Raw genomic sequence first — 71,943 nt, 5'->3', positions numbered from 1 at the left:
TCATGCCCATGTCTCACTCTCTTCCTCCACCTCTCTTTTCTCCAGGGTCAGAGGTCAGTGGTGAGAGATGGAACTGACTGATCACATCTATGTCCTAAATCTTGCTGTCTTGCATCTGGACCTTCAAACACTGGACATAAAATTTTTCAGCCTCTGCCCGGAAGTTGCACCATGCCATGAGTGGACAAAGGCCCTTGGGATGTGAGTAAGCAGAATATGGAAGCGCAGCAACGTGTGCATTTATTTGGCATGTTTCATCACAACACAAGCTAGCACTTGCGGACAGGGAGAGGTAGAGGGGAGACTGGACGTGGGACACTATCAGAGCGCTGTAAATGAGATCACTCTGGGCCCAATGAGCTCCGAGCAATGAAACTGGGGCTAAAAGTGGAATGGGAAGGCTAGGTGAAGATATGTATCAAAAGCTTGTTTTTCAAAAAATGTGCATCCCCTGCAACCCAGCAATTTCATTTCTAAGGTTATCGTAAGATAATCAGAGAAGCACGCAATAGCTATCTACAAAAAACTTCCATGCAAAGTGGTTTAAAATGAAAATAATTAGAAATAATCTCCAGTTATAGGGAGCAGATATGTAAATAACTGTGTTTTGCACTGGAATATTATGTGGCTATTAAAAAGTGGTGATCTAGCCGGATGTGGTGGCACATGCTTGTAATCCCAGCATTTGGAAGGCTGGGACAGGAGGATCACAGTTTGAGGACAGCCTCAGCTACTACTTAGTGAGGCCCTTTGCAACTCAGTGAGACCCTATTTCAAAATAAAGAATAAAAAATAGGTCTGGGAGCATAGCTCGGAGGTAAAATTTCCCTGGGTTCCATCCCCAGTACCACCAAAAAAAAAGTGGTGATCTAAGACCATATTTATTGGAGTGATAAAATATTAAGACATCTGGTTAAATAAAAAGGTCACTAAACCAAAAGGATAGCACAATCATATAACTATTTTATAGATATAAAAATTTATTCATATGCTATATATAATCATTTCTCTGCATTTTCAGGGTACTGGTTTCTTCCCATATTGAAATCCATAAATGCTCAAGTCTTTTATATAAAATAACATAGGATTATTACATTCTCTTGGATACTTTAAATCATTTTTAGGTTACTCACAACACCTAATTAAGTAAATAGTTGTTATAGTGTATTGCTTAGGGAATAATGACAAGGAAAAAAGTTTGTACGTGTTCAGTACAGATAATTTTTCAAATGTTTTCAACTCATGTGTTGAATACATAGATATGAAACCCACATTTATGATTGGCTGACTGTATAAAATATATCCATATACATATCCGTGTGGCATATAGATATGGTATGTAAAAATTGGAAGTAGTATTCTCTCTCTTTTTTTTTTTTTTCAGTACTGGGAATAGAACCCAAGAGCATTATACCTTCAAGCTATACCCCAGCCCTATTTTTTAGTCTTTTTATTTTTGAAACAGGGTCCAAGTGAGTTGTGAAGAGCCTCGCTAAGTAGCTGAGGCTGTCCGCGAACTGTGATCCTCCAGTCTCACCCTTTTGAATGCTGAGATTACAAGCGTGCGCCACCACACCCAGCTGGAAGTAATATTCTGATATGCACTGTTCTCTGTTTTCTTTTTCAATATGTTCTAAATTTTCTACAAAGAAAAAGTTTTGCTTTTCTGATTAAAAAGAAAAAAGACATGAATAAAGCTGCATTCTGTAACTGAGTAATGCAAATGAACACAGACATAAAAAAGCTCCCCCGTTCCTGCCCCCCCAAAAAACTAGCAATTCTCTTAATCAAGGAAGAGAAAGGGGGCTCAATAGGAAGACAGGAAAGACAGAAAACACCACATCTCTACTATAGCTAAATATCACAGGAAAAAAAAAAAAGTCTGCCTTCACCCAGGCCAGCAGAGGCACAATGTGGAGGAGCCAGACTCCCACCTTCCCCAGGCTCAGACTGAGGCTCCCAAACAGAAGTGTAAACGAAATCCAGAAGCTAAGTACGGTGGCCCACGCCTGAAATCCCAGTACTTGGAGGCTCAGACAGGAGGATCACAGGTTCAAGGCTAGCCTCAGCAACACAGCAAGATTCTCAGCAACCTAGTGAGACCCTGCTTCAAAAACAAGAACAAAAAAAAGGTCTAGCCCAGAGACACAGAGATAGAATGCCCTCTTGGTTCAATCCTTATTACAACACACACACACACACACACACACACACACACACACACACCCCAAGATCGAGAGTGTCATCTCATAATACCAAAATGTCCAGTTTCAATACAAAATAATATCACACACCCAAAAATCAAGACGTTTTCAACTTTAATGTAAAAGAGGTACAAACACCAAAATAGCAGAAACATTAAAATTACAGTAAAAGCAAAACTAATAGACTTTCTTTTTCATTTTGAGCTTCCTAAAGTATGTTTCACCACTGAAATAAAAATTATAATATTGCCTGATGTGAATCTAAATGTATTTGGAGAAAATATTCAATATAATTGTATTATAAATGAAGGCAATAAAGGTAGATAGAGTTAATTTCTATACTTTACTTGAACTTGTAAATGTCAGCACCTGTAGACTTTGTTGTTGTATATATAAAATGTACTATCTATAGCAACCACTGAAGAGCTATCAAACATACAGACAAAAAGAGATAAGTCTATTTAATTCTTTAAAATGGTCTAGTAGCCCACAGAAATGTAGATAAAATAGAAAAAAAGAGAAAACAAACAGAAACAAAAGAAGTAAAATTTAAAGCCTAGTGCTATTAATTACATTAAATGTAAATGGTGTCGATAGAGAGCTTAAACACAGAGATTCAAAGACAGAGTTTTTCAGAAAGAATTTTAAAATATGACTCCGCTGTACTTTATCTCACCTAAGCGCAATGGCATAGGTAGGATGGAAGGGATTTGCTCTCGTGTGCTTCTGCCATAAGCCTATCTACCAGGATGTGATGTAGCCAGAGGGGCCCTCACCAGAGCCAGAACAATGCTGTTTGATTTTATGCCTCCAAGACTGAGTTAAATACACCTGTTTTCTTTTTAAAGAACTCAGTCTCAGGTATTTCATTATAGCAACAACAATCAATAAAAAAAAAACTTGCTAATATAACCACCAGGAGTACCACCAGTTCTTTCTGTTTCTTTTTTTCTCAAAGATGCCAGTACCACCACCACGGTACAGATACCACATCTTACCTATGCCACCCTGACCACGCCAGGACCCCAACCACTGCCACACATGCAAACACAGAGCCAGCTTTCTCATATTTTTCCCCTCAAAGTCTACTTTGGAGATGGGTTGAAGGATTCTAAGTCCAAGTACCCCTAGTTGTCTCTGAAGAATCAAAAAATAGATATACAAACAACTCCAAGAAGGGCATCCAAAATGGCTGGCCACCAAAAGCATAGGAAGTCTCCACTACAGAAAGAATGACCCCATCTCACCCTCTGCTGCTGGCCCAGGGCTGTGTCTAAGCATTGGCAGCAGGGAGACCTAGGTGCTGCCCAAAGACCAGCTTCCCTGTGCACCACCCCAACCTGGGACTCACTCATATACATGAAAAGTCTCGGGTGGAAAAAGCCACCACCTTATCTCGCCCTCTGATCTTGCTGCAGTGAACTCTTATCTTCAGGCCGAGTTGTTTTTCACTAGAAATGAATCAAACTCAGGCACAAGACCAGCTATCTCTCAGGAGGAGCAAGTAAGGGCAGGCGGAGCCCACAGGTATGAACACATCCACAGAGCTGTTCCCGTCTAGCTGCGGGAGGACAACCAGTGGCTCGTTCACACCCTGCTTCAGGCTGACTGTGCGAGACCCCCCTGGCCCTGAATTTGAGGGTTCACAGGGCACACAGTTTGGGGAGAAGAAAAATATAGCAACTAGAACAATTTTCCGTCTCATCAAATTTCCCAAATTCTCTCCCACAGGATGAAGGGAAAGAAGATGGAGAGAGAGGAGAGCTGTCACCTGGGAAAGTGCCTTTGAATCTTGTAGTCAGCCCGATCTGGCCAAAATCCTAGCTTGGCCACTTCTCACAGTGAGGGCCTTTGTGCGCTTTACTCTCTCTGCATTCAGTGTGTTCAACCATAAAAATGGAACAACAAAACCAGACACACCAACCACCCGCATCAAGACTTGGACCGACTCTCAGATCTGAGGTCCAGAGACACAGAGGCAGCCCAAAAACCAGAGTGTGACATGAGACGAAGATGATAACACACAGGAGACCCACGTCCTGGGAAAAGAGACCTCTTTATTAAAGGAGGACTGGCATTTCTCCCTGGGCCCTCAGAGTCAATAGGTCAGAGCCAAGTTAAACAAAGACCAAGTCCACAGATGTGGAAGAATGGGAAAGAGTCAGAGTCGCCCTCCCCCTTAGTTTTACTCTGGAACCTCCTGAATTCTGAACAGCCATTACCTCAAAATGCAGTGGAAAGAAATCTGAGCGTGGTGGTGCACATTTGAAATCTCAGTACTTGGGAGGTCAAGATAGGAGGATCACAGTTTGCAGCCAGCCTCGGTAACTTAGTGAGGCCCTCTACAATTTAATGGGACCCTGTTTCAAAATAAAAAATTATATAAGGCTGAAAGTATAGCTCAGAGGTAGAACGCCCTTGGGTTCAATTTCCAGTAACAAACACACACACACACAGTCATTCTCTAGTGAATGCTCCCCCATGGGACATTCTGATGGCAACTGCCAAAGGGTGCCAGGTAAAGAAGAGGCAAAGATTACAACACCTGCTTCCAGAAAGTTCAACCAAGTGACCACGTGGTTCAGGTCGCAGCTCCACCCCGTGACTACCTGTGTGACCTCAGGCAAGTTGTTGGACTGATCTGTACCAAAATTTTCCATCCACAGGAATGGAAAGTGATAATCCCAGATGAATAGGACATGGTGGAAATGAAGTGAGAGAGTACCCAGCACTGATGTCCAGTGTATCTTCAGCACTCGGAACACAGTGGTCAATCAATGTTAGGTATTGTTATCATGAAGATGAGTATTAGTGTCACTTTCCTCCCAACCTGGCTGCCAAGGAAACAACGTAGAAAACCGCCTTTTCTGATTTGTGTAGAACACAGGGAGTAGGAACGAAATCCATCAGGAAGCGAGAAAGTCAAATGCGACATGATCATGACTTCATGCCTCAGGTTGACAGGACACACACGGAAAGGCCCAGTTTCATGGGAAGATGCTTCTCAGGCCAGACAGACGTTGGTCCAGGGCTCCACCATCCTCTGAGCCTCTGCGTCTTCATTCCCAACACAGGGAATGAACCTCCCTCAAAGGTTGATCCTTTTTTTTTTTTAATAAATATGGTACTGGTGATTGAGCCCAGTGTCATTCTACCTCTGAGCTACACCTCAAGCCCTTTTTATTTATTTTTAACTTTTTTTTTTTTTTTTGGTGGTACTGGGGGTGGAACCCAGAGGCTTTCTACCTCTGGGCTATCCTCCCAGACCTATCTTATACTTTATTTAGAAACAGGTTCTCACTAAGTTGCTGAGAGCCTCACTAAATAGCTGAGGCTGGCTTCGAACCTGTGTGATCCTCCTGTCTCAGCCTCCCAAGCGCTGGGATTACAAGCGTGCACCACCAAGCCTGGCTATTTTTTTTAACTTTTTGTTGGTACATTGTAGTCATACATCTTAGTATGTGGAGGCATACATACACACATCACCCAATTAGCCCTTACCCAATTCCCACCCCATTCCCTCCCCATCCCTCCTTCTCATGCTTGGCTTAGTGATTGGCTTTGATATATTTGTTAATGTACATTATGAACATTAGAGAATTTCCCTCTCCACCCCGCCCCACTCCCATCCCCTCAGGTTGCCTTATTTGGTCATCTATCATATCTGATGGGTGATAGAATGCAGGGGAAAGAGGTTTCCCAAGGGCCTAGCATGTAGTCAGCCCCAGCAACTACCAGGGTTTATTCATTTCCCCCTATTCCCAATAGAAAACTCAATATCTAGCTTAAACAACATCCCCAAGCAGAAAAATCTTCCCTACCTCCTTTCCTCTCCTCTCATCTAAATCCTAAACAACATCTGGTGGAATATGAGCACCAACCCAGAAGGAGGTATGACCTCTAAGTCCAGCTTCTTCCATGACGGTGACTACCACTTCCCTTCTCTGGCTTCAGTATCCTCATTTATGAATGATATATCTACAGCATACAGTTCATGGAATTTAGTACCACGGGTTAAATTACATATTACACATAAAAAGCCCGTGGCTTCTTAGCCCTTGACACATGCTGAATGCCCTACACTTGGCACACTTCATATCTGTGAGCCTTACAACAACCCTACACCCCAACGCTTCCACCTAAAGCTAAGGCTCAGAGAGGTTACACCACTAGCTCAAAATCTCACAGCCACCTCTGGCACCCTTCTCAGCTTAAAAGGGGGACAGCAGAGTCAGGTTTGGGGACAGCAGGTAGAGAAGAGGTCTGGGCTGCCCCTGTGGACAGTAACTCCAGGAAGCCCGTCAGGGCCGGGAGCCCTGCCTGCAGCTTCCCCCCAAGCCTGGGCGTGAGAGAGAGCAGCCCAGGCTCTCACGGGGTCCCACACACAATGAGAACCCCCTGAGCCCCAGGTGGCGGCACCCGTGTATCACTTTCAAATCCAGGAGCGTGCCAGTTTCACAAGGAGATTGTTGGCAGGCCCCGTGGTCTCTGTGACTAGAGGCTGGCTCGCCAATGAAAGATGCCATTGTGCGGCTGCTGCATGAAGAATACCCCATTTAGAGAAAGAATTCAACAGCTTTGTCACACAGAAAGAAGACTGAAGGCCCCAGTGAAGAAAGAACAATGCTGATCATTCACCGGATTTTTTTTCTTAACGTCGGAGTCCAGCTACCAACCAGGTTAAGGGCCACATGGCACAGAGCATGAGCAGAGAGAAAGACATGGTCCGTAGTTCAAGGCCAGCCCTTCCCCTGGCCACTTGGGCCAACCTCATTCTGGACCCTCGTGGATAAAACGAGGGGAGTGGACAGATTCAAGCTTCTACCATTCTGTAGAAGGTTCAGATTCTGTAGAAATACTTGAGTTTGTTAAATTGTCTCTACCCAACTACTTCTCAAACGTGGCTGCACACTTGAAATCGCCTGGAGAGTTTTCTTTAAATACCAACACTTGGGGTTTCACTGCCAGATATTCTGACTGGCATGACCTGGAGCCCGGGTACTGGGAATGTCTTAAAGCTCCTCAGGTGATTGTAAGGTACAGCCAAGACTGAGAACCACTGAGCCCGGAGGCAAGGACTGTGCTTGTCCAGAGCTGCGTCTAGAGCCAAGCACAGGGCGTGGCATATATTTGATGCCAATATATCGGTGAGATGAGGAGCACTCGGATGGTTTGGGGGAGGACATCAGCCCTGGCCCCCAGTTGGCAGCTCTGGGGTTTACACTTTACCATCTATTGGGATCAGGTGCAAGGTTTTGTTGTTGTTTTTTTTTTAAAGTATTGCCACCTTTAAACACTTTTTTTTTTCTTAAACCACTGGACCATAAAATCTCTAAGATTCTTTCCAACTCTAAAGCACCCGATTCCAAGACGGTAAATCTCTTCTTGCCCTTTGAGAGCAGTACTGTTTTTCAGATAAGTTATCAGGGCAGGCCAGGGCTGGGGAGGGCTCCACTGGAGGCCTCTCTGCGTCCTCTGGGCCCCTCGCCACCACCACCACCACCACCACCCCCCCATCTCCTGTGGCCTGCCCCTTCCTGGGCCTGCCTCAGCTGTGGGTTTTCCTCAGGATTCCACTCTTGTGCCTCTTCTCCTAGTGTTACAGACTTATTTCCTGAGTGAACTCAGCCACTCCCAAGGTTTTGTTCTCTTTTACAGGCGGGTGACTTCCACATCAGTATCTCTCGTTCTGAGCACCACACGCAGCCATCCAACTGCCTGCTGGGGATCTCCGCCCCAGGTCCCCTGAGGCACCTTCAAATTCAACCTGTCCCAGAAATGAACTCATCACCTGTCCCCACCCAAACCTGCTCCTCCTCTTGCCTTCCCTATCTTGATAAACAGCACCACATCCACCCGGTTGCCCAAGCCAGAAAACTCCAGAATCATCTCCAACCCCTCCCTCCTCCCTCTCCCATGCCTCCTTCCCCGCCTTCTGAGTTTTATCTCAGAAACAGCCACTGACTGTTATCATCTCTTCTTGTCTTTCTGAAGAGGATGAAGGGGTCCGAGGACTGAACGCCCAGGCTCAAAGATGTCCCTGGGAATAAATTTCATGTTTCTTAGCAAGAAGGACGAGATGGATAGTTCACCAGGCGGCACCAGCCACTCCCCCCAGCCCACCCTCACGGTCCCCTCACCTTGCTCCAGCTCTGCTCCGGCCACACTGGCTCCCAGGGGACATCTGTGTCATGTACCGCACATCCCCTACGTGTTAACTCCTGGCCAGGTACCAAATGGGGAGACTGAGGTACCGAGACATAAAGTCCAGGAACTGGGACTCACATTCCCTTGGATGAGGCAGTTAGCCATGGAACCACATGCCCTTTTAGAACATGGGCCTGGATACCATATCACATGCCCTGAGAAGACTGTTGCCTCAGCCAAGGCTGAGGACTTTTTCCCTCACACCACACCATACACAGTAAATAGGAGGCTGATCCCCGTGGGTGAGGGACACAGCTCCGATGCGCTGCCTCAGCACCCGCCCTCTAGGGACTGGGAAGGAAGAGCCAGGGTCCCAAGAGACTTTCATTCATCCTGGGGAGTTGTCTGTTTGCTGGTTTGTTTTGCCCCGGAGATTGAGCCTGAGGCATTCAACCTCTGAACTATACCCCAGCCCTTTCTTTTTTGTTGTTTTGGGTTTTTGTCTCACTAAGTTGCTGAGGCTGGCCTCCAACCTACAATCCTCCTGTCTCAGCCTTCCAAGTGCCTGGCTATCATTGCCTTATTTATTGGCAAGATGGCCTTCCTACCCAAATGTAGTTATGAGATTGCAGAGCCTCCTCCAGAGCAGAAAGACGGCTTTTGTGTTGTCCTGTCCCAGGGGCATCTTAATGGATGAAGAGCCCCATGTCATCTCCAGATGGCTGGAATTTATCCCATGAAAAGCCCAAGAGGGCTCAACACTTGTTCTTAAACAGAGCGTGCAAACTGTAACTGAACTTTTCAGTCCCGGGCCTTGCCTTGGCGTGGTAGTGCTTGGTCACGGTACATCGTGTGAGAATGTCCTGTGCCGTCTACAGTTGTTTCCCACGGTCTCAGTGAACCTGTACGTAAGCACCCACTGTGGTACACTTTAGGACCTGGGGGTCATTTCTACTGTCATTTTTAGTGTGTGTGTGTGTGTGTGTGTGTGTGTGTGTGTGTGTGTGTGTGAAAGAGAGAGAGACACACACTCTGGGGCTTGAACCTAGGGCCACTCTACCACTGACCTATACCCCCGGCCCTTTCTATTTTTTATTTTGAAATGAGGTCTTGCTAAGTTGCCACATCCTGGCCTTGGACCTGCGACCCTCCGGTCTCAGCCTCCCAAGTACTATGGTTACAGGTGTGTACCACCTGTCTTCAGCTGCCATTCTTACCTTCAAGAACTTCTCCCCTCCTCTTCTAACCTGTTCCTTCTACTCAGCCATAAATTTAATAAAACTGTGCCTAAAGCAAAAACAAATACAGCAGGCATGGTGGCACCTGTAATCCCAGTACTTGGGAGGCTAAGACGGTAAGATCGAGGGTTTGAAGCCAGACTCCGCAACTTAGTGAGGACTTCGGCAACTTAATGAGACTCTGTTCAAAATTTTAAAATAGTGAGTCCCTCTGCAACTTAGTGAGACCTTGTTTCAAAAGAAAAGAATAAAATAGAGCCGGGCGTGGTGGCGCACGCTTGTAATCCCTGCGCTTGGGAGGCTGAGACAGGAGGATCGCACAGGCTCAAAGCCAGCCTCAGCTACTCAGTGAGGCTCTCAGCAACTTAGTGACACCCTGCTTCCAAATAAAATATAAAAAATTAAATCTGGAAGTATAGCCTGGAGGTAGGAAAGCCCCTGGGTTCTACTCCCAGTACAAAAAAAAAAAAAAAAAAAAGAATAAAATAGGACTAGGGGTGTAGCTCAAAGGTAGAATGCCCCTGGGTTAAACACACACACACACACACACACACACACACACACACACAAACTATGCAGCACTTGTTATGTACCAAAATTCTGGGCTGAGTGCTGAGAACAAAAACATGGGTGACACGTCGTAGCTTCTGCCCTCAAGGACTTGAGCGTTTAGAAAGAGAGATAAACTGAAATAATGATATCACTACGGCCCAAGCCAGATTCACGGAGCGGCAGCCACAAAGCATGCACACAGACTTCACTGTACTCCCAGGGGTGGCAGTGATCAGGGAAAACTTCCTGGAGGAGGCGGCCAACGAGCCAACTCCTGAGGTGAATAAATCGCTCAAAATACTCCAAGAAAAGATAATGCAAAATTACCAGCATAGATTAATAATTAACTTTATCACACCCATGTGTAGTCAACGAGCCAAGTCAATTTGCTGCAGGAAAAAAAGAAAGCGCTTGTGCAATCCCCACTTGCCAGCCACTGTGCTAAGTGCTCTCCACGCATCGGATGTTATTCACCCTAAAACCCTGTGAGTGGGAAGTCACACCACATGTATTCAGGAGGGCTGGAAGAAAGAGACGCTAAGTAACTTTCCTGAGTACCCGCAGTCGGAACGTGGCAGTCCAGCCAGGCATGGTCGTGTACACTCGTAATCCCAGTACTTGGGAGGCTAAGAACGGAGGATCACGGGTTCAAGACCAGCCTCGCCAACTTAGTGAGGCTGTCAACAACCTAGGGAGACCCTGGTTCAAAAAAAACAAACAAAAAACTTTTTTTTTTTTTTGTGGTACTGGGGTTCCTGGAAGCCCTTCTACCTCTGGGCTACACTCCCAAACCTATTTTTATATTTTTTTATTTAGAAACAGGGTCTCCTAAGCCGCTTCGAACCTGCGCGATCCTCCCGTCTCCGCCTCCCAAGCGCGGGGATTACAAGCGTGCGCCACCACGCCCGGCCAAACAAAAAACTTTTTAAGGCTAAAGTTGTAGCTCAATCGGAAGGAGGTTCCCATTGGTGGGGCCCAAAGGTTCAGTCAGGCAGATCAAGCTGCCAGAAAAGCTGACTTGGGTCGGAAACAGGAGCCAGCCTCCACATCCACCTCTACCCAGAGACAGAGAGAGGACCAAAGTCCTCTGAGCTGGAAGAGCTCCTAAGAGCCGCTGAGAAAGGCAGCCTGATTCGTCCCCATGCACCCAACACTTCTGAGCTCTTTCTCTGCCTGAAATTGCTCTACTGGGAATGCAAAAGTCAGGATTAAAATTCAGGGCTCCGATCCACTGCAATCCAGTGTGCGGAGGTGGGGAGTCTAAGAGACTCGCTGGAGAAGCCCTCTTCCACAGGGCGGGGAGACACGGCTCCTGAGGAACAGGCCTGTGTGGGCTACCTCCGCGAAGCCCAAGATGGACCCCAGTACTTCCTCACTTATTTCTTGAATCATCTGGATGCCATTAACCACGTAAGGGGAAGAGAAACGTCTGAAAAAATAAGTGGCAAAAAAAAAAAAAAAACAGAGAGAATGTTTTTTTCTTTTCCTTTTTCTTTCTTTTTTTTTTATTTTTCAGTGTTAGGGATTGAACCCCTATGCACTCTTCCTCTGAGCTACATCCCCAGCCATTCTTATTTTGAGACAGGGTTTTTTTCAGTTAACTAAATTGGTCTCGAACTTGTGATCTTCTTCCTGCCTCAATCATCCCAGCCAGAAAAAAAAAAAAGTCTTTTTTGTCGTTTGGTTTGGTTTGGTAATAGGGATTAAACCCAGGGACATTCTACCTCTGAGCTATTAGTAGCTAAACCTCTAGTCACTATTTTATTTTAAAATTGAAAAAAGGATCTTGCTAGCTGGGCGTGGTGGCGCACGCTTGTAATCCCCGCACTTGGGAGGCTGAGACAAGAGGATCGCACGGGTTTGAAGCCAGCCTCAGCTACCTAGTGAGGCTTTCAGCAACTTAGTGAGACCCTCTTTCCAAATAAAATATAAAAAAGGTCTGGGAGTGTAGCCCAGAGGTAGAAAGCCTCTGGGTTCCAACCCTAGTACCACCACCAAAAAATAAATAAATAAATAAAACAGGATCTTGCTAAGTTGCTGCGAGTCTCACTAAATTGCTGAGGCTGCCCTCGAACCTGGAATCTTCCTGTCTCAGCCCCCCCAAATACTGGAATTACATGCATGAACCACCAGGCCATGCTAAGAAAAAACAAAACAACTTTTGTTAAAAAGATTTAACAGGATGTCTTAAAATTTTTTCTGTGTCCTAACTCTACAAGATAGTCATTCTAATATCCACAGGGGTGCTTGCCTGGCTCTCCCTCACTCTTCCCTTCTTCCCCAACACCCATGCCTGGAGTCCCCTGGACTGTCCAAGACTAAGCAACTAAATACTGCTGTTTGGCCAGGCATGGTGGGCACGCTTGTAATCCCTGCGCTTGAGAGGCTGAGACAGGAAGATCGCGCAGGTTCGAAGCCAGCCTCAGCTACTTAGTGAGGCTCCCAGCAACTTAGTGAGACCCTGTTTCCAAGTAAAATATAAAATAGGTCTGGGAGTATATTCCAGAAGTAGAAAGCCCCTGGGTTTCACCCCCAGTAACACCAAAAAAAAAAATTTAAAATTAAAAAAATTACAAATAAATAGTGCTGTTCCAGCAAGAGAGTTTCCAGAATCTCCAGGGTGAGCTGTCATTGGTCAGAATTTGTACAAGTGCTGCCAGGCGTGGTGGCGCACGCTTATAATCCCCGCGCTCGGGAGGCTGAGACAGGAGGATCACACAGGTTCGAAGCCAGCCTCGCTGGCTTAAGAGACCCTGTTTTCAAATAAAATATAAAATAGGTCTGGGAATGTAGCCTGGAGGTAAAAGGGTTCCATCCCCAGTACCACCAAAAAAAAAAGAATTTATACAAGTGCTAATTGTCAAATAGTTTATCATGTCTGCTTAGAAAGCCCTCTGCAGTTTGCCACCATTATGTGAATTCAATGCTATATAATCCTTTCAACAACCAGTGAAAATATCTCTTGAGAATCTTAAATGGTCAAGCCTTGTCCCAAACACCAAAAAAATAGCTGAGAATACAGTCTGGCATGGGTCTATGTCCAGTCATAACTTCTAGTCTTTCAACCCAGTGGAGAAAGCTCTGCTCAGTTTCACACAATCAAAGAGACCTGTTACCAACATGCTCGTGGTTCTTCGGCAGGAACAGTGCGGTCCCCCCGCAGGACTGCCGGAAATGGGAACGAGGGGTCTGGGTTGGTGTGGTAACTAGAGGGTACTACTGGCTCGAAGCAGGAATCCAAAGGACAGTCTCACAGAAAGAGGAATCATCTTCCCCAGAGTGCTAATATGCCCTGATTTAATAGAGAAGAATAAGCAACTGACATTTTATATGATGTTTTACTTTTGCCATTCCACCATTAGGCAGGATCTGTGAGGGATAAAGCGCTAAGAATCTAAGAGACAAAAGGAAATTTAAGGAGCAACGTTCTGTTTTCAGAATCCTAGTCTACAATGTGTTGCACAAAAACGGTGCTCCTCCACCTAAAGTCAGGCTGGGAAAAGGGTTCCGCATTCTGAACACAACACTTTCAAGAATCACACACACACACACACACACACACACACACACACACACACACACACAGGTTTACTGAATGCTATTCTAAAGCTAGCCAAACACGGTGCATCATGAATACTGAACTTCAGCCCAGTACATAAAGAGTTAAGTCCATTGCCTGCTCCTGTTTTTGTTTTGTTTTGTTTTGTTTTTTTTGCCTTTATTTTTTAATGTGCAAAGCACCTCCTAATCCTTGTGGTTTCATTCCTCACCAGCCAGAAAGTATTGTCTGAACCTATACACTCCTCTCCTAAGCTTTCTTTACAGTCCTCTGTTTCAGAAATCGCAGAGACGGGAGTATTATTTTCACCCTTAGAATTCCACTCCAAAGAAGCAAAGGATTGCCTGTCCCCAACCACAGAGCTGGGAGCCGCCGAAATAAATTCTAGCGAAGAAATAAACACATTAGAATGCTAATCCACCACGCAGTCAAAACTACAAAATACTTTCCCAGCATTAATCTAAATTCCCACACCACTGCTACGGGAGCCATAGTAGCGTAAACAGAATAGACATAAATAGAAAGGACCTGAATATCTGTTGAGTGAAAGAATAAGATGATGAATGGCGTCTATCAGGTGTAGGTGAGGTCCAGAGGCTGCCTTGAACTGACAAGGAGTCCCGTCCATGTGACGCTCAGAGGCTGGACCCTAAACTCTGCCCTGAATCCTATTAGTTGAATAGCTTTGCAACAATTCATAATGGCAACCACCACTGATTGCAACGAGGTTTTCTGATGTTTCGGTTTCTGGATCATTCTACTTCTTCTTCACAACAACACTGAGTAAGGGCCTCTCATTAACCCCATTGTACAGATAAGAAAATTGAGGTAATGAGAAGTTAAGCTACATGCCCAAGATCGCACTGCTAGAGAGTGATGGGACAGGTTTCCATCCTGACCTCTTGGCTCCAGAGATTGGCCACTCTGCCTGTGGGTAAGGAAGAAAGGAAGTTAGGGGGGGAAGGAAGGAAGGAAGGAAGGAAGGAAGGAAGGAAGGAAGGAAGGAAGGAAGGAAGGGAGACCTTCCCTTAGCTATAGCTTGTAGATTTTTTTTTTTTTTTTTTTTTTTTTTTTTTTTGGTGGTACTGGGGTTCCTGGAAACCCTTCTACCTCCGGACTACACTCCCAGACCTATTTTTACATTTTTTGGAAACAGGGTCTCCTAAGCCAGCACGCGCGGCTGGCTTCGAACCTGCATGATCCTCCTGTCTCTGCCTCCCAAGCGCGGGGATTACAAGCGTGCGCCACCACGCCCGGCGCTTGTAGGATTTTAATGTGTCTCATTCCACCATTTTTAGAGGCTGTCTCAGAAAAAATGGAAGTAACTGCTTCTAAATCCCTAAGTAACACTACCAAGGTCTTAAGGAGCACTGGACTAGATACCATGTCACAAAACTCATGAAGGATGTATAAAGAATGTCAGTCCAACATGGTGACATACACCTGTAATCCTATACTTGAAAGGCAGAGACAGGAGATTCACAGGTTTAAGGCCAGCCTCAGCAATTTATGGAGGCCCTGTTTCAAAATAAAATAAAAAAATAAAAAGGGCTGGGGCTAATTTAAAGGTAGAATGCCCCTGGGTTCAACCCCCAGTACTGCACATATGGAAAAAAGTTAATATACCATACAAATGTAAAACAATATAATCACTATCATTTTTCACTGTGATTTGCTTCCCTCGTGTGTGTATGTGGTATGTGTGTGGGGGGTGTTACTAGAGAATGAACCCAGAGACTGGGGGTATGTATAGCTCAGAGCTAGAGTTCCCCTGGGTTCAATATTCAATATCAAAAAATTATAATAATTCTGGAAGGTGAAGTCTGTTAATTCCAACAGGCCTGAGCAAAAGGGTAGGGCCAAGCATGGGTTCTCAGAGAAGGTGGCCTTTTACAACCCTGGAAGAAGAAATGACATTTAGAGGAACAGGAGATACATGTAGGGGAGAACATTCCAAGCAGAGGGAACCGCAAGTTCAAGAGCCCAGCCTCCAATATCGCCACTTCCTGCCAACAGAAAGAGAGGAGAGATTCACCTTGAAGGAAGAATTCCAGCCCCTTCCTCATAGCCCCCGATAAGACCCAGAGGCCAGATCTCAACATAGTAAGACTACCCAACAGGAGCCCTGAACCCAACCCTGGAGGAAGTGGTAAGAGAGCATTTCCAGGGTGAGAGGGAAGAGCCCAGGACTGGCCACCATGAAGCCAGGGGCTTAGTGCATGCCAGGAACCCGAGGGGCCAGAGTGGGTGTACACAGGTGCTAGATCAAAAGAGGCTACTCCTCTGCCCCCTTTGAATTTAGGGGATTATACAATAGAAGCAAGTACATCTCTCTAGAGGTTCAGCTTTCACAGGATCCTTTAATCGCTCCAAATTGGCACTGAGTCCCAGTTGATTAATTCACGTGAAGTCTAGAGTTTCCCACACAGCAGCTCCTCCGACGTCCCAGGCAAACCTGGGTCTCCATTCAAGATGAGTCACTCGGGAAGTCCAAGGGGCTCCCCTGGCTGGGGCTGGGCCTGCCCTTAGCAAAGGATGCTGGGAGCAGGTGTAGGGTGATCATTGGCAAGCCGGGCCACTTGGGAATCAGTAAAAGGTCATAGACGGAAAAGACAGACGCGCCTGATGATTGTCAGGGCATCAGAAGGCTGGCACTTTGGATGTGCTCATTAATAGTAATTGGTGGACGAGGCTCCTTAAGGATACTCTTAAGGAGGTAGAATTAGCAACATCCTCGTCTCTTTATAGCACTCAACAGTTTCAAAGAGTAGGTTTGTAGACACTGTGATGCCAACATTATTAAGCATTCTCTCGGTCATGACTCTTCTGACACAGTGACAGAGATCCAACTCAAACTAGCTTTAAAAAGATGGGGTGGGTAGGGCAAGGTGGGAGATTGTTGACTCATCCAACCGAAAACTCTAAGGGGAATTCAGGCACGGTTGGGTCAAGGTCTCAAACAATCAACAAGTCTTGGTCTCTCTGTGTCAGCTCTGCTTATCTCTATGTTGGTCTTTTAAGTAGTCTTCTTCTTTTGGCACAGTCTTCTAACCCATGATGCATCCTCAGCAGATCCCAGTTTACACCTTTCCAGCTTCAAATCCAAGAGAAGGAACAGTACTTTTCAACCGCCACAACAAACATCCCAAGATTAAATCTCTTCACAACCTCACGGCTGAATTCCAAAACAAGCATCTCAAAAAGTCACATAATGTCATTTCCCTTAGAGTCATGATCTTCCCCAGACTCAACAGGAGAGAAAATAGAACCCGGCTCTCAGTGGGAGGCAGGTCAACATCATTAGCCAGCTTGTCATCACCACAGCCGAAATACTTGACAAGAACAACTTAGAAAATAGTTATTTCAATTCACAATTTCAGAAGTTTGTGTACATGGTCAGCTACCTCCATTTCTCCAGGCCTGAGATGAGGCAGAACATCATGGTGGAAGGTATGGTGGAGGAGACCTGCTAGGCTCATGGCAGGCAGCAAGCACAGAGAAACAGAGAGCAAGGGGCTGGGGAGAAGACAGCTCCTTCCAGGACACGCAGTAACCTACTTCCTCTAATTAGGTGCTGCCTGTTAGTAGTCCATTCTGTTATCAGTGGATTAATCCACCAAATAGATTAATCTGAAGAGGACAGAGCTCTCATGGTCTAATCATTGTTGAAACCTAAATCATTGCTGATGGGATTGAGCCTGTATTGACTGTTGATGAGATATATTAATTGGTCGTTGGTAATAAGAACAAGCTTTCATACTTGGGCAGAACAATAAAATCCCTTTCTCGGCCTCTAAGCAGTCGGCCAAGAGCTGCAGCCAGGATTGACTTTGGTCAGCTAAGAGCTGGATATTAGCCTAGCTAAATACTAAATGTTAAAACACAAACACCTACACTTAGGAAAATGGTTATATGGATTTTCACAATATTTTAGGCTAAAGTTAAAGATGAAAAAGCAAGCTACATTAACCCAATATTAATTACTAATTACACAAAATAGTTATAGCCCCAAACCTTCATACTTTAAAAGACTATATTCCTGTGTCTTTCTTTTCTTTATTGTAAGACAAGTTTTTAACATAATAAGCAACTTTTAGCAGACAGAGATAGGAAAAGGCTAAAAACTCACCAAGGACACAGGTGGACGATGCATGCTTTAAAACTAACACCGAAGATAAAATGGGCTTCCTCCATGCAGCCACCTGACTTTGTTAACCAAGTAACACATTTTGGTCAGACTTATCTGTCCCTGTGAGAATGGAGAAAAGAGACTAACAAAAAGGCTTACACAACAGAGATCACTGGCGGGTCTGCATCTGCTTCGGGTGGAAACAGAGGGCTATTGGCTAAGCAGGATGGGAAAGTGGGAATGGTAAATTCTTATAAAAAAAAAGTGTGCATTTAAAGACATTAGTGTCTTACCTTCAAAGCACTCCACTGTGTTTATCTCTCTAATGCAGTACTTTATTGTCCTGTCCCTTCTTTCTACCTTTGCATAAGCTTGCAGCAGTATAGTTCTGGCTATTTTTTCTAAACTAGCTAAGAACAAGAACCCACCTCGACATCTCAAACCATTATAATTGCCTTTGAACCTTGCTGCACTGGGGACCATGCTTTCAAAATGAGACTCTGAGGAACATTCCAGGTCCAAATGATAGCACATTCTAAGAGCATTTTGGATGTGCTCCTTAATGGTAATTGGTGGACAAGGCTTCTCAAGGGAGCCTTGTGGGGTCAGACACACTGCTGCAGCCCCGGGGGGAAAACATGACCTGAAGGTGATTGGTCTCCATGTTCAAGTTGGAAAAGCCCTGAACTGTAATCATTTTAGCCTCACCGCCACTTGATAATTTGCTTTCCAAAGTTCCTAATATGTAAAAAGACCAAACACACATAGTGTACATGATTCCTATTACATATGCTGCCTCTGTGTTCACAGAGCAAGCACAAGACAATTTCTAATTAATGTCCTCTTTTCACTCTGGTCACGCAATAGATATTAGCAAGATTTCAGATGCATGGACAAAGCACAGTCTCAGCTGCTAGGGATAGAGTGCTAAGAAGACATGCCCCCTGGTTTTGTACAGCTTTGGGCCAACAGGGAGGACGGTTTTCATGGAGTAATTACAACTGTAATGAGTGTAGTGCCTAAGCAAGTTAAGGTGCCCTGGGCCTTCAAACAGGGAGCACTCACCCAGTCCAGGGCTTCCTGGAGGGTCTGAGGAAGGAGTGGAAGCCAACTGCTGCCTTCTCATTAAAATTTGCAACAACAGTCCCCACCCACTACACACCCAGCTCCTCCTCTCTTCCTGGCTTTATTCTTTTTCTCTGTTGTTCTTTTCTTCATCTGATATAACATATATTGTATGCACATATATTTCTTTATTGTCTATCTGCCCCCACCAGGTTGTAAGCTCCATTAGGGCAGCCATTTTTGTCTTTTGTTCACTGTTTACCCCGGCACCTGTGCAAGTGCCTGACACATAATTACCACTCATAACTCTGTGTGTGTGTGTGTGTGTGTGTGTGTGTGTGTGTGTGTGTGTGTGTTATCCAACCCAGGGCCTTACACATGCTAGGCAAGCACTCTACCACTGAGCTACATCCTCAGCCCCCTCAATAAATATTTGTTAGATGGATGCAGGCCACTCCAGGCAGGAGAATTAGCACACACACAAAGGACTGGAGGAAAGAATGGGGAAAGAGAAGGGAAATAGAAGTCACTACAAATCACTTATTTACCAGCTACCTAGTGAGTGTCTACAACGTGCCAAGCATGGTCAGAGACATAAGTAACACCTATTTTGAAAACTCAGTAAAGGGGCAGAATACAGTAACAGTCTCAGTCTATGACTAGGTATGAACCTATTGCCAAAACCAATTTGTAAAGACACTAACTATATCAGTTGTTTTTATGAACTTATAGATGTTTACTATGTGCCTACTATGGACTGAACCGTGTGCCCCTAGAGTCATATGTTGAAGCCCAATCCCCCGCGTGATGGTATTTGGACAGGATAAAGATCATTGGGTTTATATGAGGCCCTCAAGATGCGATTGGTGGCCTTATGCATAGAGACCAGAGAATATCCTCCACCCTCCCCTCCCCCACATCTAGCCATCTCCATCACCTTCCTGCTCTCAGCCTTACTTCTCTTTATCCACTAGCCTCCTTCCTTCATTCCATAGTTGGTTTCTTCCATGCAATTAGGGAAAATCACCGGGATCATTTTCTTTACTGTAAGTTCCTTACCCATGAAGGAGGACCCTCCCTTTCTTAGGTTCCATGTCTACGCCCAGTGAGAATGTAGCTTTGTCCTTTTAGGGATGTATGCCCCTCCTGGTCCCATAGTGAGGACCAGGAGACTGGAGAACTCTCTAATGGCCAGACAGGGAAAGGACAGAAAAGTGGCTACATCAGGGAGGACTGACTTTTATAAAGGAAAAACAAGTGACTATTGCCAGAAGGACTAGTGACCAGTCAAAAGTAACAGGGGCCCCCCACATTACCAATGAATTCTTTCTCCTGGCCCAAAAGGAATAAAGTAAGGGCTGGGCTTACATCCTCTCTAGACCAAGTTGTCACCATAAATGTTAGTTCCATGAATTCCTCTTCCTCTGCCTCTTCCCAGTACCCACAGCCTACCCAACCTTCATGCTTTAACCCAAATGCTACTGCTTCTTTGAGGCCACACCTGACTCCCCTCAGTCAAAGCGGCCATTCTGCCCATCATTACCAAGCACCTACTATACATTATTATTTGACACTTGCTATGTGCTAAGAACATTCTAAGCACTTTGTCTACAGTATCTCACCATATCCTCATGTCTTCATGGGATAAGTATTATCATCGCTTCCCAGGTTAGTATTCTAGGACTGTCATAGCAGAGAACCATATGCTGTGTGGCTTAAATAACAATTTTCTCTTATTTTAAGTCTATAAATTCAAAATCAATGTGCCAATCTGATTGGTCCTTTCTGAGGTCTGTGAAGGAGAGTCCGCTCTGTGTGAGAGCCTCTGCAAACCCCAGGTAGGTATTCATTCCTGCTTATAGGTAACCATCTTCTCCCATGTCTTCACATCATCTGTCCTCTGTGTGTGTCATCTCTGTGATCAAATTTTCTTTTTTTATAAGGACACAAGTCATATTGAATTAGGACTTACCTTAATGACTTTATCTTAACCTGGTTATCTACAAAAGACTATTTCCTAATAAGGCCACATTCGTACAAATGGGAGGTCAAAACTTTGAGGAAACAGCTCAACTAATAATACCCCCTTTTTACTTTTTTGCCAACAGTGTTGGCAAATTTCTGTGATTTGTAGGGTCACACATCTGGTAAGAAGACTAGATGCTAAGGCCTGGCCTCTTAACAACTTCAGACCATTTCTTGTCTTATGGGTCTCCAGAAATATCACCTGTCTGTAGCACAGTCAAGAGGACACTGCTTATAGAATTTGTGTACAATTTTTCATCACTCTTCTAGACCATAACCTTCTTAAATAATTCCTACTTATAAACTAGAGAAGGCTTGCCTTGAAGAGTTAATAAAATCCTTTTATTTGCTCCTCTGGTTTCTGCATACATTCTTTCAACAAATATTTAATGAGCCCCTCCTATGAGCTGAGCATAGTGCTAAGCACTGAGAATACAGAGGTAAATCAGAAAGAGCCTACACCCTACTCTCTTAGAGCATTTAACCTGGTAGACAGGACAGATAACTCAATAAATCATCATAATACAATATCTCAAGGAGCACTTACTGTCCCAATAAAGACTGTCTTCGCATCAAGAGTTTTCAGAAAAATAAATAAAGCAAGTATTCTAGGACTTTTATAACCTCTAAGAAGTTGGAGAAAGAGGCATGGTAGTACATGCGTACAGTCCCAGTACTTGGGAGACTGAGACAGGAAGATTGAAGGTCTAAGGCCAACATCAGAAACAACCCCTTTTTCAAAATAAAACATAAAAATGGGACTGGCAATGTAGCCCAGAGGTAGAATGACCCCAGGTTCAATCTCCAGTACCACAGGAAAAAAAAAAGAAGTTAGAGAAGAGACCCTAGCAAGCCAGGAGTCATCTTTAAACAGCAAACTATAATATTAAATACCAGCACAAAATCCTCCCTGCTATGGTACCTTGGAAATAGAGATGAAGACCTACCTACCCTGGAGGTGGGCCAATGGCATATAAAAGCTTCACATGGTCTTCAGTCTTCAAATCCAGGCAGACCTGAATTCGAAGATAGGCCATGCCACTCATTAATTATGTGCAAATCTCTTAACCCTTGAGTCTTTTTTTTCTTTTTTATCACATGAGATAATGGCAAATGAACCAGCTATTGGGTAGATGAAGTGAACAGGCATGTGAAGCCCACCCTGCGGTGGTGGAGGCCCTGGCGGTGCAGTTAGCCAGACTCTGGACATATAAGACCTAGGTGGGAATTTCAGACTTAAGGCCACCTCATGACACCTCAAGTTCCTCCTTAGAAAGTAGGGGAAATAATCATAGAGGTATTGTGAGATGCACAAGATAGATATTCAAACACCTAACACCACCCTTGACACATAGCTGAGCAGTTTCATTCTTTCTCTGTACATGGTCCTATGACTCTTCCTACAAGCATCTGTTCTATTTCTGATCTCTTGTCTATAATTTATAATTCCTAGATGAGCTATGACCATTACTTCTTTTTTATTGTTGCAAGATATACATAACACAAAATTTACCATTTTAACCATTTTTAGTGTACCATTCAATGACATTAAATATATTCACAACCATCACCATCATCCAACTTTAGAACTGTTTCATCTTCCCAAACTGAAACTCTGTGCCTATGAAATAAAAAATCCCCATCCTCCTGGCACTGCCCCACAGCAGCGACCTCCATTCTGCTTTCTGTTTCTACGAATTTGACTGTTCTAGGCATCTCATGTTGCTGGAATAATACAACATTTGCTCTTTGGTGGCTGGCTTATTTCACTTAGCAAAATGCCTTCAAGGTTTGTCTGTGCTGTAGCATGTGTCAAAATGTTTTTCTCTGATCATTTCATTTTAAGCTCAATCAATTTTTTTGTACCTTCTTCCAATTCAGGGCACCTTCCCCACGGAATGGAAATATAAAGCCACAATTACCTATAAGACAAAGACTATGTCAAAAAGAAACACAAAATGTCTTTTTTCCTGATGGCAAATAATACTGCATATTCTTTTCCATGGGACATTTAATGATCACTAGAAATCCCTCTGAAGGCCACAGGTCACCCAGAGCTCCCTGGAGGAGGGGTGTGCTTCCTGCAGGAAATGGCTTCCCTAGCACTGTAGCCCATTGGGTGGGGCCTGGCTGAAGCAACAGGTGGCTCCCAACCACTGTTGACTACAAGCAGCACCACTGCGCATCCAAGTCAGAAACACCGTAGTAGTGCTCGTCTCAGTCAGGACATAAATCTTTCCTTAATCCTGTTCAGTTTTTTAATTGTTGTGGTTTTTGAAGCCACTCCCTTATGCTAATAAGCTTGGCCTGGTCTGCTCCTCCTCCTCCCCCTTGCTCATCACTGGTCCAAGGGCCGGGCTTAGGGACGCTCACTCTGTACTCTGCGCAGTGGACTGCCCTGCCCTGCTCCACCCCTAGGAGCTACCATTGAAAAGGTCAGATAATAGTGTTGGTAACAGTGGGAAACCAGAAACAAGCAAAAGATTCAGCACAGTACATGCATAGACAAAATGGGATTGGAGTCATTAAAATCATGGCAGAGAACAAAAAGGTATGGAAAAGGGTTCAGGACAATCCATGTGTGTGCAAAAAGGGCACATGTGCTTTCGCTCTGCGAGGTAGAATTACTCGTCTGACTTCTCTTTGGATTTGTCTGCATTTTCTTCAGAAAACATGTTTGTTTTGTTTTGTTTTGTTTTGCATACTAGTTTCCTGAGGTTTCCACAACAGATTATCACAAATTGGGTGGCTTACAACAGCAGAAATGTATTCCCTGGCAGTTCTGAGGGACAGAAGTTCTAAATCAAGAGACAACCCAGCCATACCCCCTCCGAAGACTCTAGGCCTCTTCCTGTCTCCAGGCTGCTAGCCTCCTTGGTTTGTGTCCATAGCACTCCACTCTGTCTCTCCACCTTTTCCTACACACATCTCGAAACTCTCTTTCCCTCTCATAAGGATATGTGTGATTATAGGTAGGACTTGCTCAGAGAATCCAGGATACACTCTGCCTCCCAGGGCCCTGCATGTAATCACAGTATTCCCTCCTTACTATATAATTTGATGTTTATGAGCTCTGGAGATCTAGAACTTGGGTTGATTTCAGGGGAGTCCACAAAAAAATAATCAAGTTTTATGTTTTCCTTTCCAGTTCTTTCAACTTTGTGCATTATTTTAGCCCCCAATGTCTAGTACCTGGCTTATGATAGACCCAAGTAAATATTTTGTGAAAGGATGAATGAACTTCTAGGGTTAGGTACCATTTCCAGAGTGGAAAATTAGAGTGACTTCTTTTCATTTTTTCTTTGTTTTTTGTTACTATTATTTTTAAATGCCATTACAAGATAGTTCCTTATTATTTTTCACCCATTCTCAGATATTTGTCCCTCTAAAGCTGGAAAGCTAAAAATTCCCTATAGTCCAATACTGGTCTCCATTCTAAGAGACTGATGGAGTAAAGAGCTCCTACTCTGCACTTTCCTAGACCAGTATGTTTTAGTAGCTTTCCCACCCCTCTTCCCCAATATACACAACGCGTAGTGAAGCCCAAGGCTGTTCTGTCACTTGTCTGCTCCTTTCTGACACCAGAAATGTTGAGGAGAGCCACATCCATAGGCTGGGCAGCTGAGAGTGAGAAATATTCCCTAGTCTCCTACTGAAACTCCTTTCTCCCTCCACACCACTAACCCACTGAAGTTAATAACACTGACCCTCCACAAGGTCTAGCTTAGATACGGCAAATATGATGTGCCTAAGTCCTGCCACATGCACACGGAAACTTGAATTGATAGCAGCATTTTGTTTTGGGTTTTTTTTTGTTGTTGTTTTTGTGTGTGTGTGTGTGTGTGGTACTGGGGTTCCTGGAAGCTCTTCTACCTCCAGGCTACACTCCCAGACCTATTTTTATACTTTTTTTATTTGGAAACAGGGTCTCTTAAGCCAGCGCGGCTGGCTTCGAACCTATGTGATCCTCCTGTCTCTGCCCCCAAGCGCGAGGATGTGCGCCACCACACCCAGCAGATAGCAGCATTTTGTACACACCACATCTGCATCCTTCTCAAGGCCTCAGGTGACCGTGGCACCACTGGAGAAAGGGCAAGATGCCAAGGAGAGTGTGATCTAAACCTCAGGGACACACAGGCATGCCTGAGACCTCTTCAGGGAACAAAGAATAAACCAATTTATCTAACTCCAAGGTCATTCAGGTCCCCTCAAAGACACTTTCCTTGACCAGTCCCACTAAAACGCGCTTTGGTTTTCAACTTGCCATCTAGATGGTGGGCTCTAGGAGGGCAGGAACTTGTCTGCTTTGTACTCCACAGGGCTGCCAGCTCCAGGGACAGGGCCTGCTCACAGAACACTTTGGAACAAATGGATCGACCAAGGGTTTCTGCAAGGAAACTTGAAGGACCTCAGGACGGAAAACTATACAGGTTCAATTGCTACTGCCTTCAAATGGCTAAGGACCTTGGTTTATTGGGAAATCTTCCAAAGTATTTTCCATCCAATTCCATGAGATGTATGAGGTCAAAAACAGGAATGCCATGTCAAGGCGGTTTGGGAACTCTGAATTAAACTAAGTGTAGCAAGTTTCTCTTCAATGGATTGAAGAATGGATTCTCATACCTTTACCATTTTCTTGTGAATATCCAAGTGTTCCCAAGTATTAATTCATAGCCTTGTTTTCTTTTTAAATAATTATTTTTCTTTCCTTCTTCTTCTCTTCCTCCCCTGCCTTGTCCTCCTCCTCCTTCTCCTCTTCCTCCTCCTCTTCTTTCTCCTCCTCCTCCTTTTCCTCCTCCTTCCTATTCTTCACAGTCACTCTGAATTGAGTGCCTCCCTGGAGACACTTTGGAAAATGGAGCTACAGGAAATAGAAGTTTTAAAGATGCTCAGAAGTTTTAAAGACGCTCAGCTCAGAAGACAGAGCTCAGGTCAGATTTCTGTCTTCATGCCCTTGCTGTGGGCAGGGATATGCAATCCAGGTGTGAATTCAAGAATGGAGCCTACATGGAGCTGGTTTATGCATACACAGTGATATTTTAGAGGGTTAATCTAGTAGGACAGCTTAGCAGAGAGAAGAGACTTGAAGCACAGTCTACTTTGAGGCATATAGTAGGAGTCATTCCCTCAATTATTATGTCATGAATATGATGTGTCAGGAACTCTTCTACACAAAGAGGATCCAGCAACAAACAAAATAAAGTCCATCCCTCATGGACAGGGTAAACAGATGCTCCGGTTTATCCAGGACAGCACCAACTTTTGCATCTAGTTTCCACATATCTAATCAAAAGTGTCATATTTATACTTAAAAGTATCTTGGTTTGGATAATAGTCACTTAATTCATGGAGCTTGTCTCTTCTGGAAGAGTCAGTGAGGCTAGCCCCCAGGAAACCTTTGTAAACATTAGACAAAGTGCCCCCCCTGGGTGGACGCAGCACATCGGTACACCGTGGGACACCTACTAGCTCTTTTGTACACACTAAGTACAGGCATATTTGTGGGATGGCGCTGGCCCTCCCTCAACACTCAGAAGGCAGTGCTCAGGTTAGATTTTTGTCTCCACACCCTTGCTGTGGGCAGGGATGTACAATCAGGTGTGGATTCAGAAATAGAGCATCAAAACACAAAGCCAATGTCTCTCTCTCTGCACTTTCAAGCAGCCTGCATAACAAGTAGCAAATCAACAGATAAGTAAACACAATGCCAGGTAGTGGAGAGTACTGCGAAGAGAACTAAATTCCAAAACGCACCATTTACATTGTGGTATGGAGATGGCACCCCCTGGGGTTGTGCCATTTGGCCACCCTGACTGGAGGAGATATTTTAAAGGGGGTGGCCAGGTGAGGCCTCTGTCTGGATGTGGTAGATAATTTGACAGCGACCATGAGGAAAGAGAAATAAATATGATAGAAACAGCAGAGATGAGATGATCACCATGATGTGGTGGCTGGCTTCCTGCAAGGGCTTTGGGGGTTGAGCTCTGAGGATGATCTCACGCTTCATGCCTAAGAAACTGGAGGAAAGAAGGTGCCACTCGGTTCTGCCCAACATACCAAGCCTGCCATGACTGGGTGGTGCAGGGAACGCACTGGCAAAAGAGGCACAGTCCCTGTCTTGGAGAGGTGACCTTCCCCAGTCAGGATTTCCCAACCTGTGTCTGGTAGAGCCCTGGCTGGGTGGATGCCAATGAATGTTACTAGAAAAAGTTTCCCAAAGATGTATGGGAAATACAGTGTTAGGCAAAATTGAACCGGTTCCCTCTCTGGGAGACATCTCCGAGCTGTTAATAGGCTAACGTACTTTGTGGATGCCAAGCAGGGACTGTGGACGGCAGTTCCTCCTAACCTGGCTGCCTACAGAAAGTTTGTTTCATGCAGTGTCTCCAGCCTTCCTCCAGGAAGGCTGCTGCTTCCTCGGGGGATGCAGGAAGGTGACTGTGTTCTAGACAATTGCCAAGCCAATCAGATTGGCAGAGATAAGAGAACCACTATGGAGCCTCCTGCTCAGCCCCAAGAAGGGCAGAAGTTTTCCACCACCATCAGAACCCCTGGCTGCCATGAAGCCAAGCTGCCTGTGGCTGTCCCCAAAGGCCCAGCTTCACCCAAGCTCCCGTGGTAACCTCTGAGTCAGCTCCCCTCAGGGCCAAGTTTAGCCTCTGACTGACTGGCTAAAGTGGTTGTCTGACTTCCCTGGGCCTCCACTTACCCTTCTATAAAATGGGGATAAAAATATTGCCCTCCCTCTCCTGGGTGGCACGAGGCTTAGATAATTACTGTTTGGCAGGGTGCTGAGGTGCTGACAAGCTCTGTCTGACACATTTCTCCTTGGCTGCTCTGGACGCCGAGCCTCGCCTCCCAGAGACCACAGGCCGGGCAGCTGGGTGCAGGTAGAGCGTGGCGTCTGTCTCCGGCTCTCTGGCTCTCTCCTATGAACCTCCTGTGGAAGCCAGAGCCTCGCCTAACCCCCTGCTGACACCTGGGCATTGTGGAGGTGGACGAGCCCGCTGCCAGCTGCTGTTCCAGGACCCTGCTGCACCTGGGAGGCTGCTCGGGGCCGGGACACCCAGAGGAGGTGTCACCTGCCTGGAGGCAGCCATGCAGTGTCCTGGCTGAGGAGGAGGGGCCGGTCCAGCCGGGGCCATCGCAGGCCGGGGTGATGACGACGCTGGAGGACCCGACTCCGGCCCAGCCTGGTGGGACGAATGAGCTGAGGTGGGTACTGCGCGTGTCCCAGCATGCCGGGAGCAGAGAGGCCGGGGGCAAAGGGAGCAGCGGTGTGCGGTTGGCAGAGCTGTCCACTCAGAAGACAGAGGAGGTGGATTCCCCCAGCAAGTGCCCAGGCAAACTCACTCGAGGCTCCAGTGCACACACTCAGCCTGCCAGCCAGCCCCCATAAGCCCTCCGAAGGGTCGATGACCCTCGGTCTCTTGTGGCTGCTTTTGGTCCCCTCCAGCCCGCCTGGGAGATTCATTTATACCCCATCTCATCCAGAGAGGGAATGTCGGGAATTGAACAAAGCTGCATTTGAGTGTGGGCTGGACAGAGTCCCCGGGAGAGAGAGATGGCTCTGGAGTGACTCAAGCCAGGCCGGGCCCTGGGTAGAAGGCTGGACAGGAGCAGCTGCGGGGTGTGCTTGTGTGACTTTGAGATGCTCGTGCGCTGATCTGCAGAATGGGAGCAGAACGCTGAGCTCTCTCGTCGGCTGGAATCAGAACTCGTTCCGTGCGTTGGGCATCTCACTGTGAGCCGGTTGGTTATAGGGATGCAGGTTTGGCTTATGGACACAGGCATCACTTTTTGCTTGGCCGGAAAGCATCTGCCTAGGCAGTCAGCAGTTTTGTTTTGTTTTCTCTTAGCTAAATTCAGCCACTGGAAAATGCATAAGGTAGAGCTGAGACTGAGGAGAATGTCAATCCAAATCTCCAAGCCCTTGGTATTCCATGGCAGCTTAAAATCAGGATCTCTTAAACTCTGAAAACTTGGGGAGACAGGGCAAGGACTGCTGAATGACAGAAGGTGTCAGAGGCCCAGGTGGCTCAATTTCCAGCCCTGCCCTGTTTAAAAGCAGTTAGTCTTTAGCCCTAGCGTGTTACCAAGTGACTTGTCAATGTCAGCGGAGCAGCGCAAAGAATCTCTGGCATGTCGTTAACCTCATTCCAACATGTAATTAGTCCGAGAGGCCTCCTCCATTCAGCATTACATCATAAAGAATCAGGTATTTTACTATTCGCAGGACACAGTGAAGACTTGAAAGAGTTAATTATGGCTCACTGGAGACCGCCCCTAAGAGCCTAGGACACAGGAATTATATTCTTCCTCTCCTCCTATTCCTTTCTTTCCTTCTTTTTTTTTTTTTTTTTTAAATGTGGTACCTCCAGCCCTATTTTTTGTTTTTTTTTTTATCTTGAAACAGTCTTGCTAGGTTCCTGAAAGTCTCACTACATTGCTGAGGCTGCCCTCAAATCTGCGATCCTCCTGTCTCAGCCTCCCCAGACTGTCCCTTTTCAAGTGTCAGACTTCAAGAGAGCCTTCAAAGCAGCTTCCTCTTGGAGTCTGAGATGGAGCTTTGGTTTGAAAGTAGATTCAGTGAGGTCCAAGATGGTGGGCAAGAGAGGCCCTTTGACTGGGGCCTTCCTCCTGATTTGGGGCCATGGTATTTTCAGAGATATCATCTGTATAGGCCCGGACAGAAAAGAGTCGCTAGGAGAGCTGGAATTCTACTTATCCTCTGGGTTCCATGGGGTGCAGCCACCTAGAGCCATCTGCAATCTCTGAGCCGGAGAGACCAGCAGCATGGCCAGAGTTCAAAGGGAGTTCAGCGCTAATCTGGACGTTACAATCTGAGCCGATCTGACCGTGCAGGCTCTGAGGACATTATTATCAGTCAAGTGTAATTACAGATAAAATAGTTTTATTAATCAGCTTCCTAAGGGGACTGTGTTTATCTGATGGCTGTGTGTATAATGTGTGCGTGGGAGAGGGGGGCAGGATGTGCATCGTGTGTGATGGTCTCCGTGATGGAGGACAGAGTGTCTATGGAGAGAGTGTGACAGATACAAGGGGACTGTGGCTGCGAGTTACGCCTACCTGCCAGGTGGGGTCTGTGCAGGACAGGTGGAAGCGTATACAGTGGCGCGGGGGCAAGGGTGTGTTTACCTATGGTCAGGCAGCTGCACTTAAAATCATGCTCATGCCAGGCATGGTGGAGCACACCTATGATCCCAGTACTTTGGAGGCTGAGACAGGAAAACTACAGGTTCAAAGAAGGCCTGAGCCATGTAGTGAGACTCTTGGCAACGTAGCAAGACCCCGTTTCGAAACAAAATTAAAAGGGGGGGAGGAAGCTAGGGTTAGGGTACTCAGAAGTAAAATGTCCCTGGTTCAGTCTCCAAGGCTGAACATCATTTCTCCACTACACCTTGAGCTTATCATCCCCCTTACTCTCCCAGAAAGACTTCTCATGTGTGTACTTAGCTGAGGACCACAGCGCTCCCAGTTTGCAAATTCCACCTGCAAGTCCTCTCTTTGGCCAGTAACTGTCAGCTGAATGTTTAGATTTTGTCTCCAGAACAATCTTGGTTTGTGTTAAGCTGTTTTATAGCATTCTGTCTATTCCGAGGGGCCCTGGAAGGGCAAGGCTGCTGCTCAGCATTGCGTGGTCTGACCCCGTGTCCACACCACTCAGCTCTGGGTAGGAGGAATCAATTTGTGGAGCCCAAACACTGAAGCCGGCTCCCCAAGTCTGACTTAAACTGGGTTAGCATCAGAAGGGAGGTGAGTTCTGGGGAATGCGCTAAGGCGGGGTCCCCTAACTTGAGGCTGAGGGGCCCGAGCATCTACCCTGAGACTGTGGAGCAGGCTCGGCGCCCGCCCTGTCACCTCCACCCTTGCCTCTTGGTCTGTTCTAAGCTTGAGGTGCCTAGACCCGCCCTCTCAATGTACAGCCGCCTGCCCGCGTGTGCCGGCTGGTTGCTCAACCTGTCACTCACTTCAACTGGAACATTTGACCCAAACTGTCCCCGCCCTGCAAAAGAGGGCCGTGTGCAAAATCTGCCCTCTGTCTTGAACTTTGCTCAAAGTGTCCGCAGCAACATTGGGGAGACAGAACCGGAAAGCCAGTTAATCCAAGGGGCTACTTCTTTCCCCTAGAGGCTGGCAGTATTCATTCTCCTCCCAGGGCGCCGCCCCACCCATCGGGCCTGGGCAGAAGGATGTCCCTGGGGCCAGCTACGCGCCTCACAGCCACACAGCAGATCTGTTGGCTACTCTAGTGGTCTGCTGGGATTCCAGGACCTTCATTGCTCCCACAAGGACACGTCAGAGCCCATATACAAAAAAGAAAATTTTAGTCCGGCATGGTGGCACACGCTTGTAATCCCCGCGCTGGGGAGGTGGAGACAGGAGGGTGGCACAGGTTCGAAGCCAGCCTCGCTGGCTTAAGAGACCCTGTTTCCAAATAAAAAATATAAAATAGGTCTGGGAGTGTAGCCCAGAGGTAGAAGGGTTCCATCCCCAGTATCACAAAAAAAAAAGAAGGAAAAAAAAAAGAAATTTTTGAGTAAAAGAATAAATATCGTATGAAATTCTTCCACTTAAGCTAATTAAGGCTAACTGGCCAAGTAGAGCGACTTCCTAACTGATAAGCTTTTGAGGAGTTCTGGATAAGAAAATAAAAACGCACAGATGCATGAGTATTTACTATGTACCGAATGTATTTATTGTATTATTTCAATTGATCTAGGGAGCAGCTAATACTATTCTTATTTTGCCAAAACTGAGACTTAGGTTTGATAATATTTTATTATTATTGCAATTATAATAATTTACTGAGTATTTAATATGCCAGGCACTGGGATAAGTAGTTCTTATATGATCTCTTAAATTGTCACCAAAGCTCTGTGAAATGATCATTTATTTCCAGGTGGGATAAATAAGGCTCAAAAAATAAGTAACTTGGCTACCAAGTGAGAACTAAGATTTAAACCCACATCTAGCAGACTCAAAAAACTCAGTGCTCTTTCTATTACTAGATACTCTGTCATGGCCTTCTCATTTTTTATTTTTTAATTCTTTTTGTTTATTGTAATATACTTTCATTGGCAAATTGTAGTCTCATATCATATCAAAGTTCAAAGTGATAGAGACATACACGCACACCGCACTGGGTGAGCTGCCCCCGGCTCCTTCTTAGCAACACTACGGTTATCTGTTTAATTACTGGATCACCTGGAAATGTTCAGCCCACATCTCACCGGTTCCTGGGAACCAAACGGATGGCTGTCAACTCAAAATGAAACTGATTTCCCTCCCATCCACCTTCATACACTGAGAAGGAATTAAAACCTAGTTTCATAAAAAGGGATTGGGTGAGAGTGGAGTTGAGGACTTTGAAGTCACCTGTCTGAAACTCCCAATGCTCCGTGAGAACACTTGAAACTGTGGTCCCTGGACGTCATGGTGGGGACAGTCAAGTTCCTAAGAGGAATCTCCCCAGGTTTGCAAGCTTCAAGACAACAAGTCCATGTTGATGCAAACCTCGTGGTAAGACTAGGTAGCTTCCCAACTTAAAGGGCTTTCCCCTCAGACTTATCAGTACTGGAGATCACTGAATCCCTCTTGGGATATGATGACACACCGTGATAAGCTAATATATCAGAAAACTTCATAATTTTGGCAGGGTACTGGAGGCTGAACCCAGTACCTCCTACCTCCAAGACATACCCCCGGCCTTTTTTATTTTTTATTTTTATTTTGAAACAGGGTCTCACTATGTTGATGAGGGTCTCATTAAGTTGCTAGAGCTGGCCTTGAACCTGCGATCTTCCTGTCTCGGCCTTCCAAGTAGTCCCAACATAAGAGTTTTTAAAATCACAATGCCTTCATTCTTATACCATTCTGTGTTCTCAACACAGATCAATTTTCCAAATTAGTTTCTGAGCAGAACCAATCTTGGGGAATTTTAGAGTGTAATTTAAACCTTTGGGCCGGGCGTGGTGGTGCACGCTTGTCATCCCCGCGCTTGGGAGACGGAGACAGGAGGATCGCACAGGTTCGAAGCCAGCCACACTGGCTTAAGAGACCCTGTTTCCAAATAAAAAAGCATAAAAATAGGTCTGGGAGCATAGCCTGAAGGTAGAAGGGCTTCCAGGAACCCCAGTACCAAATAATAATAACAATAATAATAATAATAATATAGACCATTGAATTTTTTTAGTGGCAAATGAAGCTGGGGGAGACAGAAAAAGATTGCAAAGGCATGGTAAAAAAATATATATCATTTTGGAATCAATGGGGAAAAAAAATCCAACCAACAACCTCCATAAGAAACAACAGCATGACTATTGGGGGGGGGTTTAAAAATTGGGGCAAGAGTAAGAGAGGAATCAAAGATTGTTATTCAGTCTCAGTTTGCTGCCCTAAAAATGCTCACCCCTGAAAAGCAACAAAATCCAAGGCTTCTTGAAAATTGAGGTCCCCACTGACTGGCCAGAGACCCCCTTGTTCATTAAAGTACCATGAATCAGAACTTAGCCAGGGCTGCCGCACGGTGGCAGGCAAGGCTGAGCAACTCTGCATGAATAGGAGGCACCTGGGTTAGCCATACGTGTCCCCCCTCCCCTGCTCCTCCAGTGTCCCCTCCGCTCACCCGGACACCCCACAGCTCAGTGGTCAGTGGCCTGGGCTTTGAGTCAGGTCCTAAAATGGAATCCTGGCCCTGCTACTCAGGTGTATGACCTTAGGCAAATTACTGAAGCTCTTTGAGCCTCAGTTTCCTCTTCTGTAAAATGGGGATAATGACAGCCCCACTCCTACAGTTGTTGAGCTTGGCACATAATAAGCATCCATTTTTAGCAGGTCAGCCCAATCCTTCTTAACCTCGAATAATAAATCCCACAAGAAATTTTTTCTCTTTCAGTCCTTACTGACTTCCCTCTCTTGGAAGTCCTACAGACTCCTTACTCAAAATTTGCCTTGAAGTTATATACTGCCTGTAAAGATTTCCTCTTGAATTCTTTGTTAGGGCATTTGTTCCTTGAAGACCATAACTAGGTCTCATTCTTTCTTATAGTCCTATCATTTATGAATCTAATACTAATACTATTCTATTTATTGGGGGATTTGATATTTACCAAATTCAAATGTTAACAGTTCTGAAATCAGGATAAGCTTCATAACATCATTAACATTTAACATCATTTTCCCTCTCCAAGATTATGATTTAAATCAAGAGACGTAAAGAATACAATCAGCAGCCTCTCGGAAGCAGCATTAGGTGAACTGATGAGGGCAGAGACTCATGGATCCAATCATAAACTGTCCCCCATCATCCTTCCTCAACCTCCACCCTCCATCCTCACACCCTGTACCCCATCTTGTGACCAAGGACTCGCCTCTGGGTAACAGTTACAGGAGCAAGAGTTTGGTCTGGGGTAGGAAAGCCAGCGGGGTCATGGGTCTTTTCAGACTACAGGAGCAATGGCTCCCACTCTGCTGGTGAGCAACCAGGTTGGGAAGTGCAGTGTTAGCTTGCCTGTGGGGAGATCGAGTCTTTAATGAATGTATAATTGATTATCTGTTGATAACCTTTATTAGTGTGGCTTCCAAATTAATTGGGCTCATTAGCCATGGCTGAAGGGACAGGCCCATTCACTACCAGACACTTCAAGGGTGACACCATTGGTACCTCCCCATCCTCTAAACACTGTGGACTGGTCACAGAAATTAAGGACATCTGTTTCTCAGACAGTCGCACTAAATAGCTCACTCAGAAAGCAAGCCTCGTGCATGTCAGGGAGTTGATGTTTAATAGAAAAAGTCTGTCTCTGGGGATCCTTCTCTTAGCTGGAAATGATGGCATATACCTGTAATCCCAGTACTTGGGAGGCTGTGACAGGAAAATTGTGGGTTCAAGTACAGCCTCAGCAATGTAGCAAGACTCTCCACAACCTGGCAAGAGTCTGTTTCAAAATGAAAAATAAGAAAGGGCTTAGGTGGAGCTTGGAGGTAGAATGCCCCTGGATTCAGTCCCCAGTACCACACACAATCCTTCCCTTGAGAGGGGCTTCCTTGACTGAGCCTCTCAGATCCATGCTTCTCTGCAGCTGATACTGCTTCAGATTCATGGGTCTGACTCCAAACAGAAGTCTTTAATACACTGAATTCCAAAATCTTTGCTTCAAGAAAGGGAGATCTGAAATGTAGTCATCCAGTCCAGTCAGCTATTTCACAAACATCGTAATGAAACCTTGTGACTGCACAATCAGTCTTGTTCCAGTGCTGATCCTACCAAAATCAAATTTTGTCATTATTCATAACAGTACTTTTCATTTTCATCATGTTGCTGCCAACCACTGATTTTGCCATCATTTGACCTCCGTTCTGCCTTCCGTGATGGAAATAACACAGAGATCCCTTACTTCCTGAAGGTCCCAAGCCAAGAAAGGCGATTTATGAGGGTAACCACCTCACTGTTGCTCTCCAACCCACTGGGGCTCCCGGCCAGGAGTATGAACAGCATGAACAGATAGAGGGCGAATTGGGTAGAATAGGATGGGGAAGGATACCCAAAAAGAAAATAAAGCCAAAAAAAGAAATCTGAGCAAACACAATCTACCAACAAGAATTGCTTAAGCACCTATTTGTACTCACATCCATGCCAGGCATTTAAGGACCCCAAATCTTTGCCTTCCTGGGTCCTGCCAGCAATCTGGGCTGGCTAAGAACACTGTTAACTCTTCAGCCTGGATTCTGCTTCCCCCAGAAGTGCCAAAGTGAGAGGCAGATGGTGTATCTAATGGACTCTGCTCCCAGCCTGCCTGGGTTCCAATCCTGCTTTGACTTCTACCAGCTGTGTGAGGTGGGGCAAGTTCCTTGAACTCTCTATCCCTGTTTCCTCATCAGCAAATTGTAGGTGATGGTAATGATACCTGCCTGGGAGGAATGCTGTAAGAATTAAATGACTTAATACACATAGCATGCCTAGACAGTTCCTGGTACCTAGTAAATGCCCCGCAAATGGCAGCTGATTATTTGTTGTAGAAGAGCAACATTATCCTACTCAGTATGGTAATGCTTGCGGGTCTGGGATCTCAACATCTGCCAATTTTTCCATAACTCATTATGATAACTGCCACTTATTAAAATTGACCATGCACCAGGAATCACGGCAGGTCCTTTACAGATGAGGAAGCTGAGACCCCAAGAAATCAATGCTTTGCCTAACGTCTCGAGGTGTCAGGAGTTTGTTCTCACATGCATCAACTGGCAGAAAACTTTTCCTCCTAAAAAAATTTGAGCCAAGCCGGGTGTGGTGGTGCACACTTGTAATCCCAGCATTTGGGAGGCTGAGACAAAAGGATCTTGGTTCAAGAACAGCCTCAGCTACTTAGTGAGGCCCTTTGCAACTCAGTGAGACCCTGTTTCAAAATAAAGAATAAAAAAGAGGGCTGGGGGTGTAGCTTAGAGGTAGAATGCCCCTGGGTTTCATCCCCAGTACTGAAAAAAAAATTTTTGAGCCAAAAGAACATAGGGAAAAAATGTTATTCCGGGCATGGTGGCACACACTTGTAATCCCAGTACTTGGGAGGCTGAGACAGGAGGATTGCAGGTTTGCGGCCAGCCTCACCTACTTAGTGAGGCCCTCGCAACTTAGTGAGACCCTGTTTCAAAATAAATAATAAAAAATAGGGCCGGGAGTATAGCTCAGAGGTAGAAAGCCCCTGGATTTAAACCCCAGTACTGCAAAAAAAAAAAAAAAAAAAAAAAAAGAAGTCATTTGTTCAATGATTCTCTCCCCCTCGTTACTAGACATTGAATCTAGGGGTGCTCTACCGCTGAGCTGTATCTTCAGCCCTTTTTTATAGTTTATTTTGAGGCAGAGCCTTGATAAATTGCCCGGGCTGATCTCAAACTTGTGATCCTTTCGTCTCAGCCTCTGGACTCACTGGGATTACAGGCGTGTACCACTGCACCTGGCTCCAACGGACTCTTTTCTAAAAATATTATTACGATAAGAAAGTCAGGACACTGAGTTGAAAACTTACGTATTTCACCATTCCACTGCAAAGCTTTCCTAATGGCACCTTCTGTGGGTTTTCTTAAACATTGTGTGTGGGAAGGGTACTAGGGATTGAACCCAGGGGTGTTCTACCTCCAGACTACACCCCCAGCCCTTTTTATTTTTTATTAATTTATTTTATTTTATTTTATTTTATTGGTGGTAATGGGGTTCCTGGAAACCCTTCTACCTCCGGGCTACACTCCCAGACCTATTTTTTTATATTTTTTAATTTGGAAACGTGGTCTCTTAAGCCAGCACGGCTGGCTTCGAACCTGTATGATCCTCCTGTCTCCGCCTCCCAAGTGCGGGGATTACAAGAGTGCACCACCACGCCCAGCTTTTATTTTTTATTTTGTTTGTTTGTTTGTTTTGGTACTAGGGATAGAACCCAGGGGCATTCTACCTCCAGGCTACACCCCTAGCCTTATTTTATTTATTTATTTTCTTTTATGGTACTGGGGATAAAACCCAGGGACATTCTACCTCTGAGCTACACCTAGTCCTTTTTATTTTTTATTTTGAAAAAGGTCTTACTAAGTTTCTGAGGGTTTCACTGGGTTGCCAAGGTTGTCCTGAAACCTTCAATCCTCCAGACTCAGCCTCCCCAGTACTGGGATCACAGGCATGCTCCACTACACCCAGCTAAAATTTCTTTTTATCTTCACTTTTGCCTGTGCTGACTCTTGGGGTGAAGGTTTGGGGAAAGAACAAATGCTGGCCTGGAGGGAAGGTTCTAGGAAATGTGGCCTGCTGTGTCTAGTTAGGAATTGGGTGGGTTCCTCCATAGCCCACAGATCAGTCCAGGTACGTCCTTTAAGCCATGCAATTTCATGATGCACGTAAGCACTGAGGGCCTTCTTTATTCCAAGAACATCCCCAGCACCAGGTCCAATGAGGACCTCCACTCTACAATCTCCGGGATCTCCACTCTGTGCTGACAGAGAGTGTGCCGATAGTGACTGAGATGCCAGACCTTGAGCCAGCAAAGGGGAGGGTGCAGAGAGGCCAGTGCTGCGGCCAGAGCCGAGAGAGAGCCCGCAGAGCTCCTTCTACGCGGTGGCCTTAACACTGAATAGGCTGGAGTTCAACCCAGGACTAGCTGCTGATCAGCTGGGTGGCCCTCAGCAAGCACGGCACCTGTTTCTTCATCTTAAAAAGGAAATAATGAGCCAGGCGTGGTGGCGCAGACTTGTAATCCCAGCATTTGGGAGGCTGAGACAGGAGGATCACGGTTCATGGACAGCCTCACCAACTTAGTGAGGCCCTTTGCAACTCAGTGAGACTCTGTTTCAAAAAAAAAAAAAAAAAAGAGCCGGGCATGGTGGCATATGCTTATAATCCCCGCGCTTGGGAGATGGAGACAGGAGGATAGCACAGGTTCGAAGCCAGCCACGCTGGCTTAAGAGACCCTGTTTCCAAATAAAAATAGGTCTGGGAGTGTATCCCAGAGGTAGAAGGGTTTCCAGGAACCCCACTACCAAAAAAAAAAAAAAAAGAATAAAAATAATAGGGCTGGGCATGTAGCTCAGGATTAGAATGCCCCTGGATTCCATTCCCCAGTACCACAAAAAAAAAAAAAAAGGAAATAATGAACCAGGTATGGTGACACACACTTATAATCCCAGTACTTGGGAGGCTGAGAGGCTGAGACAGGAGGATCGCAGGTTCAAAGCCAGCCTCAACAATTTAGAGAGCTTCTCAGCAACTTAGGAAGACCCTATTTCAAAACAACAAAAATAGGGCTGAGGGTGTAACTTGGAGGGAGAATGCCCCTGGGTTCTATCCCCAGTAGAAAGAAAGAAAAGAAGGAAGGAAGGAAGAACAGAAGAGGGAGGAAGAAAGGGAAGGAGGAAGGGAAGGAGGGAGGGGAAGGAAGGGAAGGGAAGAGAAATGATAGCTACTTCCAAGGATTATAGTGTAGAATCACAAGGTAAGACAGATGAGCCGTCCAGCACAATCCTGGGGCATGGTAGACACTCTCTACATATGTTGTCCCTCCTCCCTTCCCCAAAGAACTAGCCCAGTAACACTGGGGAACTGAGTAGCACAGAGGTTAAAGGGCGGGCTCTGGAGGTGGGCAGTCTAGACTAAATTACTCGCTGTACCATTTGTTGGCTGTGTGACCATGAGCAAATTACTAAATGTCTCAATGCCTTTGTTTCTTCACCTATAAAATGATCCTCTTGATAAACTGATGTTACTCCCTTATTGAAGATTCGTGAGAATTTAATGAGCGGCATGGGACAGGGCAAAACATAAGCCACACCCAGGGTTCTCTGCGGCCTCGTGTTTTAACCCATCCCCCTACAAGAGATGTATTCCTCATATTGCAGACGACGTAGCTGAAATGCAGAGGTGTTTCCCTGGACTCCCAGCTCTCCCAGACAGCAAATCCCAGAGAAGGAATTCACGCCCAGAAAGTCCCCACTGGAGCTGGTCTGGTGGTTTTCTTGGGATTAGACGCCCCAGAAGAGTTGCTTGTTATTGCCATATGGTGGAGATACCAGAGGAGAGCAAACTGGGAATTCTGGAATGCTCCATCCCCTCCTCTGCCACCCTGTCCCCATCCCCGTCCTTTGGCCTCCTCTTTCTCATCCCGATGCCCAGCTCTTATCTCCATCTGATAGCTACTGTGCGCTTTTTAGAAGCTTAGTGCTTGAGATCATCCAAGATCTCCATTCCAATCCAGCTGAGCTTAAACGTGATGGTTAAACTTAATGGGAGTCAAATTCCTCTTTTATTTTAGTTTTATCTTAATCATCCCTTTTATCCACTGGTCCAAAAGCCTGTCACTGAACACATGGTCGCTGGAGATGCTGTATTATCCAGTCAGGATGATGAGACAAACAAAATCATGTCATATACCACCACTGCCAGGAATCTTTTCACTCTCAAATAATTGAAATAGAATGCATAGGAAGGCATCAATTTCTCCAGAAAGCTCTTTTCTAAAAATCAGACCAGACTGATATCTTTTCCTAAAAACATCTCCACTGCGAAGAATTTTTATGTGTAGAGACCAAACATTCGTAGTATTTCAGAAACCGGTGACAAGAAGGAACCGGGCTTGACAATGGAACACACACACAGAGGACTCCCGCGGGCCTCTGGAGACCAACTGGAAAGAAGAGACGTAACAGAATGTCAACGCTTCCAGGAATCCCAGCGACCACCTCACCCAGCCATTTACAAACCATTTTTAAGTGTGCAGTGTCATTTGTTCAAATGAACTCTTAGCCAGAAGATGTGTAGACGAGCTGAGACACTCCTGTTGAGTGCAAGGAGAGGCATCGAGAGCCTAAGCCCACTCCACTCCACACCTCTCACCCCAACAGTCCTCTAAGGGTTCTGGGGGACCCTCAGGGTTCCTCAGGGCACAGTTTGACAATCACTATCCCAATCCCACTTCCTCCTTTACGAGTGGAGAAAATCAAGCCCAGAAAAAGCTGCCTGTCTTGCCCGAGGCCAGCGAAGCCAAGTCAGCAGCCCAGGCAGGCCGTCCCCTTATCTTTCTTCAACAATTTTTCCATGATGACACCGGAATCCTTGAATGAACCGCCTTTTGTTTCTCCAGGCCCCATGTGTGTTTGTACCAATGCCCAGTGTTCCCAAGAAAACCCAACCAACCAGTCCCTGCTTTCACTTGAAAGCTTGGAGTCTGTAGTTTGGACACAACATCTTGGCTGCCCAAGATGCTAGAAGCTTGGTGCAAGAGTGAGAGACAGAGGGTTGTAGCTGTTGCCCCGTAGAGGACCTAGATTCTATATTTCTCCGTATACACGAAGCTGAGCTTCTGCTCTCATGGGGAAGTCCAAAGTGGGCCTTTCTCAGTAAGACACTTGAGGGCTGGAGCCATATCAGCCCCTGCCCCCCGCCAACTGCCTATTAGCTTTGGACAAGCTGAGACCCTACAGCTCTTCGCTTCTCCACTTGTAAAACAGGGAACAGGAAAGGGAGAGAGCCACCAGCCGGCTTGTTATGTCTACCTGTGTCAGAAGCTGAACAAACCCATGTGTCCAAGGCCGTGTTGGTGCTCAGGGTGAAAAGGCCCAGCGATGATCCCGCGAGCTGACTGGCCCCTCCCCTAGGTGGAAGGGGCAGACTGGAAGAGAAGGTGAAGAAGGGGATTTCTGATCAATGTGTTCTGTGAAGGAAAATGCTGTGAGCATGACGGCTCATGAAGGGCTTCCTGCTGCAATACCTCCTGCAACCGGCCCAAAGATAGGTGCCATTCCTTGCATTAGGCTGATGAAGCTCAGACCGGCTCACTAACTTACCCACAACTGTTCAGCTAGAAAATGATGGATCCCCAGGATTTTGAATCTCAAGGCATGTCACCTGCAAAGCCTGTGTACCTGTAGCCACTACCGCCCACCGGCCTGCCTTCCTATCACACAGGGCAGAGGGAGAGCGATGTGGCATACAGACAGAGGCACTGGACAGGCCGCCCAGGAGGGAGGCAGCACAGGCAAGCACGGGGCTGCATTTCTGAGTTTCCCCTGCAGCCAATGCTCCATCCCGCAAATCTCCCAGAGGCAAGAATTCTCTGCTTGTTTACTGAATCCCCTGGGCCAGGGGGGGTGGTAAGCTGGGTACAAAAGCAGGATAAAGGTAAACTTTCTGCATGTGAAAACCATCCCCCCCCCTTCCCCAGGAGCCCTGTGACACTGTAAGTCACCGTCATCAAAGGGGCTGTACATAAACCTGAAAAACCAAACGGACCTGTCTGTGGGTGTTACTTATGTCACAAGGCTACAGGTGCCTTTATTTCCACTGTCTGCTGGTACCGGGAGCGCCTGCCTTCTCTGGCTCTGGAAGCCTTGTCTCTGGACCTATCCACCGCTGTCCTCAAGTAAGCAACTTTTCTCTGCTTTGCGGATGGATTGCGAGGGGTGTCAGAGGGCTCAGAGGCTCAGCCCGGGGCCTGGGTGCGTTAGCCGACCTCCAGCTCCTGCGCCAGCCCCTTCCCTAGGCAGTCACGGTGCCTCTCCGGGAACTGTTTGACTCAGATGTGACTGCTTGCCTAAGAGGGACATTTTTGCCTCCTCGGGCTACATGGTCACCCTCCCCTCCTCTCCAGCCCCCACTCCCTCGGGATCCCTTAACTGAGCCAACGGGAACTGAGAGAGGATGTATGCAGGCAGGCGCTCCGCTCTCCACCCCTCCCAGGGCTGCCTTTAGGAAGGGATGCTGGATTTTACAAACAACAGAAAAAACAACTCAGCCTCAAGGGAGTCCTCCACCTCGGACTCACTGTTCAAATCCCCACTGGCTTGATATCACCACCACCCCCTCCTTGATACAGAGACCCTCCTGATTATAGTTTGGGGTGTTTTGAGGAATTCATCTGTACAATAGAGTTTAGAGGAATCCCATTTTGCCTTCTAGCACCCCCTCAGATAGTATGCTTCCAGAAAAGAATGGTGAGGGGTTTTTCCACTGTGCTCTCGGTGGGCTCGCCCCCTGCTGGCAGCCACTGGTAGCACAAGCGCCCTCCTGAAACAGGCGGGCGACCCGCATCCCCAGGGGTGTGCGAGCATTTCCTGCGTTGGAAATGTTGCGCCAGATCATTAGGCACGTTTTCTTCCTTTTACAGATGAGGGGACTGAGCCTAAAGACACAGGGAAGGTGTTACTCGCTCCTCCGAGTGGCTTGATTCTTTCGTCTTCCTGTTCTCTGCGAGAATGTTTTTTCACAATTTGAAGTATTCTTGGCAGGAGTTTTTAGTTGAGTTGTTGTCTCTTCTCAGATGTTGCCGGATATGTTAGATATGTTGATGGTGGTGGATATTTTCTTTCCCTCCATGACAGGAATAAACATTGGTATTAGCCCAGCTCTCTACATTTTACAAAATCTGAGAATTTTGTGTTCAAATACCTATTTTAAAGATGAGGAAGCAGGGCGTGGTGGCGCACACTTGTAATCCCAGTACTGGGGAGGCTGAGACAGGAGGATCGCAGTTTTGCAGTCAGCCTCAGCTACTGACTGAGGCCCTCTGCAACTCAGTGAGACCCTGTGTCAAAATAAAGAAAAAAAAATAGGGCTGGGGTATAGCTCAGAGGTAGAATGCTCCTGAGATCAATCCCTACTATCGCTAAATAAATTAACAAATAATAAATAATAAATAAATAAATAAATGGGAACAGGAGCTCAGGGAGGGTTGTAAATATCTGTATAGCACACTAGTATGGAAAAAATGAAGGACTTTTAGCAGGGTCGGGTGTAATGGCACTTGCCTGTAATCCCAGTACTTGGGAGGCTGAAACAGGAGAATCACAGGCTTGGTGTCAGCTTTAGCAACTTAGTGAGAATTTGTTTCAAAATAAAAATTAAAAAGTGCTTGGAGCATAGCTTGGAGGTAGAAAGCCTTTTAGGTTCCATCCAGAAGAAGAAGGAGGAGAGATGGAAAAGGAGAAGAAAAACTTCAACAAGCTGGGTATAGTAGGAGACAGGCACCATGTCCTTTGTCTTGCTGGTGGCAGAGACAGGATTTAAGCCTTCATGTATTTTATCCAAAGCCTGTGAACTTTACACTGAAGCCCACAACAAATAACATGGCATACCTTCTATGGGTCTTGCTGGGCCTTCAGGAAAAAAAGAAAAAAAAAAAAAAAAACAGCTAAAAACAGACAACCCCACTCCCTGAGCAGACTAGAGAAAGACACGGCATCGCTCTTGACAAGCCTTCTCCAGTTGGTTCTCACAGCTGCTGTGGTTTCTCCCAGAACAAACACTCAAGCACCCAACCCCAGCCTTCTTTAGCAGTGAGTGTTGAAATACCCCATGGAGTTTTCCTCCGCCTGCTCTTCTTAGGGAGGTTGGAGGGGTGGGAAATGGACCCCGCCCTGCCCCCAGGGCTCTGGACTCAGTGGACAACACTCTGGTGGCACCTGGGTTTGGGGGAAGAAAACATTTTTCTTCCCAGTAATACGGCCCAGGTAGTGGGATTAGGGCAAGCCCTCCTTAGCCCCCCTGCCCGTCCTCTGCACCTGTACCACCTTGTTCTCCCCAGTGATGTTTTCACACAGAAACAATCAATGTGTAAAGTGCTTAATTGAGTAGATTTTTGGTCACCTGCCCAGAGCAAAGTTGATGATCCCCGCCAGGGTCAGGAAGGAATTTTCCTCCTCTGGCAAACTGGCCAAGGCTGGGTGGTTCGCTTCTTCGCCTCTCTCTCTCTCTCTCTCTCTGGAAGGCTGAGCCGGGGTGCCTGGGTGCTCCCGCCATGGGCCCTGCACCTTCCATCTCAGTCTCTGGTTTGTATGGGAGTGAGGAGCCCACGGGTTTGTCCTGCTGACTGGCTGGACCCATGGTGTGTGAGCTTGGTGTGTGAGCCGGCTCTGAGGAGGGATCGTAAGCCCCGAAGGCTTCCGGGGACCTCAGCTTTCCTGCCACCGCTGTCTCACTCCCAAAGGTACCTGTGGCCAGCCTTTCTCCCAGGTGGGAGGGAACCCACCTGATTAATCGGGTCTGATCCTTTTGTAATTACTAGGCAGCTAGAAAGAGAACTAATCTTGGGGAAACTGATCCTTACCACTGTGGATCTGGTGGTGGGCAGTGAGCGATAACCCAGAGCATACAAAGCACCCCGCTAGCCTGGAGAAAGACTGTCCAGCTGTCCTGAGATCCTCCAATGGACAGGGGTAGATGGCCACGGGTATGGGAGGGAAGGGGGAAAATGTCAGGAGAGGGCTTTTGCAAGGCTCTGAGATTACTCTATTGTGGTATAGTTGGACTTTAATCCAGCGAGCCCACTTAACCAAGGGATACAAATATAATCAGTGTCTATGCAGATGTGTGCGCGCGCACAGGTTTGGGTGTGTGGGCCCAGTCAGGTCGGTGCTTGAAGAAAAACTGCAGACTCGGGTTCACCTTGGTGTCCATTTCATTAGTGTCCTCAGCTAGTGGCTGAGAAACTGTGGTTGGGACCGGTCCAGGAGGCAGAACCAGGACTCCAAGTTCAGGGCTCTTCCCAGGAGAACAAGCCAGCCAGCCTCTCAAGACAAGCAGGCTAAAAAAATCTTCTAGATACTCCCTGGTTGTTCTGTGCAGACCCTAGGTCTAGCTCACTCAGTGCTTGTTTCTCAACCTTTGCACTCTCAGCCCTGCCCTTGAGCCATTTTTGTCCATCACCTGTTTGAAAACAACTGGCCAAACCTCAAGCTTGGGCTAACACATCGCTGGGCCTCAAATGTCCTTACTGGTAAATGGGGCCCCGCACCATGGTTCACTCTCATCCACCCTACTCCATCTACATTAAAGAAATCTAGATGAGCCAAAATGTGCAACGATTGCAAGGACCTCAGCGGGCCTAAAGAGGGGCTGCTTAATACAAAGCAGCCATTATCCCTGGACTCACACACTGTGATGTGCTGGCTAACTGGCCAAGGCCTTTTGTGGTGAGCCCAGACTTAATAATAACACCTCTTCTCACTGCAATAGCAAAACAAAAAAAGGAAGAAAAGTTTTAAAAAAGAACCTTTGCTACTTTTAAAAAAAAGACATTTTTTTTCCAAAAAGCAAGAAATAATTATAGGAAGAAAATAGCATGTTGTACACCTGAGAGAGCCCTTAAGAAAATAATAGATATAATTTGCCATCGAAGGACTTACCAAAGGGAATCAAATGTGGCATGTACACAGCACTGAGGACATAACAGCTCAAGTGAGGGGACCGAGGGAGAAAGGAGAGAAATCCTTAAAGGAGGTAAATGCCCTATTGAGGAAAATGTCCCTAAGTTGTTTGGGGTTTGGTTTGTTTGTTTTGTTTTGTTTTGTTTTGTTTTGTTTTGTTGGAACTGGGAATTGTACCTAGGTGCATTCTACCTCCAAGCTACACAGCCCTGCCCTTTTTATTTTATTTTATTTTATTTTATTTTATTTGCTTGTTTGTTTTGAAAGCGTCCTGGTAGGTTACTGGGAGTCTCACTACATTTCTGAGGCTGGCCTCAAACTCTGTAATCTTGTCTTGGCCTCCCAAGTACTAGGATTACAGGCATGCAATACCAGGCCCAGCCCTAATTTTTATATAACTAAATTTGATTTACCAAACGACTTTTAAAAAAATACCAAATGGTTTTGGAGCACTGTTGGGCATCGATGAGGAAAGCCTCAAAGCGGTGGTCATGCTTTGTCATTGGAGGACTGCCCGTTGGCATGGGAAGCTGGAGACCACATTCTGTTGTTTTCCATTTAGGCTCCGCCTATCTTTTCTCCAGACTCATGGAAGGTCATGTCACAGGGCTGCCACCTTCTTCTTGGGTTTTCTGATCCTTATGGCCCAGAGAGAATTGGGTAACTTTTATTCTTAGCCCTTACTTAGAGGAACTTTTCTAAAATCCAGTCCAGAAAGGAGAAATGGCCACAGACCCACCCTACCTTCATAACCCTTCATAAGCTCCCATGCTTCTTCATCCTGCAACTCAACACTACAACCACCACCACTACCACACATCTAACCCTCCACACAGGATTTAAAAAAAAAAAAAAAGGCCAATCAATGGGAAAATCAGAGCCCAAACCCAAACAGCCTTGACTTCTTTATGATAGGCTCCCGAGGGAGATCTTCACTTGTGATAACCTGCTGGGTCCATTAACCCTGCCCAGGCATCAAGAAGGCTTCCCAGTGGGGCCTGGGGACTCGTGGATGCTGGTGTCCAAGGGTGAGGACTCTATTTTTTATTTATGTCAAAAGTGAAGTTCTCCTGCACATTGGATGGCGGTGATGGTGGTAGATTTGTGAATGTCGCCAAGGAATTTGTCTTTGGCTCCCAACCCATGAAATCCCTGCCCCTCTTAGTATTCCTATGAAAATATACCTGGGACAAAACTCTGATTTAGAAAGGGTGGCTGATAGGCCACAGTCAGAAAATGCAGGGCCAAGCCGGGCGTGGCGGCGCAGGTTTGTAATCCCCGCGATTGGGAGGCAGAGACAGAAGGATCGCGCAGGTTCAAAGCCAGCCGCGTGCGCTGGCTTAGGAGACCCTGTTTCCAAATAAAAATGTAAAAATAGGTCTGGGAGTGTAGCCCGGAGGTAGAAGGGCTTCCAGGAACCCCAGTACCACCAAAAAAAAAAAAAAAATGCAGGGCCTCCCTCCAACTTAAAATTGCTGTGCAATCTTAAACGAGTTACATAAAGTTTCTGGGTCTCAATTTCCTTTCCTATAAAGCAGCAGGGAAAGAGAGGAGATTTGACAAACTCAGTATTTTCCAATTTCTGTACTCCTAGCACAGGCAAAGTTGAGATGATTCTGGTTAAAGGTTGGAAAATGCTTTCTCAAGGACCAGATAGCAAATCTTTCAGTAATTATTTGCCAAAAAGCAAAATTGAGGATATTATGTAGGTATGTGCTTAAAATCATAAAATTATTTTTGGTGTGGGACATACAAATTAGGCAGTGGGTTGGATTTGGCCTTCAGGTTGTAGTTTAATAACCTCTGAGTTAAGAGGTACATGGATGATCAGTTTCTGTTTAAATGCTTATGGCTATTTTCATGTCTGTTAAAAGAATACAAACTTCTCATATATAGTGGTAATATAAAGCTTTCCATCTAAATAAACATATCCATGTTCAAAAAAGGGGAATTGATTTTTTAAATATTTTAAGTAAATAATAATGCTTGGTGGAATAGGGATAGAGTGAAATTATCCAGGTGATTGGCACATGACTGAAGTTTGGGAGACATTGGCCTGGATGATGGATAAATCTTAACCATTTTTAAATTCCATCTTTTAATATGCCAGGACTTGGAATCTAGTCTTTGTCCTAAATCTTACCAGCGGTGCGATCTTGAGCGGCTATATCCTCATTGTAAATGGGGGTAGAAGGATCTGCCTTGTTAACATTTCAAGATTCAAAAAAAGAGAAGTCGGGTCGGCAGATTTTTTTAATCTTCCTAACATGAATTTTCTTTTTCTCCAAATTGTGGGTATATGGGAAGTAGCAACGGTGAGGTTAGCGTGGGCAAGAATACTTATGATGGAGATACAGGCCCTTCTCTCCAGCCCTCTCAACTAGACACCTTTACCAGGAACTTCTTCCACCAGAATGTGTGTGGGGAGAAGATCTCAGCAACTAGGATCGTGTGTGTGTGTGTGTGTGTGTGTGTCTGGGAAGGGATACTGAAGATTGAACCCAGGGGCATTCTACCTCTGAGCTACACCCCCAACCCTATTTTTATTTTATTTGTAAACAAGTCCCCACTAAGTTGTGGAGGGTCTCACAATTGCAGAGGCCGATAATGAATTGTGATCCTCCTCTCAACCTCCCAAATCCTGGGATTACAGGCGTGGACGACCACATCCAGGTCATGCGCTCTTTAAACAGGCAAACCTGAACTGCCACCCAGATTCCATCCTCTGCCAGTGAGGTGATTTCTCCCTTGCTGCCTGGTATTTCAGAGCCCCCATCCCTCCTCCCTAAGATAAAACCCTTTCCTGGTCCTATCTCAGAGTGGTTATTCTGAGGAGACCTGAAAAATGAAGCTGAGGTACTAATGTGTTTACCTTGGAGCCCAAGGTGTAGCGTTTGAGACAAACTCTCTCCTCAACAACCTCAAGGCCAAATGTGCTGCAGAATTTAATTGTTCAGGTATTAGGAAGATGATGCCAGGCACATACTGCAGAACAGAGAATAGCATCAGGACTTATGATTGTTCTAACACATTAGTGTCCCTGCAGTGTATCATATGAATAGTCACTAGGTGGAATAAAACTACAAGTATAAAGTATATGCATTATATAGTTCTAGCTGTATAACACTATCTAAAACTATATGTCTGAGAATCCAAGATTTAAGCCAATTTAAGCCATGCTGGCCATCCTATTAGTGATTATTATTATTATAGTTGTAACTATAGAATATGTATAGTTTTATATGTATATGTGTGGGTACCTATAGATACAAATATGTAACAGTATAAAACTATATAACATCAATTCAGGACTGATTTTGCTGGGAAGTAAGATTGCACTTTACAAAGAGGTATGCTTGTGCAGGCACACGAACTTTCAGCTTTCAGAGCTTTAGGGTTTCAGAATTGTGGCTATGACCATATACAGCAATTCTTGTCCTGATTTCAGAAGCCTATCACTAGATGCTGTATGTCAGAGGTCATGGGGTCAGATGGGAGAAAACTGGAAGAGTAAATAAATAGACAGTGTCCACCATGGGCACCTCCATCCTCGAAGCCCAGCTCTGCACTTTATGATTCTATTACTTGGGCAATTGTCTCAACCCCTGTGTCCTGGCTTTCTCAACTATGAAATGGGGTTAGACAGAATGTGGCAAGGATTAAATAGGGCCACCTGTGGCAAGCGCTTAGAAGGTACCTGGCTGCTGTCCTTATTAAGAAACCAAGGATGAGCAGGACTGGTGGCACACATCTGTAATCCTGGCGGCTTTGGAAGTTGAGGCAGGATGATAGCAAGTTTAAGGCCAGCCTGGGAAACCTAGTGAGACTCTGACTCAAAACAAAGTACAAAATACAAAGGGCTGGAGCTGGAGCTCAGAGGTAGAGCACCCCTGGGTTTGAGTCTCAGTACTACAAATAATAATAATAATAATAATAATAATAATAATAGTAATAACTAAATAGAATAAAAATAAGGAACAAAGCTTGCCCTGCATGGCGGGGGGGAGGGTCTGTGCAGCATGGCTTCCAGACCCATGTTCTGCACCTCTTCACCACTTCTCCACTACTGCAGGGTGATGTTGGACTCCGTGACACACAGCACCTTCCTGCCCAACACGTCTTTCTGTGACCCCCTGATGTCGTGGACCGATCTGTTCAGCAATGAAGAGTATTATCCTGCCTTTGATCATCAGACAGGTGTGTACATCACGGGAGCCCATCTGAGGGCAGCTGGGATGGGCTCGCGCAGGAGGTGCTGGCCTTAGGCAGACGACAAGGCTGTACTGGGGCCTAGAGATGCCAGCGTTCAGGGCAGAGGCTTGGGTGAGGCCCAGGTAGAAGGAAGGGCAGCCTCTTGCAGAAGGAAAGAACTGGAATCCTTGCCCCAACTTCTGCCTAGTTCTATATAATGTACACAGCCTGGCCCAAAGCAGGTGCTCAGTAAATGAGTTCCCTGGCTGTCCCTAGGCCTCCTCTCTCCACCAGAGAAGGAAGCTCAAGGCCTTATGTAAATCTCATGCCAGAGGGAGGCCAACTGAGCTTTGCCCCAGAAACCCTCAGAGGGCCCCTGTCCTTGAGTGCTTGGGTGGCTGCACATCACAGCAGACCTGGCTGGCTGCTGGCCCGGCAGGTGCACACCCCATAGGCGGTGATGCAAGTGCTGATCAAGCTGTCAGTCCTCAACCAGCCTTAACCCTGCACACCCTGGCCTGGTCCAGAGGCAGGTGGCATCCAGGAGAGGCCGAGCTTCCAAGGATTCTGTATGATGTCCTGAACCACCACGAGGAGGCCCCTGCCTCCAGGGCCAGAGGCCAGGCTGCACACAGAACCGAGGACCTAACCTATATCACGCAGTCCTGTACCCGCCCCACATGCACACATGCACAGGAAATCTCAACCTCATGGAAAGGTCATCACTCCATTCAGCCTTGAACCATTCAGATACTTAGTACAATCCTCCTTCAGGCCTAAGAAGCACCTCGTTTCCCAGAAAGACAACAAGAAGCGTGCTCCACCCCCTTCCCTTCAAATTTGGCCAAGAGGTTCAATCTGAAGGAGGAAAATGAAGGCTTTCAGGTCTCCATCCCTCCATGAGTGTCCCACCTCAGGGGAGCCCAGCTTCCGTCCATCTCTCCAGCCAGGTGTGAGACCAGTCCCTGCTTCTTTACCTTGCCCCAGCCCCCAGTCTTCTCACCTGTGTGATGGGGATAATAGAAATCCCTGCCTGGTAGAGTTGTGAGGAGACTGAAATGATTTAACACAGTGAAGTGTTTTAGGACCTGGCCTGGCACGTGGCCGGCAGACACGGGAAGATTTGTTCCAGGAAGTTCTAGAGATGGTGGTACTGATGATTGCACAACAATGAGAATGTACTTAATGTTGCTAAACTGTACACTTAAAAAGGCATAAAATGGTAAGTTTGAGGTTATGCATATTTTTCTTTTTTTTTTTTTTTTTTTTTTTTTTGCAATACTGGGGTTGGAACCCAGGGGCATTCTACCTCCCAGCTATTTCCCAGCTCTATTTTTTTAGTCTTTATTTTGAAACAGGGTCTCACTGAGTTGCAAAGGGCCTCACTAAGCAGCTGAGGCTTTTCACAAACCTGGATCTTCCTGTCTCTGCCTCCCAAGTAGTGAGACTACAAGTGTGCGCCACCACGCCTGGCTAAGGTTATACATATTTTGCCAAAGTTGCCCATAGGATTGTCCAGGATGGCTTAAATCTGTCCAAGTCTTGGCTTCTTGGACAGCTTTCTCCCATCTAAGAACTCTGCTTATCCATCAGTGTCCTGAGAGGTGGAACCGAGTCATTTGTAAAATTCCTTCTAGAAGCTCCTTTGAATCCTGCATCCGACAACATCATAAACATAGCCTTGTCCTCGTACCACCATTGGGAAAATAGAATTTCCGCCAAGGTGTAAGGTCAAAGAAAATTAAATATCCTACAAGAACAGCCTGGATGGCCACCATTCCCTGTGGGATGAGCTGGACTTTTGACTCACCACCTGGCCCTCTGGGTTTCAGAAGAGGTTGGAGTTGGGTGTGAACAGTTAGTCGTGAGTGAGCTCCTGTCACAGCTGCCTGGGCACCAGGTGAGCCTCGTCATCCCTGGGTGTCCTCAGAGTCCCCCTGGTGAGAGGACCGCCTGGCAGTGCTGTCTTTTCTTCTGACAAGGACATTGCCACAGCAGAGAGGTGACTCTGAGAGAAGCCCTCTCTCCCTGGGATGGACGGAGGGCAGCGGGTTTGCCCTTGGGCACTCCTCTGCACACTTTGATTGCTTGGTGGCCAGGGTTTTCCAGCATCTCTCCTGAGATATTTGCCCACCTCAGAGGGCTCTCCACCTTGAACCCAAAACTCAAGTGCCTTGGGCTTGTCCTGGTGGCCACTTCCTTCCCAAGTCCAGCTTCCAGTGCTGGCACACCAATTACCAGCTGTGTGACCTTCGGCAAGTTTTGGGGGGTTTTTTGTTTCTTTCTTTTTGTGGCACTGGGGGCTGAATCCAGAAGCATTCTGCCTCTCAGTTATACCTCCAGTCCTATTTTATTTTTTATTTTGAAACAGAATCTCACTACGTTGGTAAAGGCCTCACTAAGTTGTTGAGAAAGGCCTTGAACCTGTCATCCTCCTGTCTCAACTCCCAAGTACTAGAATTACAAGTATGCACCATCACACTTGGCTTCCAGCAAGTGTTTTTGTTTGATTGTTTTTTATTTTTGTTGTTGTTGTTGTTGTTTTGTGTGTGTGTGGTCCCAGGGATAGAATCCAGGGGCATTCTACCTCTGAGCTACACCCTCAGCCCTATTTTATTTTTATTTTGAAACAGGGTCTCTCTAGGTTGATAAGAGCCTCGCTACTTGCCGAGGCTGTCCTTGAACGCAGAGATCCTCCCGTCTCAGCCTCCCAAGTACTGGGATTACAAGCACGTGTCATCATGCCCGGCTTCCAGCAAGTTTTTTGAGACTTATTTTCCTTTGCTGAAACTGGGTCTCCCTCCTAGTGTTGGGAGAGTGAAGTAAAATTTAATATATAAAGTGTTTAGCAAAGTACCTGGCACTCAGAAGTGCTCACCCAAGCCAGGAACACCTCACAACTCCCCGATGGGTAGACAAACCACTGTGTCACTCCTTTCTTCATTCTTTGTATTAAACAAAAGCAGCATGGGTCTCAAAGCCAACCTTCTCAATTAGAAATTTTCTTTTCTTTTCTTTTTTTGGTGCATTGTAATCATACACCATGAAGTTCAGAGTAGTAGCAGAGACACGTGCACACAGCACTCAGTGAACATCCCCCTAGTTCCTACCCCCAATTCAAAATTTTTGACAGTGTAGCTGCTTTGAGGCCAAAGGGAGAGGATGTGAGAAATAAATAATGTGCCCCATGATAAATAATGGTCCCCGAGAGGGGAGGGAGAATGCACAGACTATTTAGAAAAAGCATCCCAGTGGCTTCAGTACAGGGTAGCTGTGCCCATACCCCCATATACTGACCTGCTCTTTGTGTGTGTGTGTGTGTGTGGTACTGAGGTTCCTGGAAGCCCTTCTACCTCCGGGCTATACTCCCAGATCTATTTTTACTTTTTTTTTTTTTTTTTTTTTTTGGAAACAGGGTCTCCTAAGTCAGCACGCATGGCTGGCTCCGAACCTGCGCGATCCTCCTGTCTCTGCCTCCCAAGCGCGGGGATTTCAAGCGTGTGCCACCACGCCCAGCCTGACCTGCTCTTTGAAGCAAGACTTCTGCCTAGCTACACCTCAGGCTGGAAGGGGGACAATCACAGATTGCAAAATTCTCTAGAATTTTATTAACTCACCCTGGCCTTGACTTCCTCAGCTTTTTCAAAATAGACATTGATAGTAAAGAATATATTCAAGTAAGGGGGCTGCATGTATTTTGCATGCATAGGGTATTTTTTTAAATCTTGTAAAAATGCTCACACCACTCAGTGAATGTCCCTCCAGTTCCTAACCCAATTCAGAATTCAAGTTCCAGGAGCCAACCCTCTGAGGAGTCAGTCAGAATCCTGTCCTTGCCTCTACGGTTCTGTCCTGGACCTCCATAGCCCCACACACCTCTCCCCTGAGAGCAAGGCAGCCGTGCCAACACCTGCTGCTTCCCGTGCGTGTAGGATCTCCCTTGTGCTTTGTCTGCAGACGTGGTTTCCAGGTCTGGGTAGCTCTAGGGGCTCCTGGGGCCTTAGGGACCACCATAGAAGGGAACTGGGTGGCAGCCGAGAAGGCCAGACTCCAACTCCCCTCTCTGCATCCCCACCCACAAGCAGGTTCCTCCATTATTAATTCAGCAGACAGTACAGCATAGTGGGTGTTGGGCTTAGCTGCAGGAGCTAGAATACCCATGTATGACCTACTCCTAGGTCTGCCCCTTACCCACTGTGTGACCTTGAATAGGGTCACCTCCCCCCACCCGGGGAACCTTACTTTCTTTGTGACATGACATGATAGAATACCTCATAGCCCATGTTGAAGATAACATGAAAAAACATGTGATCTCATGTTTAAGTGTAGTGTCTGGGGCATATGAAGCATGGTCTAAGTAAGTTAGCTTTTATTAACCAATAAGAGATTTTATTTGAAGAAGGAACTTTCTTTAAAAAAAAAAAAAAAAGCAAAACCATTGATCTTGGTTATTAGTATCCAAAAGATCGGGGAGAGGGGCCTTTGAATCCCATAGGGATTTTATTTATTTATTTATTTATTTATTTATTTATTTATTTATTTATTTATTTATTTATTGTGGTACTGGGGTTCCTGGAAGCCCTTCTACCTCCGGGCTACACTCCCAGACCTATTTTATACTTTTTTTTTTTTTTTTGCGAGTCTGGGGATGGAACCCAGGAGAATTCAACCTCCAAGCTACACCCCCTGCCCTATTTTTTATTCTTTATTTTGAAACCAGGTCTCACTGAGTTGCAGAGGGCCTCACTAAGTAGCTGAGGCTGTCCGCGAACCGTGATCCTCCAGGTCCCAGCCTCCCGAATGTGGGGATTACAAGCGTGTGCCACCACACCCGGCTACTTTTTTTTTTTTTTTTTTTTTTGGAAACAGGGTCTCTTAAGCCAGTGCGGCTGGCTTCAAACCTGTGTGATCCTCCTGTCTTCGCCTACCAAGCGCAGGGATTACAAGCGTGGGCACCACGCCCGGCTCCATGGGGGCTTTCCTAAACAAGATTCATGTGCTTGGGTATAGAAGTTTGAGAGCAGATCCAAAGGTAAAACTCCAAGGAATTCTAAATCAAAACCAGATAGCCAAACACCTAGGATCTGAAAGCCTGAGGCCAGCCCCATGGCAACAGCCACAGCCCAGTTGCCCTCACCCGGCCACCTCTGGCGTGGCCTGCTGGAGTGTGACCTTCTTCTCCACACCCATGGCCGCGTCTGCCCCTCCCTAGCTCCACAGTCCAGAGACCAGTGCCCCGCACAGAGCCAGAGACCCTACCCTTTCCTCCATCCACTTTCTGACTCTATCACTGGCTTTATTTTTCCATCTCTTACACGGAGTCATTCCAGAGGCGAGGATGCAAAGCCAAGACAGGCGATTGGATGGGACCGGCCTGGCTCGGGGAGGAAACCTGGAAGCAATTTAGCTTTCCCTTGTCCAGCCTTCCTTTCCATGGCAAGGCTGCAATTGATGGGGCCCCACGCCACCCGGCTGGCAAGCTCACCACTGCTTTTCAGTGCTGCCCCAGGCAAAAAACTTTCCCAACTCCTTATGCTAATAAACCATGCTAATTATGGTCTGAAGTTGTCTAACTCAGACCTCCTCTTAAGCAGACTGTCTGCCGCCCCCTTGTCAGCCCTGAGCCTGCCTTGTTCTGTAGTTTCTCAGCTACACTGAGGCCAACCTCGTTTCCCTGAAAGCAGATGGAGCCCTGACGCCGGAGTTGGACCACAAATGTCCACGTCACGGTGTGCTGTCCCAACCCCACTGTCCCCATCCAGGGCCACTTCAGCCATGAATGTCACCAGCTGATCCCATGGGCACTGGAACACATCAGCCTGGTTCTGAAAACTAAACTCCTTGGGAATTTAAATACATCCCAAGATATACCATCTCTTGTGAGATCTATAATTCTGGAGATACATCCCCCAGAATTGCTAAAAACTCTAGCTCCCCAATTCTTCTTCCCAATGCCACCGGCCCTTAAACAAATATCCTGACCCACTTCTGACTTCAAAGGAGCTGCAAACCCTGTTGCCCATTGGTGGCCTGGGGACACAGGATTAAGCCTACGGGTCTGGGATGCAAGGCAGCCTCTGCTTAGGAATGGGGCGGAAGGGCCTCGCAGCTCAGCGCCCCCAGAACTTTAGCTTATCTTATGAATAGCTGCACTGAGAAAATACTATACCTCTCCAAAGAATATAACCTATTAAAGATAACGTATTCCTGGGCGTATACACCCAGATTTTAGTTTCCCAGAGTTCACTTCTTCCAAATGGCAGAAGAATCTTCTTTATGTTATTTTCTGGAGTTGGCGACCCCCGGCGTCATCGTCTCTCCATCCTCTTGCTGATTTTTCTAACCTTGGTCATGTCTGTCACATATATATGACACATATCTGTCAACATATATATTATATATACATGTGTCCACACATATATGTTATATATATATATCTGTTAATATATGCTGCAGATGTGTCAATATATGTGTGTTACATATGTCAATATATATACATTTTTTAGATATAGATATATACAGATACAGACTTGGACACACCTTCATCCAAATCTTGTTTGGCCAGTCTTTGAGATGTGGGCCCCACTTGGTCCTCCTCAATAAGAAGGGCGAGGCACGATATTATGCAAAGTACCCGTGTCTAAAGATGAAAGAGTTGGCGTGGGGCCAAAGTCCCTCACTGACCACCTCTGTGACCTGAGAGGGTTGTGTAACCGCCCAGAACCTCCATTTCCTCAGCTGTAACACAGAGATAGATAATAATCACTGGCGATCCTGTTACGCCTCCCGTGAGCCGGGCTGGGCTCCCAGAACTCCTGGTTTGGAAGCAGAGCCCCAGGTCTGGGGCGGGAGGCGCTGTGAAGCCTTCTGAGAACTTCTGCCCAAGGGGGGGGGGGGTCTCTCTGAGATGGGTGGGACATACAGGGATCACTCAGGAGGTGGGAGACGTGGAAAGGAGGCATGTTTGAAAAGACTGAGCCAGGAAGGCGGGCAGGGGTGGAAGAGGCAGGACTCTGGCCTCCATCAGCCTCCCCTGTGCAGCCTCCTCGTCTTGAGGACGGGATCACAGAACCCACCACCATCCATAAGCACTCTGTGCGCCTTGGCTCCTGGGGGCCTCCCTCCTCTCAGCTCTGGGGACCATGGGAGGGCTTTGCGGATGAGGAGAGCTGGCCACCTCCTGGATCTGGCCCAGTGGCCCCCAGGGCGGAGCTGCACACAGAGCCTGCTCCTTCTTGAAGCCAGGCCAGCGACACCTTCCCAGTGTCAGCTCCCACCGCTCCCGGGCACTTCTCTGAACCCTCAAGGCCCTCTTGGCTTCCAAAAACAATACAGTTCCCTTTGAGTGCCAAAGAAAATAAGGAGGCGGTAGAAGCAAGAGGGGAAGGGAGCAGTGGAGGGAGCCTTGCGTGCCCTCCCAGGCAGCACCGATAGCCATCTCGCTCAAGCCCCGTGCGGCCCGCAGCTGAAGAATGTTAAGGCTCATAAACATCTCTCATCAGAATGCCAGCAAAGTCCAAAGGCCCCTTGGGTTTACTCAAGCCAGAAATCAGTAGACGAAAGCACGGACTGAACTCAGGAAGGGCCCCTGTTCCCCAGGAGCACCCACTGTGGGCCGGTGGCCAGCTCCAGCCATAGCCAGGGAGCAAGAACCGGGTGAGCCGGTCCCCCTGACCCCCTCGCTCTTCGCACCACAGAGAGAGGCTGGGACTAGTGACTCTTCCATCAGGAATTTTTTTCCATCAGTAATTTTTGTCCATCAATAATTTTTTTGGTGGGGGAGGTTCTGGGGATGGAACCCAGAGGCATTCTACCTCTGAGTAACATCCTCAGCCTTCTTTTACTTTTTTTTTTTTTTAAACAGGGTTTTAAGTCGAGCATGGTGGTGCACGCTTGTAATCCCAGTACTTGGGAGGCTGAGACAGGAGGATCCGGGTTCATGGACAAGCTCAGCTACTTAGTGAGGTCCTTTGCAACTCAGTAAAACTCTATTTCAAAATAAAAGAATAAAAAAAAAATAGAGCTGGGGCATAGCTCAGAGGTAGAATGCCCCTGGGTTCCAATCCCAGTGCTACCAAAAATAAAAAAATAAAATAGGGTTTTAGCCAAGTGTGGTGGTGCACGCTTGTAATCCCAGCCCAGCATTTGGGAGGCAGAGACAGGAGGATCATGGTTCGAGGACAGCCTCAGCTACTAGTGAGTTTCTTTGCAACTTAGACCATGTTACAAAATAAAGAATAAAAAATAGGGCTGGGGGTGTAGCTTGGAGGTAGAATGCCCCTGGGTTCCATCCCCAGTACCGCAAAAAAAAAAAAAAAAAAACAAAACCAGGGTTGTATTACATTGCTGAGGAGCTCACTAAGTTGCTGAGGCTAACCTCGAACCTGCAATTCTCCTGTCTCTGCTTCCCATGGTTAAATTTTTAAAATAAACTAAAACAAATCTAGTATTTAGGCTGGAGTGCACCCCAGTTCATTCTATGGTGGGAAAAGAGATTTCAGAAAGGGCTCTGGGTTTTAGGGGGAGCCTCGGTTTCCTCCATGAAGTAGCCCTGTCACACCTATTCTAGTTGATGGGACTGTTGGAGGGATTTGAGAAACCTGGGCGATGTCGACAAGGACACGTGGCACCGCGGGGGTCGAGCAGTGGGTGCTTCATGAGCAGCAGCCCCTGGCAGGCAGAGAGCCCACCTCCTGGCTGGGCTCAGAGGCACCACAGCTCTGTGGGGACAGTGGCAGCCAGTGCAGCATTTGAAGGCGGAATGGCAATAATTGCCATTTGCTGCCGAGTCCAACCAGACTGAGATGGCCAGTCCACCAGCATGAGATGGCCACCCCAGCGTCCTCCGCTCTCTGCCTTTCTCCTTAGACACCTCCTCCCTTGGGTGCTCTCTCTCTCTCTCTCTCTCTCTCTCTCTCTCTCTCTCTCCTCTCCTCTCTCCTCTCTGCTTCTCCTGTCTTCTCTTCACTGGCCCTCTGAGGACCAGCATGGCTGGATGGGAAGATCAGTGTCTCTCAAGTTCAGACTGGGATTCAAATTCCACCTCTGCCACACACTGGCCATGGGATCTTAGCAAAGCCCTCTGGGACCCTCAGGTTCCTCATCTGTGACCTCCTGGGGGACAGAAACCAAACACATCCACCACACATCACTAACACACAATGTGTTGCATCGCACAAAGTAGGGGTCCCATGATAATGATAGCATTAACACAGACCAGGCTCTGTTCTAAGCATTGTTTTGCTTTGTTTTTGTGGTACTGGGGATTGTGCATGGGGACATTCTACCCCTGAGCTACATCCCTGGCCCTTTTTATTTTGTTTAATTCTGAAACAAGGTCTTGCTAAGTTGCCGAGGGCCTCAGTGAGTTGCTGAGGTTGACTCTAACCCATAGTCCTTCTGTCTCAAGCTCCCGGGTGCTGTTGTGTGCCTCCAGCCTGGCTCTGTTCTAAGTACTTTTTCAATAAGTGCACATTTAAGAACTATTTGATCAATTTGTAACTGTCTATGTACCAGTCTATGCTCTTAATCTCAAACTCCATAAACTGCCCTGTAAATCAATCATATTGTCCCCATTCTACAGAAAAGGAAACTGAGGCTTATATGTCTGTGGACTTACCCAGTGGAAAGCAACCAATCCTGGTTTTGAGATTTGAACCCAGACCCTTGGACTCCTGAGTCTGTGCTCTTGATACATGTTGTCTGAAGCCAGATAACTGAAGAGCTGTCTACTTTCCATCTCCATTAAGACCAACCTTCCTTCCTACCTTCCTACCTTCCTTTCTTCCTTCTCTTTCTTTCTCCCCTTTGGTACCAGGGATTGAACCCAGGGGCATTCTACCTCCAGGCTATGCCCCCAGCCCTTTTTATTCTTTATTTTGAAATAGGGTCTCACTAAGTTGTCAAGGGTCTTGCTAAACTTCTGAGGCTGGCCTGCAATCCTTCCGTCTCAACCTCTCAAGTACTGAGGTCACAGGCGTGCACTGCCACACCCCAACTGGGTCCCCTCTTTTTTTTTTTTTTTCAGGCCTGGGGATGAACTCAGGGGCATTCGACCAACCTCTGAGCTACACCCCTTACCCTATTTTTTATTCTTTATTTTGAAACAGGGTCTCACTAAGTTACAGAGGGCCTCACTAAGTAGCTGCGGCTGTTCACAAACCATGATCCTCCAGTCTCAGCCTCCCGAATGCTGGGATTACAAGCATGCGCCACCACGCCCGGCTTCAGGGTCCCCTCTTTTTAAGCACCAGAATGAGGTCTGGTTATTTCTCGCCCCTCTCATTCCCTCTCCCCCAAGCCTGTCTGCAGAATCCAGTCCCTCTGGGTTTCCTCTACAGGGTAAAGGTTCCCTGGGCCCTGTGGATCGCTCAGCCTGGAGGCCCTGCCAACCCCATGGGTGAGGGATGAGGATGTTACATAACCCGGGCCCCCTTCTCTCTCCTCTGGTGCAGCCTGTGACTCCTACTGGACGTCTGTCCCCCCGGAATACTGGACTAAGCGCCACGTGTGGGAATGGCTCCAGTTCTGCTGCGACCAGTACAAGCTGGACACCAACTGCATCTCCTTTTGCCACTTCAACATCAGCGGCCTGCAGCTGTGTAGCATGACGCAGGAGGAGTTCGTGGAGGCGGCCGGGCTCTGTGGGGAGTATCTCTACTTCATCCTGCAGAACATCCGCACGCAAGGTCAGCGCGGAGGGCGGCCCCGGGGGCTCCCCGGGTGTGAGGGAGCCTCTCGGTGGCTGGACGCTCTAGTGAGCTAGCCAGGGGGGATTAGGAAAAAGAGAAAAAGCAAATTGAGCACTCTTTTTTTTTCTTTCTTTTTGGTATTGGAGGATTGAACCTAGAGCTACATACAAGGTAGACATGCAGTCTACTGCTGACCTACATCCTCAGCCTGGGCGCATTTTTTTTAAAGAAAAGGAAGACTAAAGACACGGGCACCACTCGGGATCTAGGCTGATAAAAACAAAATAATGTGAGATGTTCATAAGGATTTAAAACAATAAGGGGAGAGAGAGCTTTCTGGTTCACCTTTCCTTAATCAGAAGGGGGAAAATTAAATAGACCTGATCCTGTCCTATTCCAAAGGAATCCAAATCATTGGTCTTCCGTAATATCACATTCCTAAAGAAATAGCATTGAATGGCCAGCAGGTGGCGCCAGGAGCATAATTTGCCTCTGCGGCTCCCTCAGAGGAGAATGCTGCTGAGCAGGTCTCAAACGGGAAAGGTTTTTTTGAGAATGTCTCATTGGGGGTCCCTGTGTCATAGATAATTGCCCTAATGTCCTGAGTGGCAAACTGACTTCCCCAAGGTCACAAAGCAAACAGGTCATTGACAGTGAGTACAAAAGCAAGTGCTTTGTACTTGGTACGCCTAGAGAGAGGTTTTCCCTGTCTCCTTCTCCACGGCCTCTCTCTGCCACGGGGACGATGACGCACACTTCCACGGGCTTCCCAGGAGGACTTAGTGAAATGTTACCTTCTCGGCACCTGAGGGCACACACGCAGCGGATGGCAGCTATTTCCTTCATCATGAATGTCATTGAGAGGTCGAAAACTAAAGAAAGCGCATCTCAGCCCAATTTTAAGAAAGATCTTTCTAAAAGTTGGCACCTTCTCTTGGAAAGGCTATTTTAGGACACAAAGGAGGTAGGAAGCTCCCCGCCAGTGGAGATAATCAAGCTGTCAATAGCCCCTAGATGAACGGAATGCGGGGACAGGGTTTCCTGTTTGGTCAGAAAAGTGACCTTACACCTCTGTGCTTCTTTGACCTCCATTTGCTTGTCCTCTATCACGAGTGCCCGAGGGCAGGAAAGCAAAGGATGGATGTCCGGGCCTGCTCAATCTGCCGGAGGCAGCAGTTGTGCTTAGCGTGTGCCTTCTCTGAGAGGGGACAGGTCTGAGTGCCACAGCAGCCCTGGGAGGAGGCACTCAGGGCTCCATTAGGATCTCCCAAGGAAACAGTCCCAGGGCCATGGAGAGGAACATGGTCCCTCCTGGAAGAGGGTCCAGCTTGGCTTAGCCAGCTTGGCCAACTGTCAAGTCAACCAAGTTTGTCTTCAGCCACCAAGCAACCGCTGGCAATTGCTATATATATATTACTTGTCCCTGGTCCCATTAGCTCAGAGCTCTGTGCAAAAGAATAAGCTAAAAGCTGACTGTTTCCTAACAGGCCAGAGATGGCTCTTCTTATTCTAAGGAACCCTGGAGTCACAAAGCCACTACCTATGGTAGCACAGAGACACTCACTAGGCCAGGAGGGCTGAGGGGGGAGCAGTAGAGACTCCCCATTCCACCAGCCTGGAACCCCATTCCACCTAAGGAACCCTGGAGTCACAGAGCCACTACCTATGGTAGCACAGAGACACTCACTAGGCCAGGAGGGCTGAGGGGAGAGCAGTAGAGACTCCCCATTCCACCAGCCTGGAACCCCATTCCACCTAAGGAACCCTGGAGTCACAGAGCCACTACCTATGGTAGCACAGAGACACTCACTAGGCCAGGAGGGCTGAGGGGGGAGCAGTAGAGACTCCCCATTCCACCAGCCTGCTTCATCCTGAAATCCCTCCTTGCGTGCTCCTCCAGCAGGTCTGTGTATGCAACCAGAGTTTACTCAGGACCATTGCCCAGGATGCGTTGCTTTCATCTGTCATCCTGGACTAATTGATAGTAGCACTGCCTTTCATTCTCAAAAGCATCTAACAATAAGTTAGATTAGGGGTGATTATTTAGTTTATGTCTTATGCTATACCATGGACTAGGGCTCTGGCAGAATAGGACACAGAACAAGGAAGTTTTAACCAGAAGAGGAGCAGGAGAGGGCTGGAGGACCCAGAGAACTGCCTGGTTTAGTAGGCATTAAAGTAGAATTAAAAGGCCTAAAGCATGGGGATACTGGAGGGCAGAGGGTGTCTTCCACGGCATAGGAGAGGACCAGGTCCCCTGTCAGCCCTGTTCTTGTCTGCCCTTGAGGTAGAGTCAGCTGAAGTGGTATGACTGACCAAACCCAATGAGGCCACGACACCAGGAATAAACAGTCACAAGCATGCCTCGTTCCCGTCTTCTTACTAGTAGAAATGAGTCCTCATGGTGGACACCACGTTAGGAAACTGAGGTCCTACGGTCCGTCCTGCTAGTTGAAGGCGTGGTCTGAAACTCCTACCTTAAACCCGGCCACCCACTTCTGCAGAAGAGGGATCCAAGGCCAGCCTTCCAGGTCCTTGGGAAACTCGGTACCCACAGAGGGTTTGATGCCTCTTCCAGCCTCTGACACCCATTCTCTTGTGACCAGCACATGACAGGCATTTTCATCTCTAGGGATTGTAAGTCCCTATCAGAAATCATAGACTCAGTCAAGCAAGAGCTGAGTGGGCGCTTTGTCTCATGTCGCCACTGAGAGACCAGCTGACTGGCAGGGCCATGGAGGGGTGAGTGGTCCAGCTGAGCTCAGAGCCCACCCCTCCTGGCCCCAGCCAGGGCTCACTCCTCAGTGCTCACCCAGAAGTCAGAGGCCGCTGGGATACCTGGGCCTCTTTCCAAGTGACCTTTTGAGAACAAGGAGGTTTCCACCTCTCAGAGTGGCTCTAGCTGGGCCAGCTGGTCTCCAGGTTTCCTTCTGAACTAAAACCACCCCCCAGAGAGGACAGTTGCTCCCCTTCCCCAACACCTCCTCCCCTGGCCTGGCCGGGGGCAACCGGGGCTGTGCAATATGGCTTGTGCCTTTCTTTATCTTTCCCAGGCTACTCCTTTTTCAATGATGCTGAAGAGACCAAAGCCACCATCAAAGACTGTAAGTAATCAAGCTCCAGCTACCCGAGGCTATGCCAAGGCTGCCGTTGGCACTGGGCTCCATCGTACTGTTAATACTCACTAGAAGGTTGATGAACTAGAGCAAGTCGAGACTTGGAGAAGTGGAGAGAGTGTGTGGAAGGAGCGTGGGTGTGGGTCTGTGGTCCACAGTTTGGGTCTCTGGAGTCTAATCCATCCTCCCCGAGACTCCAGCTCCCTGTGTGCAAAATGCTGGGTGCCTGCAGGGTTGTGTTGAGTTTCAGAAGCAATGTGCAGGTAGTGCCAGCAGTGCGGGTGCTCCAAAACCCTGCATCCGTTAGCCGTGAGACTGGTCACCACTGACTGGTTGATAATGTCTCAGAACAATCTAAGCTCACTAAGTAAGTCAAGTTCCTAATCATAAAACAGCAGAGGATCTCCAGTGGCCTCATCCATCCTGAATATTGCGCTTTCACTTTCAAAGATGAAGAAAGTTCAGGAAAGGGAACTTTGGGGCTTCTTTTTCTTTCTTTCTTTTTTCATTTTTTTTTTTCTTTTTTTGGTACTGGGAATTGAATCGAGGGGCATTCTACCTCTGTACCTCTGAGCTACACCCCCATTCCTTATTTTATTTTATATTTTGAAACAAGTCTTTACTAAATTGTTGAAGCTGGCCACAAACCTGCAACCCTCCTGTTTCAGCCTCCCAAGTACTGGGATTACAGGCCTGCACCACCATACTGGCTCCTTGTATTAAAGGTGATGATTCTTACTGTGTTTAGTTATTAAATCTTATACAAGCCGAGTGTGGTGGTGCATGCTTGTAATCCCAGCATTCGGGAGGCTGAGACCAGAGGATCGAGGTTCGCAGACAGACTCAGCTACTTAGTGAGGCCCTCTGCAACTCAGTGAGACCCGGTTTCAAAATAAAGAATAAAAAAATAGGGCAGAGGGTGTAGCTCGGAGGTCCATCCCCAGACCCGCAAAAAAAAAAAAAAAAAAAAAAAAAATCTTATACAGAGCTGGCAGAAGCAGGGGCAGGACCCAGGCTGAGAGCATTGCAGGGCAGGGTTATGGGTTGTGGGGTTTGGATTTCCTTCTGAGCAGAAGCTGCTATAAGTCTATAGAAATGGTGAGATCCTGCCTGGGTTTTAAGATCCCTTGGACTACTGTGTCTGGGTAAGAAAGGAGTGTTGGAAGGTGATAGTGGTGGCCAGACCAGTGATAAGGAAGAGACGGAGGGAAGTTTCTGGAGGGGGAAGTGGTGAGACAAGGGCTTTTGGTTAGCATCTCTGGAGCACACACTCAAGGACACTCCACTAGTGCCCACTGCCTGCCCTCTGCTCTGGCCACTGCTGCAGTCAGAGAGGCTTAATTCGAGACTGAACTTGGGGCTTGGATGTCTGCTGAGCCCACCCAGACACCAGCCCCACAGGCGCTGCTATGGCAGAGACACCATGACCTTCCCCCAGGGCCCCTGGGCCTGTCTCTGGCCCTTCCCCAGCCCTGATGACCACACATTTCCCAAACAGAACCCTAATGTCCAGTTTGAAGGGCACAAGGGTAGGTAGAAAGATTACCACTTGGTAGTTTACACAGTGAGCCCATTCTATAAAGCCCAGGACATATGGTACAGAGCCGACAGCCTAGGTGATGGTTCATGGTCTCAGATACACTCTGATCCAGAAATAAGAAGCTGCCTTTCAATAATGATGTGCTGCCAGAGAGCAGCCTGGTACAGGCTTCATAATTGGCTGGGCCAAGACCCAACCAGCTATGAAGCCATCAGAACTGGCCAAAGCAAAGCAACTCAGCCCCTCTCCACTTGTCTCTTCTTTCCTCCTTTCGCTACCCACCTGCAACAGTGAAACACCCGTGGAGTTTACATCACACCCAGGAAGGAAGCCTGCGATCCTGGCTTCCCTGCTGGCACCTTCCTGCTCCCAGGCCATGGAGCATCTCCATGCCATCCCGGCATGGGGTTCAGTTTTCATGGCTAGACCGCTAGTGTTAAGGGTGTGATGAGTTTGATTTAGAAACCCTGCCCTGCCCTTCAGGTCCCATCCCAGTCTCTGGAGGTCATGACTCTGATTTCAACCAAAAGATGGGAATAAATCCTTTGGCCACATTTTAAGCTTCCAGTCTCAAGCCAACCAAGCCTCCAAGTCACAGACAGCAATGAGGCTGGGCCACACCTCCACTCCGCCCACAGCAGGCACAGCCCAGCAGCAGAGGAACAGCTGAGATAAGACAGTTATGAGCCAGGGGGAGCTGGAGCCAGCACTACCAAAGGCATCTGCAGGGAAATCTAGTGGGTTCTGGCTGCTGCTAAAGACCCACCAGCCAATCTCAGCAGAGGGTTCAACTTGGGGACCTGACTTAACATTGACATTGTGGGTAATGACTTCAGTCCCTCTGCCTCTACCCCGCCACCAACCAAGTATGGCCTTGAATCTAATTAACTCATGAATACCTTCCAAGCCACTATGGTGGACCTAGAACAGAAAGAATAGGATCCTCTCAGAGTAAAACAACCATCGCATAACTCCTCCCCACACACACACTCCTAGGATCCCACCTCAGCTGACCTGCACTGTGTTCAGCCTATGGGGCCAAAACCCTCCCTCCAAAACACAGGGGATTGTACAAATTAAAAGGGAACTTTTCCCTTCCTCTTCTCACCATTTTGGCATAGATTGCTTATTGTCTATCTGCAGCTAATAAGTCACCTTTGTTTATTTTTATGGCTCCATTTGTTTTCTCCCTATTTAAAAGATCAACTCAAAACAACAGACCAGTTTGGGACATACAACGTAAGGGTGGATGAGATTCAGTGAGTGCCAATAGGAAATGCTCAGAATAATCCTAACTAATAATTAGTAAGTGAGCTGGGATGGTGGCACACACCCGAAATCCTAGTCCTTGGGAAGCTGAGGCAGAAGGACTTCAGGTTTGAAGCCAGCATGTGGTAACTTAATGAGACCTTGATTCAAAATAAAATAAGAAGGACCGGAGGTGTAACTCAGAGATAGAATGAGTCTGTGTTCAATCCCCAGTACCACACACATGCAAAAAAAAAAAAATAGTCATTTTCTACTGATGCTATTAAGAAAGGCATGATAATGTGGTAGCTGTGGGCATTAGCTTTGGAACGAAAACTTCTTGTGTTCAAGCCCCGGATTCACCATCTAGATAAAATTCCTAAATTCTCTGGGCTTCCGATTCATTCTCGGAAAAATGAAAGTCACAATAATATCATACGGGGTTGCTGCAGGACTGAATAAAATGCTGTACATGAAGCAATTAGAAGGCACTTTGCACTTAGCAAATGCTCTGTAAGTATCAGCTGTTAGTAGAAAAAAAGGAGAGAAGATGCTTCATTCAGTACAGCATGGTATATACACTAGACTATAGATGGATCTGGTTAGTAGTATATAAAATAGCTGTTCAATGACACTTGGTGTCTCCTTAATGCCTCCCCCTGTGCTTGCTAGGTGCTGGAGGGATGAGTCTAGAAGCACAAACTGCTGCCCTCTAGTGGTCACAGGTAGTGACTACATCAATAAATGCATTATATAATAAACTCCCTGGAAGGTGACTCTTGAGCCAAGATTGAAGTAAGGGTGTGAACCCACAGATGTCCAAGGAAACAGCATTCTGGGCATGGGGGTCTGGGAGGAAGCACGTCCAAAGGCCCTGAAGTGGGATGTGGGTGAGTGTTTGGGAAAGAGCCAGAGGCCAGAGTGGTTAGAGCAAAGGGAGCCAGAGAAGCAGCAGAGATTTGATGTGGAGCTGGAAGTGGCAGATCTGGTCCTGCCTCTTTTTTTTTTAAAGTCATATACTATTTTGGGACAATGTGGGTACAGGTATCTCAGATTGTCACTTGCCGTCTGAGTTATATATTTTTAAACTCAATATTAACACTTTGCTTTCTACCCTTCATAAGCTCTGGTCTCTACTTTTACTGTATCCTTTCCAACTGTCCCCACACCATGGCCAGAGGGATCTTCTTGCAGATCTTCACTTAAGACTTTAATATAAAATCTCAAACCCTTGCCGTGGCCTCCACAGACACCCTTGCCTGGCCGGGCATGGTGGCGCACGCTTGTAATCCCCGCGCTTGGGAGGCTGAGACAGGAGGATCACACAGGTTCAAAGCCAGCCTCGGTTACTTAGTGAGGCTCTCAGCAACTTAGTGAGACCCTGTTTCCAAATAAAATAGAAAGTAAGTCTGGGAGTATAGCCCAGAGGTAGAAAGCCAAAAAAAAAAAAAAAAAAAAAATTCCCTGGCCTGACCTGCTGGCCAATTCCCCAGCATCACCTCTGCCTCCCCACCCTTGCAGAGGTCCTTGTCCACACCTGGCTTTGCCTTCACTGCTCCTCCCTTCTGGACCCTCTTCTCCACCTCCTCCTGCCAGTTCCCACTCATTAGCACGAGTGTCTACTCCTTTTCACGAGGCTCTCCGTCATGAAGCAGGTGCTTCCCCACCCCAATTCTCCAGAGTCCTGCTGCCTTCACAATGCTTGAAGTGATGTAACAGGAGATTTGTGTGTTTGGCTGGGGTTTTGCCTGGCCCGTTCATCCTCCAACTCCACAGGCACCGAGACACGGCCTGTTGTGTCCAATGTTGTGTCCCAACACAACACCCAGATCTCAGGCTGTAGTAGGTCCCCAGGACTGAGCACAAGCACTCCTCAAACACAGACGGTGTCTCTTTGGCCTCTTTGTCTTTTCCTTCCTTTCCACCTTGTATAGCACGGTGTCACCTAACCACAAAGGTGGTCACTCAGCACCTGCTCATTTGGATAAGACCTGAGGTCTGCCTGTGGCCTCTACACTCCCTTCCACTACTAGAAATCATTCTGTTGCAGATGCTGATTCCAACTGCTTGAAAACAAGTGGCATCAAAAGTCAAGACTGCCACAGTCACAGTCGAACAAGTAAGTACAGAGGCGCCATTTTCCACTTCTACTTAAAACTGTTCCTGACACTTGGCTATCTACTTTAATAAGCCTTGAGACTAAACACTGGGGTGGGACCAGGTCTTCACAAGGAAGGTAGTAAAGAAAGCCATGAAGCTGGACATGGTGGCGCACACTTGTAATTCCAGCATTTGAGAGGCTGAGACAGACAGGAGGATTGTGGTCTGAGGACAGCCTCAGCTACCACTTAGTGAGGCCCTATGCAACTTAGTGAGACCCTGTTTCAAAATAAAGAATAAGCCGGGCGTGGTGGCACATGCTTGTAATCCCTGCACTTGGGAGGTGGAGACAGGAGTATCGTGCAGGTTCAAAGCCAGCCGTGCTGGCTTAAGAGACCCTTTTTCCAAATAAAATATAAAATAGGTCTGGGAGTGTACCCCGGAGGTAGAAGGGTTCCATCCCCAGTACCACCAAAAATAAATAAATAAATAAATAAATAAATAAATAAATAAAATAAATAAATAGAATAAAAAAATAGGGCTGGGGATGTCACTTAGAGGTTAAACATCCCTGGGTTCCATCCCCTGTACCAAAAGAAAGAAAGAAGAAAGAAAGAAAGAAAGAAAGAAAGAAAGAAAGAAAGAAAGAAAGAAAGAAAATCCATGACTGCTTTCATACAAGTTATCAAAATCAGATTTATTTCTTTGCACTTGGAAATTGCATTTTAAAAATTAAAGTGAGCAAGTAAAGAAATTTCCTCCCCAGGTTGCATTTCTAATTGAGGTCCTTATTTTCCCTGGTCCATTGTAGGACCTTTTCATTGAAGTACACAGGAAGATAGTGAAGAACACACTGTGAGTGGGCAATCCTGTTGGCCTTTCCCAGCACTGGGAGCTCTACCCAGTGCAGAGCCTGGCCTGCAACTTCACTGATTTGTGTGTAGAGAGCAGCATTACCTGCTAGGGTGGCTCAGTGGTTCTGACCACTGGCTGTATAATAAATCATCGCATCTTCTAATCTAGCCTATGACGAAGGTACTATCTCATAGTACACATGTCTCTAGAGAGATGACAAGTACAGAGCTAGGAAAAGGTGAATTCAGGATCCCAAATCTAGGTGGTTAGACCCCAAACTCAGTCTTACCCACAGTATAATGGAACAAGAGAAATATCGACTTTCCTAAAAAATCAATAGCTGCAGGCAACAGAATCTTAATATAAACATCCTGCCTGTCAGAAAGGAGAATAAAAGCCGGGCGTGGTGGCGCACGCTTGTAATCCCTGCGCTTGGGACGCTGAGACAGGAGGATCGCACAGGTTCAAAGCCAGCCTCAGCTACTTAATGAGGCTCTCAGCAACTTAGTGAGACCCTGTTTCCAAATAAAATAGAAAATAGGTCTGGGAGTATAGCCCGAAGGTAGAAAAGCCCCTGGATTCCTTCCCCAGTACAAAGAAAGAAAGAAAGAAAGAAGAAAGAAAGAAAGAAAGAAAGAAAGAAAGAAAGAAAGAAAGAAAGAAAAGAAAAGATGAGCCAGGCATGGTGGGGCCCCCTTGTAATCCCAGTACTTGAGAGGTTGAGACAGGAGAATTGCAGGTTTGAGGTCAGCCTCAGTGTCTTGGCAAGACCCTGTTTCAAAATAAAAAGGGCTAAAGGTATAGTTTGGAGGTAGAATGCCCCCTTTGGTACAATCCCAGCATAAATTAATTAATTAACAATAAATAAGCAAGCAAAGATCATTTGATTGTCATTTCCTTCATTTCATCAGAAATAATCCACAGTTGAACCCCAGTGTTGCCAGTCAGTGTTAATTTGGGGTCTCTGTATTGTGTTTTGCTACTGCTTTATCAGAAGACAGATATGTTGCAACCCAGGAAGTTTCCAAGTAGCGCACTCAGTCATATTATGAGGAGTAGCCCCACAAATCAGTGGTGCTAAGGGGTATAATGAGAAGTCAGAGAATTTTTCTTTAAAAATTTTTTTTTAAGTAATTAGCTTTCTTCCCCTTCCCCAAAGGCCTCCAAAGTTCTCACTTATGGGAATTTGTACGAGATTTGCTGCTATCTCCTGAAGAAAACTGTGGCATTCTGGAATGGGAAGATAGGGAACAAGGTATTTTTCGGGTGGTTAAGTCAGAAGCCCTGGCAAAGATGTGGGGACAGAGGAAGAAGAACGACAGGATGACGTACGAGAAGCTGAGCAGGGCTCTGAGGTGAGTTGAGACCACAGAACACCAGGAGCCCCCAAAGACTGGCTACATAAAGTGGCCGGCCACAGCAAACTGCTCTGGGTTTGCAGCTTTTTACTTGATAATGGCGAGGTCATGAGACTAAAACCCGGGTTCTTAGTTACAGGTGGGATCACAGCTTGTAAACTGACACGCCATCCTTTCTTGCTTGGCAGTGTCCCCTAGAGATTGCTCTGAACCCAAGCCACCCCGCACACACAAAACATTGAGCCAGTTTGGTGAGGTTCTGTCTTCGAAATGTCTGGGAAAGGTTTAAGTGTAAGTTGATACCAGGGTATGAAAATGCCATTGTAACCCAAGACCAGCCTTGTCACCGGAGAGGAAGGGGGACTGTTTACGCTCTGTTGTTTACTGGGTGTGCAGCCCCCCCCCCCTGAGTCTCTTTTCTGCTTACTTTCACAGATACTACTATAAAACCGGCATTTTAGAGCGGGTTGACCGAAGGTTAGTGTACAAATTTGGAAAGAACGCACACGGGTGGCAAGAAGACAAGCTATGATGCAGCTCCAGGCAGCAGGCTCATTTTATGGATTTCTGTCTTTTAAAACAATCAAATTGCAATGGACATTCCAAAAAAGTCTTTTGGTTTATTGTTTTTATTTAACCTGAAAATGTACTGATAAAAATTTTCCACACCTCTGCTTACGTTTGGATTCGGTTGTTGTCTACTTAAGGTGATGACAGCAACTCAAACAAGCTCCCTTGCCCCCTGAAGAAGACGGGATGATCTTTTGTGATAACCCTGATCAAACTTTATTTCCCCACTCAAGCATCGCAGAACCACACTAGCCCATGTCATTGGTGCTGCTCAGGGAAAAGGATCCAATTCTGCCACCCTATACCCAGACTCCCAGTTCTGAAGGGTCCAACGGTTTCAGGTGGTTAGCTGTGGCAGCTCACAAAGGAAAAATGAAATCATGATTAGTCTGTAGTTTCTAGTAGGAGAGGGTGAGATGTGAGGCATACATACTTTAGATTTTAAATCATTACAAATTCCATAGAAAAGTTTCTTTTTAACAAAAGATCTAAACCATGAAGCTGGGACATCATTGGATTTAGCATAGATGAATAGCAACTTCTCTAACCAGAGCATCCTTTTGACTGCTCGGCAAAATTCCCACGGCCATCCTTCTGAAGTTACACTTAAAATTACCTACATCATTCGTTGTGACTGAGATTATTCACCCGTTCATCCT

The 71,943-nt window shown here is 46.7% G+C and overlaps 1 protein-coding gene across 4 annotated transcripts; it reads left to right on the top strand.

Moving 5' to 3' along the window:
- Positions 1-28,057: 28,057 nt before the first annotated feature.
- ELF5 (E74 like ETS transcription factor 5) lies at positions 28,058-71,246 on the top strand (the record flags this gene model as incomplete). 4 transcript variants are annotated; one of them, XM_080705998.1, is made up of 7 exons in its annotated part: positions 28,058-28,134; positions 49,688-49,812; positions 60,261-60,494; positions 63,551-63,601; positions 68,452-68,520; positions 70,516-70,711; positions 71,150-71,246. In XM_080705998.1, the coding sequence occupies 7 exons, from the start codon at positions 28,079-28,081 to the stop codon at positions 71,244-71,246; spliced, it is 828 nt and encodes a 275-aa protein (XP_080562124.1). The 4 variants fall into 4 exon arrangements, with proteins under 4 accessions (XP_080562124.1, XP_080562123.1, XP_080562125.1 ...); XM_080705997.1 differs by lacking the exon at positions 28,058-28,134 and adding an exon at positions 44,311-44,396; XM_080705999.1 differs by lacking the exons at positions 28,058-28,134; positions 60,261-60,494 and having other exon boundaries at positions 49,692-49,812.
- Positions 71,247-71,943: the final 697 nt, after the last annotated feature.

The sequence above is a fragment of the Muscardinus avellanarius genome (genome assembly GCF_963383645.1).
Source record: "Muscardinus avellanarius genome assembly, chromosome: 1".
Classification (NCBI taxonomy): Eukaryota; Metazoa; Chordata; class Mammalia; order Rodentia; family Gliridae; genus Muscardinus; species Muscardinus avellanarius.
The sequence above is the reverse complement of the archived record's forward strand: the minus strand, read 5'-3'. Positions and strand labels throughout refer to the sequence as shown.